Source organism: Macaca thibetana, chromosome X (genome assembly GCF_024542745.1).
Source record: "Macaca thibetana thibetana isolate TM-01 chromosome X, ASM2454274v1, whole genome shotgun sequence".
Lineage (NCBI taxonomy): Eukaryota > Metazoa > Chordata > Mammalia > Primates > Cercopithecidae > Macaca > Macaca thibetana.
The window spans coordinates 57,699,505-57,771,593 of record NC_065598.1 but is presented as its reverse complement, the minus strand read 5'-3'; positions in this window follow the sequence as shown (position 1 = coordinate 57,771,593).

Sequence of the window (72,089 nt, the reverse complement as noted above, 5' to 3'; positions counted from 1 at the left end):
ATCATTAGATCATCTGGGGTCAGCCAAGAGACTTTATTCTTAGAATGCTTGAGATCGCCCAGGTGTCTCTATCATTAGAATGCTTGTGGTAGGCCAGGAGTCTCTCCCAGTGGAATGCCTGATGTGGGCCAGAGGTCTCTGTCATTAGAATGCCTGAGGTCATGCATGTGTCTATCATTACAATGACTGGGGTCAGGCAGGAGTCTCTATCCTTAGAATGACTGAGGTCACCCAAGTATCTTTATCATTGGGATCCCTGCGGTTGGCTAGGAGACTCTTCAGTTAAAATTATGGAGTTCGATGAGACGTCTGTATTCTTAGAATGACAGAGGTTGGGCTGGGTACACTGGCTCATGTCTGTAATTTCAGCACTTTGGGAGGCCAAGGTGGGTGGATGGCTCACGATGTCAGCAATTTGAGACCAGCCTGATAAACATGGTGAAACCCTGTCTCTACAAAAAATACAAAAATTAGCTGGACATTGTGGTGTGAGCCTGTAATCCCAGCTGCTTGGGAGGCTGAGGCAGGAGTACTGATTGAACCTGTGGGGGTGGAGGTTGCAGTGAGCCAAGATCACGCCACTGCACTCCAGCCTGGGTGACAGAGCAACACTTCAAAAAAGCAAAAAAAAAAGAATTCTGGAGGTTGGCCAGGTGTCTCTAACATTAGAATGTCTGGGATAGGCCAGAAGTCTCTATCCTGAGAATACCTGAGATCACCCAGGTGTCTCTGTCATTAAAATTCCTGGGTTTGGCCAGGAGTCTCTTCCATTAGAATCCCTGGGGTTGGCCAGAAGTCTCTATTGGTAGAATGCTTGAGTGCGGCCAGATGTCTCTATCATTAGAAAGCCTCGGATCAGTCAGGAGTCTCTACCTTTAGAATGCCTATGTTTACCCAGGTGTCTATCAATAGAAAGCTTGGTGTCGGCCAGGAGCCTCTATCTTTAGAATGGCTGAGGTGGGCCAGGTTTCTCTGTCATTAGAATGTCAGGGGTCAGCAAGAACACTCTGTCATTAGAATGCCTGGATTTGGACAGGAGTTTCTGTCCTTGGAATGCCTGTGTTCACTCAGGTGTGTCTATTATTAGAATGCCTGGGGTCCGCCTGGATACTCTCCCATTAGAATGCCTCAGGTCCTTCAGATGTCTCTGTCCTTAGAATGTCTGAGGTGGGCCAGGATTGTCTCTCATTAAAATGCCTCAGGTCAGCCAGGTGTCTCTATCCTTAGAATGTCAAATGTCACCCAGGTGTCTCTGTCATTAGAATATCTGGGCTTGGCCAGGAATCTCTCTCATTAGAATTCCTGTGGTTAGCTAAATTCTCCATTTTTAGAATGCCTGAGGTTTGCCAGGGGTCTCTATTGTTGCAATGCCTGGGGTCAACCACAAGTTTCTATTCTTAGAATGCCAGAGGTCACCCAAGTGTCTCTATCATTAGATTGCTTGGGATCGGCCAGGATACTCTATTGTTAGGATGCCTGTGGTTGGTCAGAAGTCTCTATCCTTAGAATGCCAGAGGTCACCAAGGTGTCTCTAACATTAGAATACCTAGAGTTGGCCAGGAGTCTCTATCCTTAAAAGGCGTGCAGTCGCCCAGTTGTCTATCATTAGAATGCCTGGGGTTGGCCAGGAGACTTTATCCATAGAATGACAGAGGTCACCCAGTTGTCGCTATCATTAGAATGCCTGGTTTGGCCAGGAGGCTCTCCCATTAGAATGCCTGGGATCAGCCAGAAGTCTCTATTCTTAGCATGCCTGAGGTCATCTAGGCATCTATGATTAGAATGCCTAAGGTAAGATAGGAGTCTCAATTCTTAAAATGCTTGAGGTTGCCCAGGTGTCTCAATCATTAGAATTCCTGGGGGTTGGCCAGGACTCTTTCTGTGCAAATGCTTGGGGACAGCCAGATTTCTGTAGCCTTAGAATTTCTGGGTCAACTAGAAATCTTTTCTGATAGAATGCCTGTGGTTGTCCAGGTTATTCTATCATTAGAATGACTGGAGTTGTCCAGTAGTCTCTCCCATTAGAATGCCTAATGTCGGCCACATGTTTCTACCCTTAGAATGTGTGATATGGACCATGTGTCTCTATCATAAGAACTCCTGGGTCAACCAGGAGTCTCCATTCTTAGAATGCCTGAGGCCACCAAGGTTTCTATAATTAGAATGCCTATGATTGACCAGGAGTCTCTATTCTTAGAATGCCTGGCATCAGCCAGGTGTCTATTATTAGAATGCCTGGGGTCGGGCAGCAGTCTCTATTTTCACAATTCCTGAGTTTGCCCAGATGTCTCTGTAATTAGAATGCCTGGGATTGGACAGGATACTTTAAAGTTTGAACGTCTGAGGTCAGCCAGATGTCCCTATTCTTAAAATGCCTGGAATGGACCAGGAGTCTCTCCCATTAGATTGCCTGAGGTTGGCAAGCTATCTCTCTCCTTAGAATGCCAAAGGTCACTGAAATGTCTGCATCATTAGAATGCCTGGGGCTCGCCAGGAGTTTCTCCCATTATAATGCCTGTTGTTGACCACAAGTCTGTATTTTTAGAATGCCTGAGGCCAGTCAGATGTATCTATAATCAGAATGCCTGGAGTTGACCAAGAGTCTCTATACTTATAATGCCTGAGATTGCCTAGATGTCTATCATTAGAATGCCTGGGCTCAGCCAGGAGTTTCTATTCTTAGTATGCCTGAGGTAACCCAGGTGTCTCTATCATTAGAATGACTGTAGTCAGCCAGGAGACTCTACCTTTAGAGTGCCTGAGGTCAGATGGTGGTCTCTATCCTTACAATGCCAAAAGTCGCCCAGGTGTCTCTATCATTAGAATGCCTGTAGTCAGCCAGGCATCTCTACCATTAGAATGCCTGTAGTTGGCCAGAAATCTCTACCATTATAATGTCCGTGGTTGGCCAGGAATCTCTATCCTGAAAATTCTTGAGGTTGGCCTGAAGTCTCTATCCTTAGTATGCCTGAGTTCAGCCAGGTGTCTCTATCATTGGAGTGCCTGGGAACGACCAGAAGTCTCTACCATTAAAATGCCAGAGGTTGCCCAGGCATCACTCATTAGAATGCTTGGGGAGGGTCTGGAGCCTCTTTTTTTAGGATGCCTGATTTTTCCTAGGTGTCTCTATCATTAGAATGCCTGAAGTCGCCCAGTTGTTTCTCTTATTAGAATGCTGGGGATCGGCCAGTAGTCTCTCCCGTTAGAATGCCTAGAATTGGCCATGAGTCTCTATCCTTAGAATGCCTGGGTTCAGCCAAGTGACTCTCATTAGAATGCCTGCTGTTGGCCAGGAGACTCTACCGTTAGAATACCTGAGGTTGGCCAGATATCTCTATCCTTAGAATGCCTGTGGTCAGCAGGAGTCTCTACTGTTAGAAAGACTGAGGTCAGCCAGTTATCTCTATCATTAGAATGCTGGAGGTCGCCCAGGTGTCTCCATTATTGGAATGACTGAGGTCAGCCGGGAGTCTATCCAAATAGAATGCCTGGGTTTGCCCAGGAATGTCTGTCCTTAGAATGCCTGTGGTCGGCCAGTTGTCTCTTTCATTAGAATGCCTGAGATCGACCAGGAGTCTCTCTAGTTAGAATGTCTTGAGTCAGTCCAGAGGAGCCTCTCCCATTAGAATGCCTGGTTTCAGCCAGGAGTCTCTCCCTTTAGAATACCAGAGGTCAGAGAGATGACTTTATTCTTAGTGTGCTGGATGTTGCCCAGGTTTCTCTATCATTAGAATGCCTGGGGTCAGCCAGGAGTCTTTATACTGAGAATGCCTGATGTCGGACTGATCTTTCTATCCTCAGAATTCCTGGAGTCAGCTAGGATGCTCTCTCATAAGAATGCCTAATGTTGGCCAGATATCTCTGTCCTTAGAATGACAGAATTTGGCCAGGTGTCTCTATTGGTAGAATGTCTGGGACTGACCAGCAGCCTCTATCCATAGAAATCCCGAGGTTGCCCAGGTGTCTCTATCATTAGAATGCCTGCAGTAGGCCAGGAGTCTCTCCTGTTAGAATGCCTGTGTTCAGCCAGGAGACTCTGTCTTTAGAATGTCTGATGTTGGCCAGGTGTCTCTATCACAACAACACCTGGGGTTGGCCAGAAGTCTCCAGTTTTAGAATGCCTGAGGTCCCCCATGTGTCTATCATTAAAATGCCTGGTGTCAGACAGGATTCTCTATCCTTAGAATGCCTTTGGGCACCCAGGTGTCTCTATCATTAGAATGCCTGGGGCCAGCCAGAATATTCTACCATTAAAATGCCTGAGATCCAGCAAATGCTTCTATCCTTAGAATGTGAACGGCGGCCCAGGTGTGTCTATTATTAGAAGGCCTTGGGTTAACCAGGAATATATATGATTAGAATGCCTGAGGTAGCCCAGTTTTCTCTATTATTAAATTTCCGTGGCCTGCCTGAATACTCTCTTGTTAGAATGCTTCAGGTCGGCCAGATGTTCCTGTCCTTAGGATGCCTGGGGTCGGCCAGAATTATCTCCCATAGAATGCCTGGAGTAGGCCAAGTGTCTGTATTCTTAGAATGCCAGAGGTCGCCCAGGTGTCTCTAATATTAGAAAGCCTGGGGTGGTCCAGAATACCCTCTCATTAGAATGCCTGAAGTTGGCCTGATGTCTCTATTATTAGAATGCCTGTGTTCAGCCAGGAAGCTCTCCCGCTGAAATCCCTGAGTTCAGCGAGATGTCTCTATCCTCAGAATGCCTGAGGTCGTCCAGGGACCTTGGGTTCAGCCAGGAATCTCCATCGTTAGAATGCCTGAGGTCAGCCACGAGTCTCTCCTGTTAGAGTGACTGGTGTCAGCTAGGTGATTCTATCCTTAGAATACCTGAGGCTGCGCAGGTGTCTCCATCATTAGAATATCTTGAGTAGGCCAAGAGTCTCCATTATTACAATGTTTGTGGTCGGCCAGAAGTCTCACCTCTTAGAATGCCTTTGGTCAGCCAGATGTCTCTATCCTTAGAATGCCTGAGGTCATTCAGATGTCTCTATCTATCCTTAGAATGCCTGAGGTTGCAAAAGTTTCTCTATCATTAGAATGCCTGGGGTAAGCCAGGTGTCTCTATCATTGTAATGCTGTGGTTGGCCAGAAGTATTTCCTGTTAGAATCTCTGGGGTCAGTCAGGTGTCTCTATTCTTAGAATGCCTGAGGTTGCCCAGGTGTCTCTATCATTACAGTGCCTGTGGTCAACAAAGAGTCTCTATCATTAGAATGCCACGGGTCAGCCATGAGCCTTCCCCATTAGAAAACATGGTTTGGCCAGGTGTTTCCACATTAGAATGACTGAGGTTGCATATGGTCTCTATCATTAGAATGCCTGGGGTGGGTAGGTAGTCTCTATCATTGGAATGCCTGGAATTGGCCAGGAATCTCTCCCGTTAGAATGCCTGGGTTGGCCAGGTGTCTCTATTCTTAAAATGCCTGCGATCATCCAGTTGTCTTTATAATTAGAATGCCTGGGGTCTGCCAGAAGTCTCCATCATTAGAATAAATGAGGTCAGCGAAAAGTCTCTCCCGTTAGAATGCCTGGGAGGGCCTGTTGTCTTTTGCTTTAGAATGACTGTGGTTGCACATATGTCTCTGTCATTAGAATTCCTTGGGAAGGCCTGGAGTCTCTATCATTAAAATTATGGGGTGTGCAAGAAGTCTCTTTCATTAGATTGTCTTGATTAAGACAGATGTCTCTATTAGAATGCCTGAGGCCACCCAAATGTCTCTTATCAATAGAATGCCTGGGGTCAGCCAAGAGCCTCTCTCCTTAGAATGCATGGGGTCAGCCAGGTGTCTCTATCCTTAGCATGTCTGAGGCTACCCAGGTGTCTGTATTATTAGAATGCCTGGGGTCGGCCAGTAGTTGGCCAGTCTACCATTGGACTGCCTGGAGTTGGCCAGGACTCTCTTCCATTGAAATACCTGGGCTTGGCCACTTGTCTTCTTCAGTTAGAATGCCTGGTGTCAACCAGGTTCCTCTAGCCTTACAATGCTTGAGGTCTCACGGGTGTCTCTAACATTAGAATGCCTTGGGTTGGCCAAGAGTCTCTATCATTAGAATGCCTGGGTTTGGCCAGGTGTCTCTATTCTTAGAATGACTGATGTCACCCACGTGTCTCTATCATTAGATTGCCTGGGGTTGATGAGGAGTTTCACTCATTACAATGCCTTGGTTTGGCCAGGTGTCTCTCTTGTTAGAATGCCTGGGGTTGGCCTGGTGTCTCTATCCTTAAAATGACTGAGGTCTCACAGGGTTCTCCAGCACTAGAAAACCTGTGGTAGTCCAGGAGTCTCTATCATTAGAATGTCTGCAGTCAGCCAGGAGTTCCTCCTGTTAGAGTGCCTGGACTCAGCCATGTGTCCTTACCCTTAGAATGCCTGAGGTCACCCAGGTCTCTAATATTAGAATGCCTGGGGTCGGCTAAAAGTCTCAATTTTAATGAACGGGGTTGGCCAGGAGTCTCATCCAATAGAATGCTCGGAGTCAGCCAGCAGTCTCTCTGGGTAGAATGCTTGGGTTCGGCCAGGTATCTCTATCCTTAGGATGTCTGAGGTCAAACACGAGTCTCTAAAATTAGAATGCCTGTTATAGGCTACGAGTCTTTATCATTAGAATGCCTTGGGAAGGTGAGGAGTCTCTCCTGTGTGCATGCCTTTTGTCAGCCAGGTGTCTCTGTCCTTACAATTTCTGATACCACCCAAAATTCTCTCTCATTAGAATACTTTGGGTCAGCCAGGAGTCTCTCCCATTAGAATGCCTAAGGGCGGCCAGGAGTTTCTCTCTTTAGAATGCCTAAGCTCAGCCAGGTGTCTCTACCCTTATAATGCCTGAGGTCTCCCATGTGTCTCTATCATTACAATGCCTGGGGTAGGCCAGGAGTATCTTTTATTAGAATGGCTGGTTTGGGCCAGCTGTCTCTATCCTTAGGATGAATAATGTCACCCAGGTGTCTCTATTATTAGACTGCCTGAGGTGTGCCAGGAGTCTTTTCCTTTAGAATGCCTAAGGTTGGCCAGGAGTCTCCCCCATTAGAATGCCTGGGGAGAGCCAGGTGTCTCTATCCTCAGAATGCCTGAGGTCGCAGTGGTGTCTCTATCAGTAGAATATCTGGGGTAGACCAGGAGTCTCGATTATTAGAATGCCTGGCCTTGGCAAGGAGTATCTTCCATTAGAATGTCTGGTGTGGGCCAGGAGTCTCTATTCTTAGAATGCCTGATGTCACCAATGTTTCTCTATCATTAAAATGTCTGGGGTGGGCCAGGAGTCTTTCCTGTTAGAATGCCTGAGGTTGCACAGGTGTCTCTATCATTAGAATGCCTGGGGTAAGCCAGTGGTCTCTATCATTGGAATGCCTTGGGTCGTCAAAGAGTCCATCTCATTAGAATGCCTAGGTTCGGCCAGGAGTCTCTCCCATAAAAAATTCTGGAGTCGGCCAGGTTTCTCTATCCTTTGAATGTCTGCAGTCGCCCAAGTATCTCTAACATTAGAATGCAAGGTGTCAGGCAGGAGTCTCTATCATTGGAATGCCTATATTCAGCCACTAGTCTCTCTCGTTAGTATCCCTGTGATTAACCAAGTGTCTCTACCCTTAGAAAGCCTGAGGTCACCCAGGATGTCTCTATCATTACAATGCATGGGGTCAGCCAGGAGTCTCTATCATTATAATGTCTGGGGTCGGAAAGGAGTATCTACCATTAAAATGCCAAATGTGCACCACAGGTCTCTCCCGTTGGAATGCCAGTGGTCAGCCAAGTATCTCTATCCTTAGAATACCTGGTGTCACCCAGGTTTCTCTACCACTAGAATGACTGGGGTCTGCCAAACGTCTTTATCATTAGAATGCCTGGGGTTGGCCAGGAGTCTCTCCCATTAGAATGCCAGGAGTCGGTCAGGTGTGTCTACCTTTACAATGCGTGAGGTAGCACAGGTGTCTCTATCACTAGAATGCCTAAGGTAGGCCAGGAGTCTCCATCACTAGAATGTCTGTGGTATGCCAGGATTGCCTTTTGTTAGAATTCCTGGATTATGCCTGGTGTTTCTCTCTTTAGAATGCCTTGTGTTGCCCAGATAGAATGCCTTATGACACCCATTAGAATGCCTTGTGTTGGCCAGGAGTCTATGCTGTGAGAATGTCTGGGGTCGGCCATTAGTCTCTCCCATTAGAATGCCTGGGGTTGATAAGGTGTCTTTATCCTTTGAATGCCTGAGGTCGCACAGGTATCTCTATCATTAGAATGCCTCGAGTAGACCTGAAGTCTTTATCATTAAAGAACTTGTGGTCTGCCAGGAGTCTCTTCCATTAGAATGCCTTAGGTCAGTCAGGTGTCTCTATCATTAGAATGTCTGCAGTCACCCAGATGTCTTTATCATTAGAATGCCTGGAGTCTGCCAAGAGTCTCTCCCGTTAAAGTGCATGGAATTGGCGAGGTGTCTCTATCCTTAGTATGCCTGAAGTCGCCAAGTGTCTCTATCTTTAGAATGCCAAAAGTCGGTCAGGAGTCTCTATCATTAGAATGCCTGTGGTCAGACAGGAGTCTATATTAGAATGCTTGGGGTCAGCCAGAAGTCATTCCTGTTAGAATGCCTGAAATCTGTCGTTCGACTCTATCCTTAGAATGCCTGAGGTAGCACAGATGTCTCTATCAGTAGAATGTCTGGAGTAGGCCAGGAGTCCATATAATTACAATTCCTGTGGTCAGCCCTGAGTCTCTCTGGTGAAAACGCCGGGGGTTGACCATTAGTCTCTCCCATTAGAATGCCTGAAGTCAGCCAGATGTCTCTATGTTTAGAAGGCCTGAAATTGCACAGGTGTTCCTATTATTAAAATGCCTGGGGTAGGCATGGAGTCTCTATCATTGAAAAAGCATGGGGGTCTGACAGGAGTCTCTCTTGTTATAATGCCTTGGGTAGGCCAGGTGTCTCTATCCTTAGAATACCTGAGGTCGCCAAGGTGTCTCTATTACCAGAATGTCTGGTGTAGGCCAGTAGTTTCCAACATTAGAATGACTGGGATCGGCCAGGTGTCTCTCCCATTAGAATGCCTCGGGTCAGCAAGGTGTCTCTATCCTTAGAATGCCTGAGTTTGCCCAGGTGTCTCTATAATTAGAATGCCTGTGGTTGGCCAGGAGTCTCAATTATTAGAATGCCTGGGGTTTGCCAGGATTGTCTCCTGTTAGAATGCCTGGGTTATGCCAGGTGTCTCTACCCTTAGAATGCTTGATGTCACCTGGGTGTCTTTATCATTAGAATACTTGTAGTCGGTCAGGAGTCTCTCCCTTGGGAATGCCTGGTGATGGCCATTAGTCTCTCCCGTTAGAAAGCGAGTAGTCTGCCAGGTGTCTCCATCTTAAGAATGCCTGATGCCACCCAGGTGTTTCCATCATTAGAATGCTTGGGGCTGCCCAGGAGTATCTATCACAGGAATGCCTGTTTTCGCCAATGAGCTTCTCTCATTAGAATGTCTAAGACTGGCCAGAAGTCTCTCCTATTAGAAATCCTGTGATTGACCAGGTGTATTTATCCTTAAAATGCCTGAGGTCGCTCATTTGTCTCTATCATTAGAATGCCTGGATTTGACCAGGAGTCTCTCCCGTTAGAATACCTGGTGTGGCCAGCAGTCTCTATCCTTAGAATACCTGAGCTCTCCCAGATGTCTCTATCTTTAGAATGCCTGGTGTTGGCCTGGAGTCTCTCCCATTAAAATAGATGGGATCGTCCGGAAGTCTCTCCTGTTAGAATGCCTGGGGTCAGCCAGGTGTCTCTATCTTTAGAATGCCTGAGGTCTCCCAGGCATCTCTATAATTGGAATGTCTGGGGCTGGCCAGAAGTATCTATCATTATAATGCCTGGAGTCGGTCAGGAGCCTGTTCCATTACAATGCCTGGAGTTGAGCAGGAGTCTCTCCCATTAGAATGCCTGGTATCAGACAGGAGCCCCTTTTCTTGAAATGTCTGCGTTTCTGCCAGGTGTCTTTATCCTTAGAATGCCAGAGGTCGCCCAGGTGTCTCTATCATTAGAATGCCTGTGTTTGGCCAGGAGTCTGTATTATTAGAAAGCCTGCCATTGGCAAGAGGTCTCTCCCATTAGGATGTCTGGGTTCCACCAGTGGTCTCTATCCTTAGAATGGCTGACATCACCCAGTTGTCTCTATTATTAGAATGCCTGGGGTATGCCAGGAGTCTCCATCATTAGAATGCCTAGGTTTGGACAGGAGTCTATGCCGTTAGAATGCCTAGTGTCAGCCAGGTGCCTATCTTTACAATGCCTGATGTCACCCAGGTGTCCCTATAATTAGAATGCCTGGGTTCAGCATGTAGTCTCTGTCATTAGAATGCATGGTGTCGGCCGGAGGTTTCTCCCATTAGAATGCATGCGGTTGGCCAGGAGTCTCTATTTTTAGAATGCCTGAGGTCACACAGGTGTTTCTAACATTAGAATGCCTGCAGTAATCCAGGAGTCTCTCCCTTTAAAATGTCTGGGTTCGGCCAGGTGTCTGTATTCTTAGAATGCCTGAAGTCGCACAGGGGTCTCTATCATTACAATGCCTGAGAAATGACAGTAGTGTCTATCATTAGCATGTCTGTGTCGACCACGAGTCTTTATCATTAGAATGCCTGGGGTTCGCCAGAACTTTCTCCTATTACAAGGCCTGTGGTCAGCCGTGTGTCTCTATCTTTAGAATGCTTGTGTTTGCACCAATATATTTATCATTCGATTGCCTTGGGTAGACTAGGATTCTCTACCATTACAATGTCTGGAATCAGCCAGGGGCCTCTTCCATTAGAATTCCTGAAGTCTGCTTTCTGCCTCTATCCTTAGAATGCCTGAGGTCATTTGGGTGTTTCTATTGTTAGAATGCTCGGGTTTGACCAGGGGTCTCTATCATTGGAATGCCTGTTGTCCATAATGAATCTACCTTATTAGAATGCCTAGGTTGGACAGGAGTCTCTCCCATTAGAATGCCTGGGGTCAGTCAGGTGTTTCTATCCTTAGCATGCCTGAGGTTATCCAAGGGTCTCTATTATTAGAATGCCTGGGGTTGGCCAAGTGTCTCTCCCATTAGAATGCTTGGGTTCAGCCAGCGGTCTCTCCCATTAGAATGCCTGAGGTCAGGCAGGAATGTCTCCCATTAGAATGCCTGTGATCCACCAGGTGTCTCCATCCTTAGGATGCCTGAGGTCGCCCAGGTGTCTTTATCATTAAAATGCCTAAGACATGTGAGGACTGTCTATCATTATAATAACTGGGTTTGGCCAGGGATTTCTCCCGTTAGAATGCCTGGGGTCAGCCAAAGTCTCTCTCATTAGAGTGTGTGGGATCGAGCAGGTAGCTCTGTACTTGGAATGACTGAGATTACACAGGCATCTCCGTTATTAGAATGCATGGGTTTGGCCAGGAATCTTGCTCATAGAGTCTTTCAGGTGTCTGTATTCTTAAAATGACTGAGGTCATATATTTATCTACCATTAGAATATCTGCGGTAGGTCAAAAGTCTATATTATTATAATGTCTGGGGTCGGCCAGAAGTCTCTCTCATTAGAATGCCTGGAATTGGCCAAGTGTCTCTATCCTTAAAATAGCTGAGGTCGCACAGGTGTCTCATTCATTACAATGCCTGAGGTTGGCCTGAAGTCTCTCCAGTTAGAAAGTCTTGGGCTGGGCATATGTCTTTATCTTAGGAATGCCTGAGTTCGCCCAGGTGCCTCTATCACTAGAATGGTGGGTGTTAGCCAGGAGTCTCTAAGGTTAGAAGGCATGGGGTCAGTCAGGAGCCTCTCCTGTTAGAATGCCTGGGTCAGCCAGGTATCTTTATCCTTACAATGTCTGAGGTTACACAGATGTCTCTATCATTAGAATGCCTGGGGTCAGCCAGGAGTCTACCATTAGAATGTCTGGGGTTGGCCAGGAGTCTCTAAGGTTAGAATGCCTGGAGTCGGCCAGGTATCTGTATCCTTAGAATGCCTGAGGTCCTCCTGGTGTCTCTATTATTAGAATGCCTGGAGTCAGAGAGGAGTCTCTCTCATTAGAAGGTCTGGGATCAATCAGGACTCTCTCCCATTAGAATGCCTGGGGTCAGTCAGGTGTCTCTATCCTAAGAATGCCTGAGGTCACACAGCCATCTCTATCATTACAATGCCTGAGCCAACAAGGAGTCTCTATCATTAGAATCCCTATGATTGGTGAGGAATCTCTCCAGTTAAAATGCCTGGGGTAAAATTGCTATCTCTATCTTTAGAATGCACGATGTCGCCCAGGTGTCTCTATCATTAGAATGCCTGGGGTCTGCCAAAAGTCTCTCCAGGTAGAATGTCTGTGGTCCACCAGATGTCTCCATCCTTAGCATGCCTGAGATTGCCCAGGTGTCTTTATCATTATAATGCCTGGGTTCATTTAGGAGTCTCTGTCATTAGAATGCCTGCGTTTGGCTAGGAGTCTCTTCTGTAGAATGCCTGGGGTTGGCCAGGAACCTCTCTCATTAGAATGCCTTGGGTTGACCAGAGTCTTTATCCTTAGAATGACCAAGGTCACATGGTCTCTATCATTATAATGCCTGGAGTAGAACAGGAGTCTCTATCATTAGAAGACCTATCCTCGTCCAGGAGTCTCTCCCATTAGAATGCCTGGGGTCGGCCAAGAGTCTCTATCATTAGAATGCCTGGGAATGGCTAGGTGCCTCTATTCTTAGAATGTGGGAGGTCGTCCAGGTGTCTCAATTATTAGAATGCCTGTGGTTGGCTAGGAGTTTCTCCAGTTAGAATGCCTATGGATGGCCAGGTGTCTATTTTTAGAATGCAGGGTTTCAGCCTGGAATCTCTAACATAAGAATGGCTGGGGTCAGCCAGGAGTTTCTCCCATTAGATTGCCTGAAGTCCCCCAGGTGTTTCTATCACTATATTGCTAGAGTCAACCAGAAGTCTCATCACTTAGAATGCCTGGGGTCAGCCAGGAGTGTCTCCCTTTTCAATGCTTGGGTTTGGCCAGGTGTCTCTATCCTTAGAATGTTTGAGATCGCACAGGTATCTCTATCATTAGAGTGACTGGGTCGGCTACGAGTCTCTACAATTAGAATGCCTGGGGTCGGCCAGAAGCCTCTCCAATTAGAATGCCTCAGGTTGGCCAAGTGTCTCTACCCTTACAATGACTGAAGTCACAAAGGTCTCTCTATCATTAGAGCAACTTGGGTCAGCCAGGAGTCTCTATTATTAGAATATCTGGGGACGGGCAGGAGTCTCTCCAGTTAGAATGCCTAAGGTCGGCCAGGTGTCTCTATTTTTAGAATAACTGAGGTGACACAGAATTCTATCATTAGAATGCCAGTGATAGGCCAGGAGTCTCTATCATTAGAATGCCTGTGGTCAGCCTGGTGTCTCTCCTGCTAAAATGCCTAAGGTTAGCCAAGTGTCTCTATTCTTAGAATGGTGATATCGCCCAGGTGTCTCTATCATTAGGATGCCTGTGGTCTGCTAAGATTCTCCATCTTTAGAATGCCTGAGTCACTCCAGTAGTGTCTCCCATGATAATGCCTGGGGTCAGTCAGGTGTGTCTAGCCTTAGAATGTCGGAGGTCGCCCAGGTGTCTCTATGATAAGAATACCTGGGATTGGCCAGGAATATCTATTATTTGAATGCCTGGGGTCAGCCAGCAGTGTCTCCCATTGGAATGCCTATGCTCGGCCAGGTGTCTTTTTCCTTAGAATGCCTGAGTTCCCCAAGGTGCCTCTATCTTCAGAATGCTTGGAGTTGGCCAGGAGTCCCTATCATTAGAATGCCTGGGGTTGGCCAGGAGTCTCTCCCATTAGAATGCCTGGTTTTGGCAAGAAGCCTCTCCCATTAGAATGCCTGGGGTTGGCCACGTGTCTATATCACTAGAATACCGGGGGTTGTCTGGGAGTCTCTCCTTTTAGAATGCCTGTGGTCCACGAGGTATCACCTTTTTTAGAATGCCTGAGGTCGCCCAGGTGTGTCTATCATCAGAATGCTTGGGAGAGCCAAGCAGTCTCTATCGTTAGAATGCCTAAGTTAGACCAAAAGTCTCTCTCATTAGAATACCTGGGGTCGGCCAGGATTATCTATCCTTAGAATAACTGAGGTGAAACAGGTCTTTTGATTATTAGAATACCTGGTGTTGGCCAGGAGACTCTCCTGATGGATTGCCTGAGATCAGTCAGGAGTCTCATGTAGAATGTTTGGGGTGGGCCAGGTGTCTTTATCCTTAGAAAGATTCAGTTCTCACTGTTGTCTGTCATAAGAATGGCTGGGTGAGGCCAAGAGTCTCTATCATTATAATGTCTGGGGTCAGCCTAAATTCTCTCTCATTAAAATGTTTGGGGTCAACCAGGTGTCTCTATCCTTAAAATACCTGAGGTCACACAGGTGTCTCTATCATTAGAATGCCTGGGGATGGCCAGGAGTCTCTCCAATTAGAATGCCTTGGGTCAGCCAGGTGCCTCTTCTCTATCCATAGAATGTCTGTGGTCACCCAGGTGTCTCTACCATTAGAATGCCAGGGGTCGGCCAGGAGTCTCTACCATTAAAATGCCTGGGGTCGGCCAGGAGTCTCTCCCATTAGAATGCATGAAGTCGGCCCGGTCTCTATTCTTACAATGCCTGATGTCACCCAGATGTCATTATCATTGGAATGTCTGGGGTTGGCCAGGAATCTCCCCCATTAGAATGCCCGTAGGCCATCAGATGTCTCAATCCTTAGAATGCCTGAGGTCGCCCAGGTGTCTCTATCATTAGAATGCTTGGAATAAGTGAAGAATCTCTATTATTAAAACACCTGGGTCTGGCCAAGAGTCTCTCCCATTAGAATGCCTGGGGTCAGCCAGGTATCTCTATTCTTAGAATGCCTGAAGTAGCCCTGGTTTCTCTATCAGTAGAATGCCTGAGGTCGGTAAACAGTATTTATCTTTAGAATGGAGATAAATACTCCAGATGGCCAGGGATCTCTTCAGTTAGAATGCCTGGTGTCTACCAGCTATCTATCTTTTGAATGCCTTAAGTCGCCCAGGTGTCTCCATCTTTAGAATGCCTTGGGTTAGCCAAAAGTCTCTATTATTAGCATACCTGGGGTGGTTCAAAATGTCTCCCATTAGAATATCTGGGGTCAACCAGGTGCCTCTATCTTTAGAATACCTAAGGTCGCCCTGGTGTCTCTATCATTAGTATACCTCGGGTCTGCCAGAAGTCTTTCCCTTTAGAACGCCTAGGTTTGGCCTGCAGTCCTTCCAGTTAGAATGCCGTGGATCAGGGAGAAGTCTCTCTTGTTAGAATGCCAGGGATCAGACAGAAGTCTCTAGCTTAAAATGACTGAAGTCGCAATGGTTTCTCTATCATTAGAATGTTCACCATAGGCCAGAATTCTCTATCTTTAGAACACCTGTTGTCAGCCGGGAGTCTCTCTCTTTAAAATGCCTGTGTGTGGCCAGCTGTCTGTATCCTTAGAAGGCCTGAGGTCACCCAGGTGTCTCTATCATTACAATGCCTGGTGTCAACTGGGAGTCTCTATCTTTAGAATGAAAGGGTTTGGAAAGGAGTGTCTCACATTAGAATGCCTGGGGTCGGCCATGTGTCTCTATTTTCGGAATGACTGAGGTTGCCTAGGTGTCTCTATCATTAGAATTCCTAAGGTCGGCCAGGAGTCCCTCTGATTAGAATGTCTGAAATCAGCTAGGAGTCTCTTCTATTAAAATGCCTGCTTTTGGCCAGATATCCCTATCCTTAGAATGCCTGATGTCGCCCAGATGTCTCTATCATTAGAATGCCTGGGGTGGAATAGGAGTCTCTATTATTAGAATACCTGCGGTTGGCCAGGAGACTTTCCTGTTAGAATTCCTGGAGTTGGTCAGGTGTATCTATCTATCTAGTTGTCCAGGTGTCTCTATCATTAGAATGCATAAGGTCAGTCAGGTGTCTCTCCTGTTACAACACTTGGGGTCGGCCTGGTGTCTCTATTCTGAGAATGTCTTAGATTGGACAGGTGCCTCTATCATTAGAATTCCTGTGTTAGGCTAGGAGTTTTTCCTGTTAGAATGCCTGGGTTTGTCCAAAAGTCTCTCCCGTTAGAATGCCTGGTGTCAGCCATGTGTCTCTATCTTTAGAATGCCCGAGGCCACCCAGGTGTCTCCATCATTAGAATGTCTAGGGCTGGCTAGAAGTCTCTATCATTTAAATGCCTGGGGTCAGCTAGGAGTCTCTCCCACTAAAATCCTGGGTTCAGCCAAAACTCTCTCCCTTTAGAATGCCTGGAGTCAGCAAGGTGTCTCCATCCTTAGAATGCCTGCGATTGCACAAGTGTCTTTATCATTTGAATGCATGGAGTAGTAAAGGAGTCTCTATCACTAGAATGTCTGGGGTTGGCCAGAAATCTCTCCCATTAGAATGCTTGAGGTCGGCCATGTGTCTTTATCCTTAGAATGCCTGAGGTCACCCAGCTGTCTCTATCATTAAAATACCTGGGGTTGTCCAGGAGTCTCTATCATTAAAATGCCTGGGTTCAGCCAGAATCTATCCTGTTAGATTGCCTGCGGTTGGCCAGGTGTCTACATCTTAAAATGCTGGAGGTTGCCCAGGTGTGTCTATTATTAGAATGCATGGGATAGGTGAGGAATTTCTTTCATTAGAATGCCTGTGTTTCATCCAAAAGTCTATTTCATTAGAATGCCTGTGGTCTGCCAGGAGTCTCTCTCATTAGAATGACTGAAGTTGGCCTGGTGTCTCTATCCTTAGAATGCCTATGGTCGCCCAGGTGTCTCTATCATTAAAATGTTTGAGATCGGCCAGGATTCTGTATCATTAGAATGCCTTGGGTCGCCCAGTAATCTCTCCCATTAGAATGTCTGGGGTCAGCGTGGTGTCTCTGTCTTTAGGATGCCTGAGTTTCTGTAGGTTTCTTTTTCATTAGAATGCCTGAAGTCACACAGGAGTCTTTATCATTAGAATTCCTGTGGTCAACAAAGAGTCTTTCTCATTGGAATGCCTGGGCTCGTTCAGGTGTCTTTATCCTTAGAATGCCTGAGGTCACCAAGGTGTCTCTATCATTAGAATGCCTGGGATCAGCCAGGATTCTCTATCTTTAGAATGCCTCGGTTGGGCCAAGAGTCTTAGAATGCCTGGGTTTGGCCTGGTGTCTCTATCCTTACAATGCCTAAGGTCACACAGGCGTTTCTATCATTAAAATGTCTGGGGTGGGCCAAGAGTCTCCATCAAAGAATGCCTATGGTTGGCCAACAGTCTCTCCCATTAAAATGCCTGGGGTCAGCCAGGTGTCTTTATCCTTAGAATGCCTGATGTCACCCAGGTGTCTCTATCATGAGAATACTTGAGTTCATCCCAGAGTCTGTCTTATTAGAATGCCTGTGGTCAGCCAGATGTCTTCATCCTTAGAATGCCTGAGGTCATTCAGGTGTATGTATGATTAAAATGCCTAAGATAATCGAGGAGTCTCTATAATTAGAATGCCTGGATCTGGCCAAGTGTCTATTCCTTTAGTATTCCTGGGTTGGCCAGGAGTCTTTTGCATTAGAATGCCTGGGGTTGGCCACGTGTCTCTATCCTTAGAAGAACTTAGGTCCCACAGATAGCTCCATGACTACAATGCCTGAGTTAGGCCAGAAGTCTCTATCATTAAATTACCTGGGATCTGCCAGGAATTTCTCCTGTTACAATGCCTTGGGTCAGCCAAGTGTCACTATTATTTAAATACCTGAGGTCACAGAGGTGTCTCTATCATTAGAAGGCCTGGGGTAGGCCTGGCGTCTCTTTAGTTAAAATTCCTGGGGTCAGCCTGGTGTCTCTATTCTGAGAATGTCTGGGTTCACCCATGTGTCTTTATCATTAAGATGTCTGAGGTCAGCCAGGAGTCTTTATCATTAGAATCCCTTGGGTTGGTCAGTAATCTCACCCATTAGAATGACTGCGTTCAGCCTAATGTCTGTATCCTTAGATTGTCTGAGGTCCCCCAGCTGTCTTTATCATTAGAATGCCTGGGGTCGGACAGGAGTTTATATCATTAGAAGGCCTGCAGTCGGTCAGTGGTCTCTCCCATTAAAATGCCTGGGATTGGCCAGTAGTATCTTCTGTTAAAATGCCTTAAGTCAGCCAGTTGTCACTATCTTTAGAATGTGTGAATTTACCCAGATGTTTCTACATTAGAATGCCTGGATTTGGCCAGGAGTCTCTATCATGGGAAAGACTGGGATCAGTGAGGAGTCTCTCTTGTAGAATGTCTGAAGTGGGCCAGATGTCTGTATCCTTAGAATGAAATCTCACAGTTGCCTGTCATTAGAATGCCTGGGATAGGCCAGGAGTCTTTATCATTATAATGTCTAGGGTCAGCCTGGAGTTTCTCTTGTTAGAATGCCTGGGGTCAACTAGGAGTCTCTATCCTTAAAATACCTGAGGTCGCACAGGTATCTCTATCATTAGAATGCCTGGGGTCGGCCAAAAGTCTCTCTCATTAGAATGCCTTGGGTCAGCTAGGTGTCTTTATTTTTAGAATGCCTGTGGTCGCCCACGTGTCTCTGTCATTAGAGTGCCTGGGGTCCGCCAGGATACTCTATCATTAAAAAGCCCATGGTCTACCAAAAGTCTCTCCTGTTAGAATGCCTATGGCTGGCTATAAGTCTCTCCCATTACAATTCCTGGGGTTTACCAAGTGTCTCTATCCTTACAATGATTGAGTTCGCACAGGTGCCTCTATGATTACAACACGTGAGGTGGGCAAAGGTATTTATCATTAGAATGTTTAAGCATGGGGGCCTGGGCAAGATGGCTGAATAGGAACAGCTCTGGTCTGCAGCTCCCCATGAGACTGGAGCAGGAGGTGGGTGATTTCTGCATTTCCAACTGAGGAACCTGGTGTATCTCATTGGAACTCGTTGGACAGTGGGTGCAGCCCACATAGGGTGAACTGAACCATGGTGGGGCATCCCCTCACCTGGGAAGTGCAAAGAGTCATGGAATATATTCTCCTAGCCAAGGGAAGCCATATACTGAAAAGAGTGGTTAACTCTGGCCCAGATACTGCACTTTTCCCAGGGTTTTCGTGACTGATAGACCAGGAGATACCATCCAGTGCCTGGCTAAGCAGGTCCCAACCCCACGAAGCTCAGCAAGATAAGATCCACTGGCTTGAAATTCTTGCTGCCAGCACAGCAGCAGTTTGTGATCAACATGGAAAGTTCGAGCTTGGTGGGGGAAGTGACATCAGCCATTGTTGGGGCTTGAGTAGGTAGTTTTATCCTCACATTGTAAACAAAGTCACTGAGAACTTCTAACTGGGTGGAGTCCATTGCAGCTCAGCAAGGTCACTGTGACCAGACTGCCAGATTTCTCCTCTTTGGGCAGGGATGTATAGGTAGAACCCGCATCTCCCTGGGACAGAGCACCTGGAGAAATGGGGCGGCTGTGGGCACAGCATCAGCAGACTTAAACATCCCTGCCTGACGTTTCTGAAGAGTGTAACAAACCTGCCAGCTCAGCGTTTGAGCTCTTCTAAGGGTCAGACTGCTTCCACAAGTGAGTCCCTGACCACTGTGCCTCCTGGGAGACAGCTCTAAGGAGGGGCAGACGGATACCTCATACAGGAGAGCTCTGGCTGGCATATGGCAGGTGACCCTCTGGAATGAAGCTTTCAGAGGAAAGAACACGCAGCAATCCTTGCTGTTCTGCAGTCTCTGCTGCTGACACCCAGGTAAACAGGGTCTGGAGTGGACCTCCAGCAAACACCAGCAGACCTACAACAAAGGGGCCTGACTATTAGAAGAAAAACTAACAAACAGAAAGGAATAGCACGTCCACTCAGAGATCCATTTGAAGGTCAGTAACATCAAAGACCAAAGGTAGATAAATCCACAAAGATGGGGAGAAACAAGCGCAAAAAGGCTAAAAATTCTAAAAGCCACAATACCTCTTCTCCACCAAAGGATCACAACTTTTTGCCAGCAAGGGAATAAAATTGGATGGAGAATAAGTTTATGAGTTGACAGAAGTAGTCTTCAGAAGGTGGGTAATAACAAATTCCTCTGAGCTAAAGGAGCATGTTCTAACCCAATGCAAAGAAGCTAAGAACATCGAAAAAAGGTTAGACAAATTGCTAACTAGAACAACCAGTTGAGAGAAGAACATAAACAACCTGATGGAGATGAAAAACACAGCATAAGAACTTCGCAAAGCATACAGAAGTATTAATAGCCAAATCAATCAAGGGGAAGAAAGGATATCAGAGACTGAAGATCAACTTAATGAAATAAAGTGAGTAGACAAGATTAGAAAAAAAAGAATAAAAATGAAAAAACAAAGCCTCCAAGAAATATGGAACTATGTGAAAAGACCAAATCTACATATGATTGTTGTACCTGAAAGTGACGAGGAGAATGGAACCAAGTTGAAAAACACTCTTCAGGATATTATCCAGAGGAACTTTCCTAAGCTAGTAAGACAGGCCAACATTCAAATTCAGGAAATACAGGGAACACCACAAAGATACTCCTTGAGAAGAGCAATCCCAAGACACATAATCATCAGATTCACCAAGGTTGAAATTAAGGAAAAAAATGTTAAGGGCAGTCAGAGAGAAAGGTCGGGTTATCCACAAAGGGAAGCCCATCAGACTAACAGCAGATATCTCTGCAGAAATGCCATAAGCAAGAAGAGAATGGGGGCCAATATTCAACATTTTTAAAGAAAAACTTTTCAATCCAGAGTTTCATATCCAGCCAAATTAAACTTCATAAGTGAAGGAGAAATAAAATCCTTTACAGACAAGCAAGCACTGAGAGATTTTGTCAACACCAGGCCTGTCTTACAACAGCTCCTGAAGGAAGCACTAAACATGGAAAGAAACAACTTGTACCAGCCACAGCAAAAACGTACCAAATTGTAAAGACCATTGACACTACGAATAAACTGCATAAACTAATGGGCAAAATAACCAGGTAGTATCATAGTAACAGAATCAAATTCATGCATAACAATATTAACCTTAATGTAAACGGGCTAAATGCCCCAATTAAAAGACACAGACTGGCAAATTGAATAAAGAGTCAAGACCCAGCAGTGTGCTGTATTCAGGAGACCCATCTCATGTGCAAAGACACACATAGGCTCAAAATAAAGAGATGGAAGAATATTTACCAAGCAAATGGAAAGCAAAAAAAAGCAGGAGTTGCAATCCTAATCTCTGATAAAACAGACATTAAACCAACAAAGATCAAAAGAGACAATGAAGGTCATTACATAATGGTAAAGGGATGGATGCATCAAGAAGAGCTAACTTTTATTTGTTTATTTTTTTTTTTTGAGACGGAGTCTTGCTCTGTCGCCCAGGCTGGAGTGCAGTGGCCGGATCTCAGCTCACTGCAAGCTCCGCCTCCCGGGTTCACGCCATTCTCCTGCCTCAGCCTCCCGAGTAGCTGAGACTACAGGTGCCCGCCACCTCGCCCGGCTAGCATTTTTTGTATTTTTTAGTAGAGACGGGGTTTCACCCTGTTAGCCAGGATGGTCTCGATCTCCTGACCTCGTGATCCGCCCGTCTCGGCCTCCCAAAGTGCTGGGATTACAGGCTTGAGCCACCGCGCCCGGCCACTTTTATAATATATATGCATGCAATACAGAAGCAACCAGATTCATAAAACAAGTTCTTAGAGACCTACCAAGAGACTTAGACTCCAACACAATAACAGTGGGAGACTTTAACAACCCACTGTCAATATTAAACAGATCAACAAGAAGGAAAAGTAACGAGGATATTCAAGACTTGAACTCAGCTCTGGACCAAGTGGACCTAAAAGACATCTATAGAAATCTCCACCCTAAATCGGCAGAATATACATTCTTCTCAGCACCTCACCAAACTTATTATAAAATTGACCATATAATTGGAAGTAAAACACTCCTCAGCGAATGCAAAACAAGAGAAATTATAACAAACAGTCTCTCAGACCACGGTGCAATCAAATTAGAACCCAAAACTAACAAACTCACTCAAAACAGTACAACTACATGGAAACTGAAAAACCTACTCCTAAATGAATAATGAGTAAATAATGAAATAAAGGCAGAAATAAAGAAGATTTTGAAATCAATGAGAACAAATACGCAACATACCAGAATTTCTGGGACACATTTACAGCACTGTGTAGAGGGAAATTTATAGCACTAAATGCCCACAGGAGAAAGCAGGAAAGATCTAAAATCAACACCTTAATCTCAAAATTAAAAGAACTAAAGAAGCAAGAGCAAACAAATTAAAAAACTAGCAGAAGACAAGAAATAACTAAGATCAGAGCAGAACTGAAGGAGGTAGAGACATGAAAAACCTTTCTAAAAATCAATGAATCCAGGATCTGGTTTTTTGAAATGATCGACTCTCCCCATCAAGCTACCATTGACTTTCTTCACAGAATTGAAAAAAAAAAAAAACTACTTTAAACTTCATATGGAACCACAAAAGATTCCGCATAGCCAAGACAATCCTAAGCAAAAAGAACTAAGCTGGAGGCATCATGCTACCTGATCTCAAACTATACTACAAGGATACTGTAACCAAAACAGCATGGTACTCGTACACAACCAAATATTTAGTCTAATGGAACCGAACAGAAGCCTCAGAAATAATGCCACACGTCTACAACCATCTGATCTTTGCAAACCTGGCACAAACAAGCAATGAAGAAAGGATTCTCTATTTAATAAATAGTGTTGGGAAAACTGGCTAGCCATATGCAGAAAACTAAAACTGGACCACTTCCTTACACCTTATACAAAAATTAACCAATGATGAATTAAAGAATTAAACTTAAGACCTAAAACCGTAAAAATCCTAGAAGAAAACCTAGGCATTACCATTCAGGACATAGGTATGGGCAAAGACTTCATTTCTAAAAATCCAGAAGCAATGTCTACAAAAGCCAAAATTGACAAATGGAATCTAATTAAACTGAAGAGCTTCTGCACAGCAAAGGAAACTATCATCAGAGTGAACAGGCAACCTACAGAATGGCAGAAAATTTCTGCAATCTATCCATCTAACAAAGGGCTAATATCCAGAATCTACAAAGAACTTAAACAAATTTACAAGAAAAAATCAAATAACCCTATCACAAAGTGGGCAAAGGATATGAACAGACACTACTCAAAAGAAGAACTTTATGCAGCCAACAAATATATGAAAAAAAGCTCATCATCTCTGGTCATTAGAGAAATGCAAATCAAAACCACAATGAGATATCATTTCATGTCAGTTAGAATTATGATCATTAAAAAGTCAGGAAACAAAAGTGCTGGTGAGGCTGTGGAGAAACAGGAAAGCTTTTACACTGTTAGTGGCAGTGTAATTAAGTTCAACCATTGTGGAAGATGGTGTGGTGATTCCTCAAGGATCTAGAACTAGCAATACCTTTTGACCTAGCAATCTTATTACTGGATATTTACCCAAAGGATTACAAATCTTTCTACTATAAAAACACATACATACGTATGTTTATTGCGACACTGTGTACAATAGCAAAGATTTGGAACTAACCTAAATGTCCATCAATGATAGAATGGATAAAGAAAATGTGGCACATATACACCATGGAATACTACGCAGCCATAAGAAATGATGAGTTCACGTCTTTGAATTGACATGAATGTAGCTGGAAACCATCTTTCTCAGTAAACTAACACAAGAACAGAAAACCAAGCACCACATGTTCTCACTCAGAAGTGGGAGTTGAACAATGAGAACACATGGACACAGGGAGGGGAACATCACACACCAGGGCCTGTTTGGGGATGGGGGGCCTAGGGGAGGGACAGTACGTGACAGGTTGATGGGTACAGCAAACCACTATGGTACTTGTATAATTATGTAACAAAACTTCACATTCTGCACATGTACATCAGAAATTAAATTAAAGAAAGATTGCAAATAGAAAAAAAGAATGACTAAGGACAGCCAGGTGTCTGTATTCATAGAATGACTGAAATCTCACATTTGTCTTTTATTAGAAAGCCTGGGATAGGCCAGGAGTTTCTATCATTATAATGTCCGTGGTCACCCTGGAGTCTCTCTCGTTACAATGCTTGGGGTGAGCCAGTTATGTCTATTCTTAAAAATCTGAGGTTGCACAGGTGTGTCATTCATTAGAATGCCTCGTGTCAGCCAGTAGTTTCTCCCATTACAATCTTTTGGCCAATTGTCTCTATGCTAGGAATGGCTGAGGTGGCCCCAGTGTCTCTATCATTACAATTCCAGGGCTATGTCAGGAGTCTCTCCTGTTAGAATGCCTGGGTTCAGCCAGGAGTCTCTCCTGTTTGAATGACTGGGCTGGCCAGGTGTCTTTATTTTTATATTCCTGAGGTTGCACAGGTGTCTCTATCATCAGACTACCTGGGGTCATCCATGATTCATTCCCATTAGAATGCCTGCGATTGGCCAGGTATCTCTAGTTTTTAGAATGTCTGAGGTCACACAGGCATCTCTATCATTAGAATGCCTGGTGTCAACCAGGAGTCTCTATCATTAGGATGCCTGGGGTCGGCCAATAGTCTCCCACATTAGAATGCCTGGAGTCCACCAGATGTCTCTATTCTTAGAATGCCTGAGGTCCCCTAGGTGTCTCTACCATTAGTACTCTTAAAATCAGCCAAAAGTCTCTCTCATTAGAATGCCTGTGATTGGCCAAGTTTATATACCATTAGAATTGAGGTCACACTGGTGTCTCTATCATTAGAATGCCTGGGATAGGCCATTTGTCTCTATCATTAGAACTCCTGAGGTCAGCCAGGAATCTCTCCCATTAGAATGCCTGAAATTGGCCAGGTGTTTCTATCCTTAGAATACTTGATGTACCTAATCTGTCTCTATCATTAGAATACCTGGGGTCAGCCAGGAGTCTTACCAGATATAATCCATGGGGTCGACCAGGAGTCTCTCCCATTAGAATGTCTCTATTTAGGTGTCTCTATTTTTAGAATGCCTGAAGTTGCACCACTGTCCCTATCATAAGAGTGCCTTGAGTAGGCCAGGAGGCTCTATCATTAGAATGCCTGGAGTCAACCAGGAGCCTCTCCCATTAGAATGCCTGGAGTTCATCAGGTGTTACTATCATTACAAAGCCAGATGTCTCCCAGGTGTCTAAATCATTAGAATGCCTGAAGTTGACCAGGAGTCTCTATCATTAGAATGCCTGGATTCGACCAGGGGTCTTTCCTTTTATAATGCCTGGGTTCAGACAGGAGTCTTTATCTTTAAAATGTGTGGGTTAGATAGGTGTCTCTATCATTAAAGTGCTTGATGTCGCTCAGGTGTTTCTATCATTAGACTGTTTTGGGTAAACCAGTAGTCTCTATTATTAGAATGTCTGAGGTCACACAAGAGTTTCTCCCATTATAGAATGCCTCAGGTCAGCCAAATGTCCCTATTCTTAGAATGCCAGAAGTGGAACAGGAGTCTCTATCATTAGAATGATGGATGTAGGCCAGAAGTCTCTATCACTAGAATGGCTGAGATCAACCAGGAGTTACTCCCATTAGAATGCTCCGGGTAGGCCAAGTGTTTATATTTTTAGAATACCTGAGGTCACCCAGGTGTCTCTATTATTAGAATGCCTGGGGTAGGCCAGGAGTCTTACCCGTTATAATGTCTGGGGTTGGCCATTTGTCTCTATCCTTAGAATTCCTGAGGTGACCCAGGTTTCTCTATTATTAGAATGCCTGGGGTCGACCAGGAGTATGATCCATTAGAATGAGTAGGGTAGGCCATGTATCTCTATCTTTAGAATGACTGAGATCACACAGGTGTCTCTATGATTAGAATGCCGGGATTCAGCCATGAATCTCTATCATTCCAAAGCTTGGGGTGGGCAAAAATCTCTCTGGTTAAAATGTCATGGGTCAGCCAGGTGTTTCTATCCTTAGAAATCCTGAAATAGCCCAAGTGTCTCAATCATTAGAACATCTGGGGTCAACCTGGAGACTATCCCATTAGTATTCTTACAGTACGCCATAGTCTCTCCAGCTAGAATGGCTAGTGTCGTCCAGGTGTCTCTGTCCTTAGATGCCTGAGGTCGGCCAGGTGTCTATCCTTAGAATGCCTGAGGTTGCTCAGATGTCTCTATCATTAGAATGTGGGTAAGCCACATTCTCTATCATACCTGGGGTCTCTCTCCTGTTAGAATGCCTGGGATCAGTCAGGTGTCTCTGTCCTTAAAATACCTGAGGTCACACAGGAATCTCTTTCATTAGAATGCCTGGGGTCAACAAGGAATTTCTCTGGTTAAAATTCCTGGGGTCGTCCATGAGCCACCATCATTGGAATACCTGGGTTTTGCCAGGAGTCTCTCCCATTAGAATGGCTGGGGTCTGCCACGAGTCTCTCCAATTAGAATGCCTGGCATCAGCCAAGTGTCTCTATCTTTAAAATGACTGATGTCACACAGGTTTCTCTATCATTAGAATGCCTGTGGTAGGTCAGGAGTCTCTATCATTACAATGCCTGTGGTTGGCCAGGAGTCTCACCCGTTATAATGTCTGGGGTTGGCCAGGTGTCTCTATCCTTAGAATGACTGATGTCAAACAGGTATCTCTATAATTAGAACGCCATGGGTCAACCAGGAGTCTCTTTGGTTAGAATGCCTGGGGTCACCCAGGTTTCTTTATTCTTAGATTGCCTGAGGTCGCCCAGGTGCCTCTATCCTTAGAATGCCTCGGTTCAGTCAGATGTATTTTTCTATGGAATGCCCAAGGTCAGTCAGGTGTCTCTATTTTTAAAATACATAAGGTCGCACAAATGTCTACATCATTAGAGTATCTGGGGTCAGTCAGGAGGCTTTCCCAATAGAATGCATTGGGTCGACCAGGTGTCTCTATCCTTAGAATGCCTGAGGGCTTCCAGGTGTCTTTACCATTACAATGCCTGGGAATAGACAGAAGTCTCTCCAGTTAGAATGCCTGGGTTCAGCCAGGAGCCTTTCCCTTTAGAATGCCTGGGGTCGACCTGGTGTCTCAATCTTTAGAATGCCTGGGGTAGCACAGGTGTCTTTATCATTAGAATGCCTGGGGTAGGCCAGGAGTCTCTATCATTAAAATGCCTGGGGTCAGCCATGTATCTCTCATTTAGAATGCCTGGGGTTGGCTACGTGTCTCTAGCTTTAGAATAACTGAGGTCACACAGGTGTCTTTAGTATTAGACTGCCTGTGATTGGCCAAAAGTCTTTATCATTAGAACACCTGGGGTTGGCTGGGACTCTCTTCTTGGAATATCTGCAGTGTCCCAGATATTTTTATCCTTAGAATGCATGAGGTCCTTCAGGTGTCTCTGTCATTAAAATACCTGTGATAGGCCAGGATTATCTATAATTAGAATTCCTTAGGTAGGCCCAGTGTCTTTCTCATTAGAAGGCCTGGGATTGGCCAGGAGTCTTTTATTTTACAATGCCTATTGTCAGCCTGGTGTCTCCATCCTTAGAAGGTCTGAGGAAACACAGATGTCTTTCTCAATAGAATGCCTGGAGTAGGCCAGGAGTCTCCATCATCAGAATGCCTGGGGACAGCCAGGAGTCTCTCTCATAAGAATGTGGTTGACCAGGTGTCGCTATCCTTAGAATGCCTAAGGTCGCCTAGGTGTCTCTATCATTTGAATGCTTGGGTTAGACCAAAAGTCTCTACCATTAGAATGCCTAGGGTCAGCAAGGAGTCTCTCCTATTAAAACATCTGGGGGAAAGCCATGTGTTTTTAATCTTATAATGACTGAGGTAGCACAGGTGTCTTTATCATTAGAGTGCCTGGGGTCTGCCAGAAGTTTCTATCATTAGAATGCCTGGGGTTGACAAGGAGTCTCTTCCGTTAGAATTCCTGAGGTCGGCAAGGTGTCCCTATCCTTACAATGCCCGAGGTCACCCAAGTATCTTTAGAATGTCTGGGGTTGGCCAGGAGTATTTTCTTCTGGAATTTCTTGGGTCTAGAATGTCGTGGCTCACGTGGCTGTATCCTTAGAACGCATGAAGTCCCCCAGGTATCTTTACCATTAGAATGCCTAGGGTCATCCAAGAGTCTCTATAATTAGAATGCCTGGGGTCAGGCAGGGGTCTCTTCAGTTAGAATGTTAGGGGTCCACCAGGAACCTCTCCCTTTGGAATGCCTGGGGTTGGCCAGGTGTCTCTTTCTATGGAATGCCTGATTTCACCCAGGTGTCTCTTTCACTAGAATTCCTGTGGTCAGCCAGGAGTCTCTCCCACTGGAATGCCTGAGGTTGCCCAGGTGTTTCTATTATTAGAATGCCTGGGTCGTCCAGGAATCTTACTGCAGTACATGGGTTTGGCCAAGAGTCTCTTTTGGTAGAATTTCTGGAGTCGATCAGGTGTCTTTATCTTTAGAATGCCAGAGGTCCCATGGGTGTCTCTATTATTAGAGCACCTGGGATAAGCCAGGAGTGTCTATCATTCGAATGTCTGGTGTCGGCCTGGAGTCGCTCCCATTAGAAAGACTAGTGTGGGGCAGGTGTCACTCTTCTTAGAATACCTGAGGTCTCCCAGGTGTCTATCTTTAGAATGCCTGGGGTCACCCAGGAGTCTCTCCCTTTAGAATGCCTGTGTTCGGTCACGTGTCTCTATCCTTAGAATGCCTACAGTCACACAGGTGTCTCTATTATTAGAATGCTTTTGGTAGGCCTGGAGTCTCTGTTATTAGAAAGCCTATTGTCTGCCAGAAGTGTCTCATTAGAATGTTTCGGGTCTGCCAGGTGTTTTTATTCTTAGAATGCCTGAGTAAGCCCAGTTGTCTCTATCATTAGAATGCCCAGGGTCGGCCAGAACTCTCTTCCATTAGAATGTTTGGGTCATCCTGGTGTCTCTATTTTTAGACCGTCTGAGGTCAAACAGGTGTCTATCATTAGAATGCTTGGGATATGTCAGGAGTTTACATCATTAGAATGTCTGGGGTCGATCTGGAGTCTCTCCTATTAGAATGCCTGGAGTCAGCCAGGTGTCTCTATACTTAAAATGTCTGAGGTCGCACAGGTGTCTCTATTATTAGAGTTCCTGGTCTAGTACAAGGGTCTCCATCATAAGAATGCCAGGGGTTGGCCAAGTTAGAATACCTGGGTCAGCCTGGTCTCTCTATCTTTAGGAAGCCTGAGGTTGCCCAGGTGTCTCTATCATTAGAATGCCTGGGGTCAGCCAGGAGTCTCTATCATTAGAATGCCTGGGGTTGTCAAGGGGTCTTTCCCTTTAAAATGCCTGTGTTCGGTTAGATGTCTCTATCCTTAGAATGCCCGACGTCCCACAGGTTTCTCTATCATTAGAATGAGTGAAATAGGCCAGGAGACTCTATCATTAGAATGCCCATGGTCAGCCAAGAGTCTGTCCCATTAGAATGCCTTTGTCCAACCAGGTGTCTCTACCCTTAGAATGCCTGAGGTGTCTCATGTGTCTTTATCATTAGAATGCCTGCAGTTGGCCAAGAGTCTCTCTTGTTAAAATGCTGGGAGTCAGCCAAGTATTTCTATTCTTAGAATGCCTGAGTTCACTCAGGTGTCTATATCATTAGAATGCCTGTGGTCTTCCAGTAGTCTCTCTCGTTAGAATGCCCGGGATCAGTGTGGAGTCTCTCCCATAGGGTGTTTGGGTCTCCCAGGTGTATCTATTTTTAGAATGACTAAGGTTGCACAGGTGTCTATCATTGGAATGCCTGCGACAGACCAGGAATCTCTAACATTAGAATGCCTGCAGTCAACCTGGAGTCTCTTAAGTTAGAATGTCTGGGGTCGGCCAGGTGTCTCTATTCATTAAATGCCTGAGGTTTCACAGGTGTTTCTATCACTAGAGTGCCTGGGCTAGGCCTAGTGTCCCTATAATTAGAATGCCTGATGTCACCCTGGTATCTCTATTATTAGAGTGCCTGGGGTCGCCCAGGTGTCTCTATCACTAGAATGCCTGGGATCAGTCAGGACTCCCATTAGAATGCTTACGGTGGGCCTGGAGTCTCTCAAGTTAGAATGCCTGGATTTGGGCAGGTGTCCCTATTCTTAGATTGCCTGAGGTTGCCAAGGTGTCTCAATCATTAGAATGACTGAGGTCTCACAGTGTTCTCTATCATTAGAATGAACGGGGTAGCCCAGGAATCTCTATCATTGAAATGCCTGGGCTCTGCCAAAATTGTCTCTCTTTACATTGCCTGGGGTCACCAGGTGTCTGTAACCTTAGAATGACTGAGGTCGCACAGCTGTCTCTATCACTGGCCTCGAATCTCTATTATTAGAAAGAATGGTGTAGGCCAGGAGTCTCTCCCATTAGACTGCCTTGGGTCATACAGCTGTCTCTATTAATAGAAATCCTGAGGTCAGTCAGGTATCTCAATGGCCCAGGTGTCACCCAGGTGTACTTATCATTAGTGCCTGGAGCCAGGAAGGAGTCTCTCCCATTAGAATGCAAGAAGTTGGCCAGAAGTCTCTTCCGTTAGAATCCCTGGGGTCACCCATGTGTCTTTATCCTTAGAATGCATTGTGTCACTCAGGTGTCTCTTTCATTAGAATGCCTGGGTTGGCCAGTTGTCTCTCCCATTAGAATGTTTGGGGTCAACCAGGATTTTCTATTCTTAGAATGCTGGAGGTGCCACACGTATCTCTGTCATTAAAGTGCCTGGAGTAGGCCAGGAGTCTCTATCATTTGAATGCCTGGGGTTGGCCAGAAGTCTTTTCTGTTAGAATGCATTGGGTTGACCAGGTGCCACTGTCCTTAAAAAAATGCCTGAGTTCCCTCAGGTGTTTCTATTATTAGAATGTCTGTAGTCGGCATGGAGTCTCCATTTTTAGAATGCCTGGTGTCGGCCAGAAATCTCTTCCATTAGAATGACTGGCATCAGCCAGGTGTCTCTATTTTTAGAATGGTACTGGTAGCAAAACAGAGATATAGACCAATGGAACAGAACAGAGCCCTCAGAAACAATACCACACATCTACAGCCATGTGATCTTTGACAAACCTGAGAGAAACGAGAAATGGGGAAAGGATTCCCTATTTAATAAATGGTGCTGGGAAAATTGGCTAGCCATAAGTAGAAAGCTGAAATTGGATCCTTTCCTTACTCCTTATACGAAAATTAATTCAAGATGGATTAGAGACTTAAATGTTAGACCTAATACCATAAAAACCCTAGAGGAAAACCTAGGTAGTACCATTCAGGACATAGGCATGGGCAAAAACTTCATGTCTAAAACACCAAAAGCAACGGCAACAAAAGCCAAAATTGACAAATGGGATCTAATTAAACTAAAAAGCTTCTGCACAGCAAAAGAAACTACCATCAGAGTGAACAGGCAACCTACAGAATGGGAGAACATTTTTGCAATCTACTCATCTGACAAAGGGCTAATATCCAGAACCTACAAAGAACTCAAACAAATTTACAAGAAAAAACAAACAACCCCATCAAAAAGTGGGCAAAGTATATGAACAGACATTTCTCAAAAGAAGACATTCATACAGCCAACAGACACATGAAAAAATGCTCATCATCACTGGCCATCAGAGAAATGCAAATCAAAACCACAATGAGATACCATCTCACACCAGTTAGAATGGCAATCATTAAAAGGTCAGGAAACAACAGGTGCTGGAGAGGATGTGAAGAAATAGGAACACTTTTACACTGTTGGTGGGATTGTAAACTAGTTCAACCATTATGGAAAACAGTATGGCGATTCCTCAAGGATCTAGAACTAGATGTACCATATGAGCCAGCCATCCCATTACTGGGTTTATACACAAAGGATTATAAATCATGCTGTTATAAAGACACATGCACACGTATGTTCATTGCGGCACTAATCACAATAGCAAAGACTTGGAATCAACCCAAATGTCCATCAGTGACAGACTGGATTAAGAAAATGTGGCACACATACATCATGGAATACTCTGCAGCCATCAAAAAGGATGAGTTTGTGTCCTTTGTAGGGACATGGATGCAGCTGGAAACCATCATCTTAGCAAACTATCACAAGAACAGAAAACCAAACACTGCATGTTCTCACTCATAGGGGGGAACTGAACAATGAGATCACTTGGACTCGGGAAGGGGGACATCACACACCGGGGCCTATTATGGGGAGGGTGGAGGGGGGAGGGATTGCATAGGATTTATACCTGATGTAAATGACGAGTTGATGGGTGCAGCACAGCAACATGGCACAAGTATACATGTGTAACAAACCTGCACGTTATGCACATGTACCCTAGAACTTAAAGTATAATAATAATAATAATAATAAAAAGAGTCTCTCCAAATAAAATACCAGAAAACAGACTGGTGTCTCTCCCATTAGAATGCCTGTAGTCAGCAAGGTGTCTTTCATTCAAAATACTTTAGGTACACCACGAGTCTCCCTGTAAGAATACTTGAGGTCTACCTGGTATCTCTCCCATTTGAAAGCCTGAAGTAGGCCAGGAATATCTTTCCCTGCAATGCTTGAAGCTGGCCAGAAGACTCTCACCTTAGAGTTCCTGAAGTCAGTGAGATTTCTCACCAATTACAATGCCTGAGACCAGTCAGGTGTCTCTCCTGTTAGAATGCCTGAGGTCAGCCAGGTGTCTCTCCCATTGGAGTGCCTGAGTTTGAACAGCAGTCTCTCCCCTTTGAATGCCTGAGATCAGTCAGTTTACACCCTGTTAGAATGCCTGAGATCGACCAGGTGTCTCTCCTGTTACAATGCCTGAGGTGGACTAAGAGTCTCTCCCCTTAGAATTCACGAGGTTGGCCATGAGTCTCTTCCCTTCAAATAAGTGAGTTCGGCCAGGTTTCTTTCCCATAAGAATAAATGAGATCTGACAGAAGTCCCTCCCATGATAATGCCTGAGATGGGCCAGAGATAGGAAACGAGTCACTATCCTTAGAATACCTGAGGTTTCTCTTTTATTAGAATGCCTGAGTTAGGCCAAGGGTCTCGATCCTTAGCATGTCTGTGGTTGCCCAGGTAATTGGAATGCCTGGGGTCTACCAGATATCTCTATGCTTAGAATGTTGAAGGTTGCCCAGATATCTCTATCATTAGAATGCCAGGGGTTGGCCAGGAATCTCTATCCTTAGAATGCCAGACATTGTCAAGGTGTCTCTATCATAAGAATACCTGGGGCAGTCAGGAGTCTTTCTAGTTAGAATGTCTTATTTCAGTCACATGTTTCTAGTCTTAGAATGCCTGTGGTCAACCAGGAGTCTCTCCTGCTAGTATGCCTGTGGTCGGCAAGGAGTCTCTATCCTTAGAATGGCAGAGGTTGCCCAGGTGTCTCCATAATTGGAATGGCTCTGGTTGACCAGGAGTCTCTTTCATTCGAATGCCTGGGGTCAGCCAGGAATCTCTATCCTTTGAATGCCTGAGTTTGGCCAGGTGTCTATCATTAGAATGCCTGGGGTCAGCCAGCAAATTTTACTTATAGAATGCCTGAGGTCGGCCAGATATCTCTATCTTTAGAATGCCTGGGGTCGTCAGGAGTCTCTATTGTAAGAATGACTGAGGTTGACCAGTTGTTTCTATCCTTGGAATGCCTGGGATCAACTAGGATGCTCTCTTTTAAGAATGCCTGGGGTCAGCCAGATGTCTTTATCCTTAGAATGCCACATTTCAGCCAGGTGTCTCTATCATTAGGATGTCTGGGGCAGGCCAGGAGTTACCATCCTTAGAATGCCTGAGGTCACCCAGGTGTCTCCATCATTAGAATGACTGAGGTCGATCAGGAGTCTATCCCATTAGAATACCTGGGGTCAGCCAGGAATCTCTGTCCCTAGATTGCCTGAGGCCAACCAGATGTCTCTATCATAAGAATTTCTGGGGTCAGCCAGGAGTCTGTCTTGTTAGAATGCCTGGAGTCAGCCAGGACTTTGTCCCATTAGAATGCTTGAGGTTGGATAGGTGACCCTATCCTTAGAATGACGGATATCGCCCAGGTTTCTCTATCATTAGAATGCCTGGGTTAGCCAGAAGTCTCTATACTTAGAATGCCTGAGGTCGGTCAGATGTATTTACCCTTAGAAAGTGGCCCAGGGGCCTCTATCATTAGAATGCCTTTGGTGGGCAAGAACACTCTCCCATTAGAATGCCTGAGGTCAACCTGCTGTCTATATCCTCAGCATGCCTGGAGTCAACCAGAATGATCTCTTTTAAGAATGCCTGAGGTCAACCAGATGTCTCTATTCTTAGAATGCCAGAGGTCAGCCAGGTGTCTCTTTTATTAGAATGTCTGGGGCAAGCCAGGAGACACTATCCTTAGAATGCCTGAGGTCGCCCAGGTGTCTTTATCATTAGAATGCCTGGGGTTGGCCAGGAACCTTTCCCATTAGAATGCCCATGGTCAGCCCAGAGACTCTATCTTTAGAAGACCTGATGTAGGCTAGGTATTTCTATCATTACATTACATGAGGTCGGCCAGGGTTCTCTGTTCTTAGAATGCCTGAGGTCACCCACATGTCTATCATTAAAATGCCTGGTGTCGACCAGGAGTCTCTATCATTAGAATGTCTGAGGATGGCCAGGTAACTTTATCATTAGAATGACTAAGATTTGGCCAGAAAACTCTACCATTAGAATGCCTGAGGTCAGCCAGATGTTTCTATCCATAGAATGAGAAGTGTCTCCCAGGTGTCTCTATCACTAGAATGTCTTGGTTTGGCCATGATTATATATTTTTAGAATGCCTGGGTTTCCCCAGGTGTCTTTATCATTAAATGCCTGGGGTCTGCCTTGAGACTCTCCTGTTAAAATGCCTCAGGTCAGCCAGATAAGTCTGTCTTTAGAACGCCTGAGGTTGGCCTGGAGTGTCTCCCATAAGAATGCCTTAGGACGGCCAGGTGTCTCTATCCTTAGAAAGCCAGAGGTAGCCCAGGTGTCTCTATCATTAGAAGGCCTGGAGTCGACCAGCATACTATCTTGTTAGACTGCCTGAGGTCAGCCTGATGTCTCTATTCTTAGAATGCCTGGAGTTGGCCAGGAAACTCTCTCATTAGAATTCCTGAGGTCAGCGAGATGACTCTATCCTTAGAATGCCAGAGGTTGGTCAGGTGTCCCTAGCATTAGATTGTTTGGTGCTTTGTTTGGTGCTGGCCAGGGGTCATAATCCTTAGAATGACCCAGGTTGCCCAGATGTCTCTATCACTTTATTGCCTGGGGTCAACCAGCAGTCTCTCCCATTAGCATGCTTGTGGTCGGCCAGGTGTCTCTATTTTTAGAATGCCTGAGTTCAGCCAGGTGTCTCTTATTATTAGAAGACTGGGTAAATCAGGAGTCTCTATCCTTATAATGCCTGTGGTTACCCAGTTGTCTATCATTAGAATGTCTGGGGTCAGCCAGGAGTCTTTATTCTTAGAATGCTGAAGTTTGGCAGGTGTCTCTATCATGTGAATGCCTGGGGAGGGCCAGGAGTCTCTATCTTTAGAATTCCTGAGGTCACCCATAAGTGTTTATCCCTAAGAATCCTGGAGGTTGCCAAAATGTCTGTATCATTAGAATGCCTAGGGTCGGCCACAAGTCTCTATTTTTAGAATGCCTGAGGCCCCCCAGGTGTCTCTATCATTATAATGTCTCAGGTTGGCCAGGACTCTCCCCTGTTGAAATGCTTGTGGATGGCCAGGAGACTCTAGTATGCCTGAGGTCACCCAGGTGTCTATCATTAGAATGCCAGGAGTCAAGTAGGAATTTCAATCCTTAGCATGCCTGAGGTCGCCCAGGTATCTCTGCCATTAGAATGCCTGGGGCCAACCAGGAGACTCTCCCATTAAAATGCTTCTATAGGCCAGATGTCTCTATTTTTCAAATGCCTGTGGCTGGCCAGGAGCCTCTCCTGTTAGATTGCCTGATGTCCCTTACATGTCTCTATCCTTAGAATGCCTGTGATCAGCTAGAAGTCTCTCTCATTTGCATGTCTGAGGTATGCCATGTGCTTCTATTTTTAGGTTGCCAGAGGTTGCCCAGGTGTTGCTATAATTGGAATGCATGTGGTTTGCCAGGAGTCTCTTCCATTAGCATGCCTGGGGTCAGCCAGGAGACTCTGTCCTTAGAGTGCCTAAGGTTGGCCAGGTGTGTCTATCATTAGAATGCCTGGGGTAGGCCAAGAGACTCTATAATTAGAATGCCTGGGGTCTTCCAGATGTCTATTATAAGAATACCTGTGGTCAGCCAGGAGGCCATCTTTAGAATTCAGGTGGTCAGCCAGATGTCTCTATGATTTGAATGTCTAGAGTGACTAGGGGAATCTCCTATCAAAGTGCCAGTGTTCAATCAGATATGCTTATCCTTAGAATGCCAGAGGTTGCCCAGTTGTCTGTATCATTAGAATCCTTTGGGTTGGCCAGGGGTCTCTATCTTCAGAATGCCTGAGGTTACCCAGATGTCTATCATTAGAATGCCTAAGGTTGGCCAAGGGTCTCTGTCCTTAGAATTCCTGAGGTTGCCCAGATGTCTCTACTTTAGAATGCCTGGCATTGGCCAGGAGACTCTCATTAGAATGTTGAGAGCAGCAACGTGTTTCTATTTTTAGAAAGCCAAATGTCGCCCAGGTGTCTCTATCATTAGAATGCCTGAAATCAGCCAAGTGTTTCTATAATTGGAATGCTTTCCCTCAGACAGAAGTTTCTATCCTTAAAATGCCTGAGGTCGGCCAAGTGTCTCTGTCATTAGAATTCCTGGGGTGAGTCAGAAGTCTCTTTTCTTAGAATTCCTGAGGTTGCCCAAGTACTTATCATTAAAATGCCTAGGGTCGGCAAAAAGTCTCTATCCTTAGAATGCCAGAGGTAATCCAGGTATCTTTATCATTAGAATGAATGGGGTTAGCCAGTAAACTCTCTGTATAGAATGCTGATGTTGGCCAGATGTCTCTACCATAGAATGCCAGAGGTCGCCCACAATCTCTCTATCATTAGAAACCTTGTGGTCAGCCAGGAGTCTCTCCCGTTAGAATTCCTGAGGTCTGCCACATGTCTCTACCCTTAGAATGCCTGTGGTAGGCCAGTAGTCACTCCCGTTAGAATTCCTGAGGTCTGCCAGTTGTCTCTATTCTTAAAATGCCAGAGGTCACCCAGGTTTCTCTGTAATTAGAATGTCTAGAGTTGGCAGGTAGTCTCTCCCATTAGAATGCCTGGGATCGGCCAGGAGTCTCTATCTATAGAATGTGTGATGTCGGCCAGGTTTCTCTATCATTGAAATGCCTGAGGTCCCTTAGGTGTCTCTATTATTAGAATGCCTGGGGTCAGTCAGGAGACTCTCCCGTTGGAATGCCTGAATTCATTCAGGCGTCCTTATCATTAAGATGCATGTGGTCGGACAGGAGACTCTCTGGTTAGAATGCTGAAATCAGCCACATGTGTCTATCCTTAGAATGCCTGGAATCGGCCAGGAGTCTCTCCTGTTATACTTCCTGATGTCGGCCGGCCAAGTGTCTCTATCCTTAGAATGTCGGAGGTCCCCCTTTTGTCTCTATTATTAGAATTTCTGGCGCCAGCCAGGAGTCTCCCCCATTAGAATTCCTAGGATCAATCAGAAGTCTCTATCTTTAGAATGTATGAGGTTGGACAGGGGCCTATATCATTAGAATGCCTGGAATAAGCCAGGTGTCTCTATCATTAGAATGCCTAATTTTGCCCAGATGTCTATCTTGAGGTATTGAGGCCAGCCAGGTGTCTCTATTTTTAGAATGCCTCAGGTCGGCTACTTGTCTCTGTCATTAGAATGGCTGGTGTTGGCCTGGATTCTCTATCTTTAGAATGCCTGAGATAGCCCAGGTGTCTATCATTAGAATGCATTATGTCAGCCAGGAGTCTTTATCCTTAGAATTCCTGATGTCACCCAGGTGTCTCTATCATTTAGATTGCAAGAGATCGCACAGATGTCTCTATCATTAGAATGCCTGGGGTCGTTCAAGAGTCTCTATCCTTAAAGTGTCTGAGGCCACCCAGCTGTCCCCGACATTAGAATGCCTGGGATCAGTGTTGAGACTCCCCTTTTAGAGTGCCTTAGGTGGACCACATGTCTCTGCTTTTAGAATGCCTGGGTTGGGCCCAGATTCTCTCCCTTCAGAATGACTGCGGTTGGCCAGGCGTCTCTATCCTTAGAATGCCACACGTTGCCTAGGTGTCTCCACTATGAGAATGCCTGGGATCGGCTAGGATTCTCTCCCATTAGAATGCCAGGAGTTGGCCAGGAGTCTCCAGCCTTAGAATGCCTAAGGTCACTCAGGTGTATCTGTCATTAGAATACCTAGGGTCGGCCTGGAGACTGTCCCTTTAGAATGCCTCAGGTCTGTCAGATATCTCTATCCTTAGAATGCCAGATGTCGCCAAGGTGTCTCTATCATTAGAGTCCCCAGGGTCGGCCAAGAGCCTCCCTTCTTAGAATGCATGAGATCACCTATGTGTCTGTCATTAGAATGACTGGGGTCTGCCAGTAGTCTATATCCTTAGAATGCCTCAGGTCAGCTGGTGTTTTTATCATTAGAATGCCTTGGGTCGGAAACAGACTCTTCTGTTAAAATGCCTGAGAGTGGCCAGATGTCTCTATCCTTAGAATGTCTGGGGTTGACCTGCAGTCTCTCCCAGTAGAATGTCTGAGGTCACCCAGGTGTCTCTATCATTAGAATGCCTGCAGTTGGCCAGGAGACTCTTCCATTAGAATGCATGAGGTCAGCCACATGACTATTTTTAGAGTACTCCTGGTAGGCAAGGAGTCTTTCCCATTGAAATGTCTGAGGTTGGCCAGGTGTCTGTATCCTTAGAATGCCAGGGGTCACCCAGGTGTTTCTACAATTAGAATGCCTGGTGTTGCCAATAAGTCTCTCCCATTCGAATGCCTGAGGTCCTCCAGGAGTCTTTATCCTTAGAATGCCTGAGGTAAGCCATGTGTTTCTATCTTTAGAATACCTGGGTTCAGTCAGAAGTCTTTATTCTTAGAATGCCTGAAGTCACACAGGTGTCTCTATCACCAGAATGACTGAAGTCAGCCAGGAGAATCTTTTGTTAGAATAACTGAGGTGGGCCAGATGTGCCTATTTTTAGAATACCAAAGGTCGGGCAGGAGACTCTATCCCTAGAATGCTTGAGGTCACCCAGCTGTCCCTATTATTAGGATGCCTGGGGCCGGCCAGGAGACTCTCTGGTTAGACTACTGAGATTGATCCCACGTATTTATTCTTAGAATACGAGGTCAGCCAGGGGATTCTATCATTAAAATGTCTTGGCTCGACAAGGAGTCTCTATTCTTAGCATGCCTAAAATCGCCCAAATGTGTATCATTAGAATGCCTGGGTTCAGCCAGGAGTCTCTATCCTTACAATGCCTGAGGTCACCCAGGTGTCTTCATCATTAGGATGACAGGATCCACCAGGAGACTCAACCATTAGAATGAATGAGGTCAACCAGATGTCTCTGTCCTTGGAACGCTTGAGGTCACCCAATTATCTCTATCATTAGAATGCCTGGGATTGGCCAGGAGTCTCTATTCTTAGAATGTCTGAAGTCGCCTCGGGTCAACAAAGAGTCTTTCATTAGAATGCCTAGCGTTGGTCAGGAGTCTCTGTCCTTAGAATGTCTGAAGTCAGCCAGCTGTCCTTATTATTAAAATTCCTGGGGTTGGAGAGCAGTCTTCATGTTTAGAATGCCTGAGGTCACCCACTTGTCTATCATCAGACTGCCAGGGATTGGCCAGGAGTCTCTATCCTTAGAATGACTGAGGTTGCCAAGGTGTGTATCATTAGAATGCCTGGGGTTGGCTGGGAGTCTCTGTCTTTAGAAGGTCTAAGGTCTCTATCATTAGAATGCAGGCCAGAAGACTAAGCCATTACAATACCTGAGGTATGCCAGATGTCTCTATTTGTAGAATGCCTGAGGTAGCCCAAGTGTCTTTGTCATTAGAATGCCTGAGTTCGGCCAGAAGTTTCTATCCTTAGAATGCCTAAGTTTGCCCAAGTGTCTACAATTAGACTCCCTGGGGTCAGCCAGGAGTGCCTATACTTAGAATGTCTGAGGTTGGCCAGGTATCCCTATCATTAGAATGCCTGAGATCAGCCACATGTCTCTATCCTTAGAATGCCTGAGGTCTTCCAGGTGTCTGTAGCACTGGAATGCCTGTGGTCAGCCAGGAGTCTCTCCCAATGGAATGCCTGGTGTTGGCCAGGAGTCTGTATCCTTACAATGCCTGACATCTCCAAGGTGTGCATTATTAGAATGACTAGGGTTGGCCAGGTGTCTATCTTTATAATGCCTGACATTGCCCAGGTGTCTCTATCATTAGAATTCCCGAAGTTGGCCAAGAGACTCTCCCATTAGAATGTGTGAGGTAGGCCAGATTTCTATATCCTTAGAATGCCTGAGGTGTGCCAGGTGTCTTTATTGTTAGAATGTTGGAATTCATCTAGATGTCCTTATCATTAGATTGCCTGATATTGGCAAGGAATCTCTCCCATTAGAATGCCTGGGTTCGGCCAGGAGACTCTGTCCTTAGAATGCCTGAGGTCAGCCAGCTGTCTCTATCATTACAATGCCCGGGTTCAATTAGGAGTCTATTTACATATAATGCCTGAGGTCCCCCAGGTGTGTATTTTTAGAATGCCTGGGGTCAGCCAGGATTCTCTCTTCTTAGAATTGCTAAGGTCACCCAACTGTCTTTATTAGTAGAATGCCTGAGGCTGGCCAGGAGACTCAACTGTTAGAATGCCTGAGATTGGCCAGATGTCTCTATTCTTAGAATGCCTAAGGTCGCCCAGATGTCTCTATCATTAGAATGAATGGAGTGGTCTGGGGTCTCTATCAGTAGAATACCTGAGGTCTCAAAGTTGTCTCTATCATTAGAATGCCTGATGTCGGCCAGGAGTCTTTCCCATTAGAATGCCTCTGGTCAGCCAAGGGTCTCTATCCCTAGAATGCCTGTGGCCCCTCAGATATTTGTCATTGGAATGCCTGAGGTCAGGCAAAAATCTATCATTAGAAAGCCTCGGATTGACCAGGAATCTCCATCCTTAGAATGCCTGAGGTCGCCCAGGTGTCTCTGTAATTAGAAAGCCTGGGGTCAGCCAGGAGATTCTCCCACTAAAATGCCTAAGATCTGCCAGATGTCTCTATCCTTAGAATGCATGAAGTTGCAAAAAATCTCTCCACTTAGAATGTGTGAGGTTGGCTAGTTGTTTCTACCTCTGGAATGCCAGAGGTCGCCCAAGTGTCTCTATCATTAGATTGCCTGGAGTCCACCAGAAGTTTCTCCGACTACAATGCTTGTGGTCAGCCAGAAGCCTCTATTTTAGAATGCTTGAGTTTGGCCAGGTGTCTTTATCATTAGAGGCCCTGGGGTTAGCCAGGAGTCTCTATCCTCACAATGTCTGAGGTCACCCAGATGTCTATCATTAGAATGCCTAGGGTCGACCAGGGTCCTCTATTCTTAGAATTCCTGAGGTCGTGCAGGTGTCTCTGTCATTAGAATGCCTCAGGTCTGTCAGGAGACTTTACCCTTAGAATGCCTGAGGTCGGCCAGATGTTTTATGATTAGAATGCCTGGGGTCGACCAGGAGCCTCGATTCTGAGGATTCCTGAAGTCGTGCAAGTGTCTCTGTCATTAGAATGCCTCAGGTCTGTCAGGAGACTTTACTGTTAGAAGCCTGAGGTCAGCCAGATGTTCTATGATTAGAATGCCTGGGGTCAGCTGGGCGCGGTGGCTCATGTCTATAGTCCCAGCACTTTGGGAGGCCGAGGCGGGTGGATCACAAGATCAGGAGTTTGAAAACAGCCTGACTAGCATGGCGAAACCCCGTCTCTACTAAAAATACAGAAATTAGCCAGGCAAGGTGGTGGGGACCTACAATTTCAGCTATTTGGCAGGCTGAGGCAGAAGAATTGCTTGAACTTGGAAGGCAGAGGTGGCAGTGGCAGTGAGCCAAGATCATGCCACTGCACTCCAGTCTAGGTGACAGAGCAAGACCCTGAAAAAAACGAATGCCTGGGGTTGGCCGGAGTCTCTATTGTTAGAATGCCTGAGGTTGGCCATGTATCTATTGCCTTAGAATGCTGGCGTTTGCCCAAGTGTCTCTATCATTAGCATGCCTGGGGTCAGCCAGGAGTCTATTCCATTAGAATGCCTGGGGTTGAACAGGAATTCTCTGTTCTTAGAATGCCTGAGGTTGGCCAGCTGTCTGAATGCCTGGGTTTGGCAAGTAGATTATATCTTTAAAATGCCTGAGGTCACCAAGGTGTCTATTATTAGAATGCCTGGGCTTGGCCAGGAGTCTTTACCTTTAGAAGGCCTGAAGTCACCCAATTGTCTCTATTATTAAAATGTCTGGGTTGGCCAGAAGACTAAACCATTAGAACACCTGAGGTCTGTCAGATGTCTCTATTCTTAGAATGCCTGATGTCGCCCAGGTGTCTCTGTCATTAGAATGCCTAGGATTGCCCAGGAGTTTCCATCTTTTGAATGCCTAAGTTCACCTAGGTTTCTATCCTTAGACTGCATGGGGTCAGCCAGGAGTATCTATCATTAGAATGCCTGAGATCACCCAGGTTTCCCTATCTTTAGAATACCTAGGGTTGGACAAGAGACTCAACCATTAGAATGCCCGAGGTCGGCCAGATGTCTCTATTTTTAGAATGCTGAGACTTTCCCGGGTGTCTCTATCATTAGAATGCCTGGAGTTGGCCAGGAATGTCTATCCTTAGAATGTTTTAGTTTGTACAAGTGTGTCTAGCACTGGAATATCTGTGGTCAGCCAGGAGTCTCTCCAATTTTTATGCCTGTGATCGGCCAGGTGTCTATATCCTTAGAATGTCTGAGGTCGCCAACGTGTGTATCATTAGAATGCTTGGAGTCAGCCAGGAGTCTCCATCCTTATAATACCTGATATCGCCCAGGTGTGTTTATTATTAGAATCCTTGAGGTCTGTCAGGGGAGTCTCCCGTTAGAATGCCTGAGGTAGGCCAGAAGTTTCTAACCTTAATATTCCTGGGGTCAACCAGGAACCTTTCCCATTAGAATGCCTGACATTAGCCAGGTGTCTATCTTTAGAATGCCAAAAGTGCCAGCCATCTTTACCATTGGAATGCCAGGAGTCCAACCTCAAAATGCATGAGGTCGCTCAGGTGTGTATCATTAGAATGCCTGGGATTGGCCAGGAGTCTGTTTATAGAATGTCTGAGGTCACCCAGGTGTCTCTATCATTAGAATGCCTGGATTTGGCCAGAAGACTCAACCATTAGAATGCCTGACATCAGCCAGAAGTCTCTATCCTTAGAATGCTTGAAATCACCCAGATGTCTCTATCATTGGAATGCCTGGGTTTGGCCAGGAGTCTCTATGCTTAGAGTATCTGAGGTTGCTCAGGTGTTTCTATCATTAGAATGCCTGTGTTCCACCAGAAGTCTCCCCATTAGAATGACTGGTCGGCCAGGATTCTCTATACTTAGAATGCCTGCAGTCTCCAAGTAATCTAGAACAAGAATGCCTGGGGTTGGCCAGATGTCTCTCCTGTTATAATGGCTGATGTTGGCCAGGTGTCTCTATTATTAGAATGGCTGTGGTTGGCCAGGAGTCTCTATCTTTAGAATGCCTGAGGCCGTTCAGCTGTCTCTATCAGTAGAATGCCTGGGGTCGGCCAGGTGTCTCTATTTTCAGAAGGCAGGAGTTTGCCCAGATGTCTCTATCATTAGAATCCCTGAGGTCACCTAGGTGCCTATCATTAGAATGTCTGGGGTAGGCCAAAAGTCTCTCCCATTAGAATTCCTGTGGCAGGCCAGGAATTTCTATCCTTAGAATACATGAGTTCAGCCAGGGGTCTTTATCATTAGAATACCTAGGGTTGACCAGGAGTCTCTATTCGTAGAATGCTGAGTTCTTTCAGGTGTCTATAATTAGAACGCCTGGAATGAGTCAGGAGTCTCTATTTTTATAATGCCTGATATCACCCAGGTGTTTCTGTCATTAGACTCCCTGGGGTCCGCCAGGAGACGCTCCCATTAGAATGGCTAAGGTAGGCTAGATGTCTCTATCCTTAGAATGCATGGGTTGACCAGGAGCCTCTCCCTTTAGAATGCTTGAGGTCTGCCAGGGTCTTTATCATTAGAAAGCTGGAAGTCGCCCAGGTGTCTCTTCCATTAGAATGTCTGAGGTCTGCCAGGAGTTTCTGTCCTTATAAGACCTGAAGTTGGCCAGCTGTCTCTATCACTAGAATTCCTGGGTTCAGCACGAGTCTTTTTCCTTGAAATGCTTGAGGTCGCCCAGGTATGTATCATTAGAATACCTGGGGTCGGACAGATATGTCTCTCCCTGGAATGCCTGAGGTCACCCAGGTGTCTCTATCATTAGAATGCCTGGGATCGGCCAGGAGACTAAAACGTTAGAGTGCCTGAGGTCAGCCAACTGTCTCCATTCCTAGAATCCCCGAGGTTGCCCAAGGGTCTGTACCATTAAAATGAATGGGTGTACCAAGAGTTTCTGTCCTTAGAATACCTGAGATCATACAGTTTTACCTATAATTAGAAGGCCTGAGGTCGGCTAGGAGTGTCTCCCATTAGAATACCCATAGTCAGCCAGGACTCTATTTCTAGAATGGCTGTGGTTGCTCAGGTACCTATTATTAGAATGCCTGGGGTCGACCAGGAGTCTATCATTAGAAAGCCCGGAGTCATGCAGGAGTTTCCATCTTTAGAATGACTGAAATCGCACAGGGGTTTCTGTAATTAGAATGCCTGGTGTAGGCTGGGTGAGGTGGCTCACACCTGTAATCCCAGCACTTTGGGAGGCCAAGGCAGGTGGATCATGAGGTCCAGAGATCGAGACCATCCTGGCTAACATGGTGAAACCCCATCTGTACTAAAAATACAAAAAATTAGCCAGGCTTGGTGGTGGACACCTGTAGTCCCAGCTACTTGGGAGGCTGAGGCAGAATAGCATGAACTCGGGAGCAGAGCTTGCAGTGAGCTGAGATCATACCACTGCACTCCAGCCTGGGCAACAGAGTGAGACTCCGTCAAAAAAAAAAAAATGTCTGGTGTAGGCCGGGAGACTCTCCCATTAGAATGCCTGAGGCCAAGCAGATGTCTTTATTTTTAGAACACTTGAGGTCTCCCAAGTTTCACTATTATTAAAAGGCCTGGGTTCAGCCAGGATTCTTGATCTTTAGAATGTCTGAAGTCTCCCTGGTGTCTGTATCATTAGAATGCCTGTGATCGGCTAGGAGTCTCTATCTATTCTCCCCTTAGGATACCTGTGCTTGCCCAGGTATCTACTATTAGAATGCCTGGAGTTGGCCAGGAGTCTCTATCCTTAGAATGCATTATATTGGCCAGATATCTTTATTATTAGAATGTCTGTTGTCAGCCAGGAGTCTCTATTTATAATGATTGAGGTTGACCAAGTGTCTCTATTATTATAATGTCTCAGACTTGTCATAAGTCTCTATCATTAGAATGCCTGAGGTCTCCAAGATGTCTATCATTAGAATGCCTTTGTTCAACCAGGAGTCTCTAGTCTTAGAATGCCAGAGGTCCCCAATATATCTCTCATTAAAATGCCTGTGGTCAGAAAGGAGGCTCTATCTTTAGAATGCCTGAGGTTGCCAAGGTGTCTTTATCATTAGAATGCCTGAGGTTGCCTATTTGTCTCTATTATTACAATGCCTGGGATTGGACAGGAGTCTCTGCCATTAGAATGCCTGGGGTCGGCCAGGAGTCTCTATCTTTAGAATTCCTCAGGTCACCCATGTGTCTATCATTAGAATTCCTGGCATTGGCCAGCAGCCTCTACCCATGAAATGCTGGAGTTTGTTCAGGTGTCTCTATTATTAGAATGCCTGGGGTCGGCCAGTAGTCTCTGTCTTTAGAATGACTGAGTTCAGTGAGATGTCTCTTTCCTTAGTATGCCATAAGTCACCCAGGTGTCTCTATGATTAGGATGACTGAGGTCGTCCAAGAGGCTCTCACATTAAAAAGCCTGGAGTTGCCCTGGAATCTATTCTTAGAATGTCTGAGGCCTGCCAGCTGTCTCCATTATTAGATGTCTCTATCCTTAGAATGTTGGATGTTGTCCAGGTGTCTCTATCATTAGAGTGGCTGGGGTCAGCCAGAAGACCCTATTCTTAGAATGCTTGAGTTCATCCAGGTGTCTACCATTAGAATGCCTGGGGTTGGCCCAGAGTCTCTATTTTTAGAATGCCCCATGTCACCCAGGTGTCTCTATCATTAGAATGCCTGGGGTCGAGCAAGATATTCTTCCATTGGAATGCCTGAGGTCGTCCAGATGTCTCTGTCCTTAGACTGCCTGAGGTTGGCCAGGAATCTCTTTTGTTAGAATGCCTGAGGTCGCTTAGATGTATCTATCATTAAAATGCCTGAAGTTGTCCAGCAGCCTCTCTGGTGAGAATGCTGAAGTCAGTCATATGTCTCTATTGTTAGAATGTCTAGGATCGGCCAGAAGTCTCTCCAGTTGGAATGCCTGAAGTTGACTAGGTGTCTTTATTCTTAGAATGCCAGAGGCCCCCAGGTGTCTCTATAGTTAAAACGCCTGGGGTCAACCAGGAGTCTTTTTCATTAGTATGCCTGGATCAGCCAGGAGTCTCTCTACTTAGAATACATGAGATCAGCCAGGGGTCTCTATCATTAGAATACCTTGAATCAGTCAGAGTTGCTGTCCTAAGAATGCCTAAGTTTGCTCAGGTGTCTATCATTAGAATGCCTGAAGTTGAAAAGTAGTCTCTATCCTTAGAATGCCTGAGGTTGCCCATGTATCTCTTTCATTAGAATGACTGGGGTTGGCAAAGAAACTCAACAGTTAGAATGCCTGACGTTGGCCAGATGTCTTTATCCTTAAAATGCCAGACGTCACCCAGGTTTCTCTATCATTAAAATGCCTTGGGTCTGCCAGTAGTGTCTATCCTTAAAATGCCTGATGTCACCCAGGTGTCTAGCATTGGAAAGCTTGTGGTCAGCCAGGAGCCTCTCACATTAGAATGCCTGGGGTTGGCCAGGAATCTCTATCATTAAAATGCTTGAAGTTGGCCCAGTGTCTCTATAATTAGAGTGCCTGGTGTTGACAAGGAGTCTCTATTCTTAGAATGTCTGTGCTTGTCCAGGTGCTGAGACCAGCTCAGTCATGGAGACCCCAACCCAGTGACACTAGAGGAATAAAGACACAGATTCAGTAATAGAGTACAAAGTGGGATCAGGGGGCTAACAGCCTTCAGAGCTGAGAGCCTTGAATAGAGTTTGACCCACATATTTATTGACAGTAAGCACATGCAGTTTATAGATTAATTAAAAATATTCTTACAGAGAACAAAGGGAGAGGCTCTGGTTCATTATCTGCAGCAGAAACATGTCCTTAAGGCACAGGTAGCTTATGCTATTGTTTGTGGTTTAGGAATGCCTTGAGTGGTTTTCTGCCCTGGGTGGTTCAGGTGTTCCTTGCCCTCATTCTGTTAAACCACTCACCTCCAGCGTGTGTGTTATAGCCATCACGAGCATGTCATAGTGCTGCAGAGATCTTGTTTATGGCCAATTTCTCATGGCTTGTTTATAGCCAGGCTTGGGGTCTGTTCCCAGCATGTCTCCCTTTTCGTTTTTGCAGGGAAATAATAGCAAAGGTAGCTTTATCACAGTGAGCTACTTCTCATACTATCAGGATCCACATCTACAGACTACACAAAAACAAACAACACAGATTAATAGCACAATCATCGTAGAAATCACAGAGCCTCCAAGTGTTTTCACCCATTTCAAAGGATTTATGGCTGCCAATCCATCTGTGGCTCCTTCAAGCACTCCACTTCCTGGCATTAACGTCAGTTGTGCCTGGGATGCTTTAAATATTTGTTCTCTTAATTTTGCAACAACCGAAGACAAGTTTTTAGAGTGTCCTTCTAGATGCTATTTTATTCTTTCCTGTTGGGGTCCGTGCCAGGGGTGGTGGAGAATGAAAGAACACACAAAAGACAAAGACACACAGAGAACATGGCGGCCGCACTCAGAGCCTCTGCCTCACTTTATTTATACTCCATAAACCCCACGTCAGCAGAAAGAATGCAATGCAAAACAAACTTTCTTTTCCCACATGTAACCTTCTACTCAGTTCCTTGTTTCTATGCTCTTCCTTATCTGCCCGCCTTCTTGGCGCCTATGGGAGTTCATTAAAAGTTTAATTGGAGATACTGTCCTTGAGCCCTATCTATCCTCAGCATACTGTTTTCAAAGGCCCCTGCATTTCCCCCTTTTTGTTTTTGTTTTGCCTCAATCCTAAAAAGGTAGCCCATATTTGTTCCTGTGTTTTCTTTTGTTTTTGGAGGCGACGGAGGGAGCATCGAATCACCAAAAGAAGTAGACTCAATCCAAGTGCCCAAAGCAATATACTTCCAGAGATTGTAGAAATCCATGTTTTCATCTGGGTCCATGGGTTAAAGGCAGCAAGGCACTGACCCAGCTCTGCAGGGTTACGGTTCCAGACAACACATGTAATTGTTGTCGAAATGCTTCGGAAATGTTCTGAATGAGCTCTTGGATGTCCAAACTAATATTTTTATGGCCTACTAATAATTTTCGGATTACAGTCCAATTTTGAGAGTTGTTAAAAGGTACAGGCGTTACACAAAATTGAATGGAGATCCAATCACATTGTAATGTCATCCGAGTACTGAGTACAGTGAGCTGATCTCCAAGCCAGGTCAATGCTTGCTCCATGTTGTCCAATCTTTCAGCAAGTTGAGAGTCAATGTTTCGTTGCTGAAGCCATAACCAGTGAGATTGTTCGTGCCATTGCTGCATAAATTCAGCATTTTGTATGCTTTGATGAAGAGCGAGTCCTGCTACGGTTGCAGTGGAGGTGATGGCAACAAGACTCATCACCGAGGCAATTATAAGTCCAAGGGCACGGCAGTTTCGCTGAAGAGAAGTCCAAATATAAGTTTCAAGAGGTGATGCCCCCCATGGTCGCATAAGGTTAACAGGTAGCCAAATTTCCTTACGAGCCCTGAGGATATAAATATCCCCAGTAAAGTTGTGCCACCAGGAATGATTGAGGCAAGACAAAAATGTACACATATCTGTACAATTAACAATCCCCGTATCATTATCCCATGTCAAATTCCCTGCTAATAATAGGTAGGGCTCACGGACACAAGCAATAATATATCAGGAGGTATTTCGATATAACTGAATATGAAAGGAGTTAGTTGGGTTAGAAAGATTAAGGGACATATTCCCCACAAAAGTGCTAATGGCATCGCCTGCAGCTAACAACTTCCAAAGATGACTCTGTACTTCAGGCCTCCTTCACGCCATACCAAGGTTTCATTACTGTTAGCAGCAATACTTTTATTTACCCAGTGTCATTTCAAAGGTATGTGACTAAATTTTATTTGAAAATCACTGTGCACAATCCAATCAGTTATTTACATTCCATTGTATTCTAATAAAATCCGGGGTTTAGTTCCCCGACATTGTTGTCACTCCAGCACCTCAATATTAGGAGAAACCTCTAGAATAGGACAAAAAAGCAAAGAACTAGGAATAGTTTCATTACTATATACAGTATGATTATATTAAAAACTTCTAGTTACAATAATAACAGTATTAGCAGCCACATGACTATGATTATAATGAACAGCCCAGGCTTCATGCGATTTTCGGAGACAATGAGAACTATTTCCCATACATATTGGAAGTCCTTCCACTCCAAATTGATATGTGTTGTTTATAATTCCCGTTTCCCGTTCTATATTGTCCTTGTCTATATAGGGGGACGGCATCCAAGTAGTGTCATTGGTGAAAACCTTAATTTCCGCCTCCCCTCAGGCGACTTCCTGATACAAGGGCAGAAAGGGAATATAAGTCCAATATTCATACAAAGCCTCACTAGAGAAATAAGTCCCCCGCCGAGGCATATCCAACAAAGGAAGAAATGCATGCTGAATCCAGTTTTCTTTTCAACAGGGTTTCAATCATCTTGTAGGAAACCACTCAGGTCCGCTCCCTGTAAGGACAAGAGCATAGCCCCGTCCCTGTTTTAGAACTTGCCCTTGAACATACTTACCTTCTTCATTAGGATACCAAACCTTTCAACTGTCAGTGGGGACTATCACCGAGGGAGGTGAGGAAAGATGGGTTACGACAGCGGAATCTTGCAATTGTCTCCATTGATTCAAAAAAATTAAGGTAAAAAGAACCTTCAAAATCTGGTTTCAAAATCTGGTTTCTGGGGGGCTCATTTCCCCTTTTTTGTTTTGTTTTAATAGTTAAGTTTTTAAAGTTAAATTTGCATGCTCAATGATGGCTTGACCTTGACTGTTGCCCGGGATACCGATGATATGTTGAATATTGTATTGCTGTAAGAAAACTTGTAATTTACGAGAGACATAGGCAGGGGCATGATTAGTTTTAAGTATAAGAGGAATGCCCATGATGGCAAAACAAGATAAGACATGTGTAATAACAGAATCAGCTTTCTCAGATGGCAACGGAGTGGCCCATTGAAAATGAGGAAAGGTATCAATGGTATGATGAATATACTTTAATTGTTCAAAAGAAGGGACATCTCATGGATTAACCCCAGGATGGAAGGATGGCATGCTCAAAGGAGCACAGGAAGGACAAGCTCGAATAAGAGAACGAGCTTGTTTATAAGTTAAATGAAACCGTCGTTGAAGGCCAGAACTATTAGTGTGATGTAGAGTATATTTTTGTTCTGCAGCATGTAGGTGGCCTATTAAAAGTGAATCAATCTGAGTATTACCATGAACTAATGGTCCAGGAAGTTGAGAATGAGAACGAAGATGAGTGATGAATAAAGGAGCTCGACGTTGGCTCAAAGTAGAAGATAACAAGGAAAAGAGTTTTTGAAGAGAAGAAGTAGCACAAAGAGGTAAAGTGGCCTGAGAAATATAAGAAGTAACATAAACAGCATATTGAGAATCACTAACAATGTTACAACCAGTAGTAGGGAAATCAAGTAAGATCATCAGAACAGCAAACAATTCTCCCTGTTGCACCAAGGGATAAGGATAAACTGTAACTCGAGATTGATGAACACTCCAATATCCAGCCTTATCATTGCTACTAGCATCAGTAAAAAAAAGGTAGGACCTTGAACAGGAAATACAGAAATTGGTGAGAAAGGCAACACAGAATGTTGCCTAAAAAATGAAAAGATCGGAGACTTAGGATATTGGGTAGAAAATTGTCCAACAAAAGAAGCGCAAGCAACTTGCCAAGAATCAGAAGTTGCAAGAAGATAAGTGATCTGACTATGAGTGAATTGAGAGATAATTAAGGAAGGATCTCCTCCCCAAAGTTGTCGACAGTGATGCCGTCCTTTGATGATCAGTTCAGCTAAACGATCGATATAAGTAGCCAAGCGTTTAGATATTTTATTGGACAAAAAGATCCATATTAGTGGTCAATTAGTTTGATGAATCATTCCTGTGGGAGAAGGTAAAGTATGAAATAAACAAAAGGAAGGGCCTTTTGAAGTTGCTCTTCAACAAGCTGGAGTTCCTGTAAAGCCAAAGGAGTTAAATGGCGTGAGTTGTCCAAGTGACTGTCTCCTTCTAGAATAGAAAAAAGATGTTATAACTGATATGTTGGTATTCTTAAAACAGGACGCATCCAATTAATGTCTCCTAGAAGCTTTTGAAAATCATGTAATGTTTTTAAATGATCACGTCGAATTTGAATTTTTTGGGGTCGAATATTTTGTGCCCCCAAGGTATAACCTAAATATTGAATAAGAAAATCCAGTTAAATTTTTTCTGTGGCAATATTAAGTGAGTAGAAAGAAAGCTGAGTTTGTAATGATACAAAAGCATCTTGCTGCTTTTCTCTGGTTTTAACTTTGTGGGATAAGGGCAGGATTAGGAAGACCGGGCTGTAAACTTTCCCTAGGTTAAATGTAAACATTTATAGTTTTAAGACAAGACAAAGACGGGAATTCCATGCAGAAGTACACGGCTTTAGATTCCTCTCGGCCATTTGTTTTTTGACTTACTCTTTTAAAGTCCTAAGTATTTCTTTAAATAATGGTCACTGTTTCACCTAAATAGGAGTGGTGGCTATGAGTTTAAAGGATTGTAGCCCATTTTGAACATCATATTTTTGGCAGCTGAGGAAATATGAGGAATGTTTAAAAAAGCAGCAAATTGTTGTGGAAGATCTTGTTCCCAAAAATTAATATTGATAGGAACAATATAAAAATAAAAAAAACAATTGACCTTGTTGACCTTTAGGACCGACACAGGTTAAAGGTTCTACGTCTTGATAAACCACAGAAGCAGCACCCAAGCTAGTGAGTATAACGGAAACTTGTCTTTTTTCCCATTGTATAGGCCACTAATTTAAACAAATAATAGACATATTCACCCTCGTATCAATTAACCCTTTAAAAACTATTTCATTAATGTGCAATGAACATAAGGGCTTTTGATTAGAAACTAAAGTTTCCCAAAAAACAGTTTTTTCTGTGCTACCAAACCCTCCCTATTAAGAATACGTTCCCCTGCCTCTAGGCATATAAATTGTGAGACTTGAACCATAATAAGAATTTTATTAGTAACATCATGTCCTTTTAGCAAAGGGCCACACACTCTAATAGCTAATTTATATACTCCTCTATTAGGAGACAAAGTATAAGGCTGAGTAATAGCTAAGTCAGCAGCGGCGCTCTGCTTAGTTGCCGCATAAAGCTGAGAAACTGGGGTAAGGTGTGGGATCCTTAAGGAGGACTTGAATTTATTCCTTAATGTTGTAGGCCATTGCTCACTGAATATTGTAGTAGACTTGTATTGTAATTGTTGGGGCCCCAAGCCTGTGGGCCCCGGCTCCCATTTCCCAGGAGAGGAGACAGTAAATTTCCACTTTTATCAGTTTTGGAACAACATTTATTTGTCCAATGTCGACCTTTACCACAACATTTGTACACCTCTGAAGGCAGCTTTCTGCCTTGAGGGATAAAAGTGTTCAATTTTTATGACATTCTTTTTTGAAATGTCTTGGTTTACCACACTGAAAGCAAACACCTTGTTTGTTATTTCCTTTTAAGGCTTTAAACAAAGCTCCAGCAAATAATTGAGCATTATAAATAGCCCCTCCAACACTAACACAAGTTTTAATATATTTATCTAAATTGGCCCCATTGGCCTTTAACGATTTTAACAATTTTTAACAGTCAGCATAAGCATTTTTAAAAGACAATGTTTGTAACAAAATTTTTGAAGCAAGGCCAGCACCCACAATTTTGAAGACAGCATCCTGAAGACGGGCTACGAAATATAGATATGGTTCATTTGTGCCCTGTAAAATCTTCACAGAGGAAAGGGAAGATTTTCCTGTTATCTCTACCTTATTTCAGGCCCTTAAAAACAAAATCTTTATTTGAGTAAGGGCAACATCATCTAAACCAGCCTGAGCATTAAGAGTAGCATATTGGCCCGTGCCTGTGAGTTGTTCCTCAGTGGGTCCAGGGGGATCACACATAACATTTTTCCTAGCCTGTACATGTGCCTTGTTCATTTACCAGCTGTGCAATTGTAACCACTGAGAACGATCAAGAAAAGCCTTCCCCAAAGTCTTCCAGTCTATAGGAATTATCAAATTTTCTGATGAAAAATATCAAGAAGACCAAGGATAAAAGGAGATTGAGGTCCATAGTTAGAAATGGCAGCTTTCATTTCTTTTTAAAAATTTAATTTGTAAGGCATTAAATTGGACATTATTGCCACCATTTGAAAACTGAGCATTAGGAGCAAAAGAAGCACAAATAATTGGAAACAGATCCAGCTCCTTAAATTTTTTTTTAAATTAAAAATGTATATAATATATAACAATACTCATATCCCCAAATATAAAGAATCCCAACATATTAATAGGAAAAGGTAAATAACCCAACCAAAAGTAGCAGAACAAAGAAATGACAATAAACCTATATGTCTAACATCATTACTCACTAGGAAATATGTATATTAATACCAAATTGAGAATCATTATATACACAATACAATGGTTAAAATTTAAAAACACAGAAAATATCAAGAGGTAGTTAATGTGTTAAGCAACTTGAATACTCAACTTCTGTTTGGAGTGTAAATTGGTGGAACCTATGCACCCCTATAACATAACAATTTCCTAGCTGGGGTTATTAATACTATATTAATATTAATAGTTAATATTAATGTGCTTATTGACTATTGAAATACTCATAATATTTTAACAAACAATAAGATATACATATACACTGGTTTTGACATATTAAACAGGTGTTTAGTATAAATTTAAAGTATGTCTGATGTGAACAGGGCTTCAACTTTGCCAAACAAAGGTAAAGATAAGGAAGCCGGGGGGTTGGAGGCTCTGGAAAATCCTCTTTTAACAGGGCAGAAGGAAAAGAAACAGGGAAAGCTCGCAAAGGTTAATTAGAAGAATATATCTGTAATATTTGTTGAAGCATTTCCATAATACACTGCATGTCAGAATTTCCCTTAGAAGAAGGAAGAGCTGGCTTTTTCTCTTCTCCTCCTTTTGCTACCCCCCCATCCTCTGTTATCCTGGCACAAATGGGCTCCATTTCAGATTTATTTTTTATTTTTTTATTTTTTCCAAATCCTCAGTACTTTTCCTCCTGTGGCTACATTACCACACTCTGAATCAGTCTCAAGTAACTCTAATGTCTGAGTGATAGAGTCACACAAGGTCCACAATTTTAGAGGCATAATATCCCCTAACTGGAGAGCTCTAAGCAGAGTTTTTACTACCTGTAACCATTCTCTGAGATTCAGCTGCACTTTAGTCTGATACTGAAACAGTAACAATGTTGTTCAACATGGACAAACAATCGCTTCAAAGTCTTTTTCTTTTACTTCCACTCCTATAGACAGCAACAGTCCTTGAAACAGCCGTAAATATTCTGAGGCCAGAGAGATGGAATTCCCCATAATGAAAGCTTAAGAAGGTTCCCCTTAACAATATCTGGGCCTTACCCGCCCCTAGGGGGTTCCCCTTCTTGTTCTCCCCTACTCACCCGTGCTGACCCTGCTCGCTGCGTCACTTGTTGGGGTCCGTGTCGGGGGTGGTGGAGAATGAAAGAACACACAAAAGACAAAGACACACAGAGAACATGGCGGCCGCACTCAGAGCCTCCGCCTCACTTTATTTATACTCCATAAACCCCACGTCAGCAGAAAGAATGCAATGCAAAACAAACTTTCTTTTCCCACATGTAACCTTCTACTCAGTTCCTTGTTTCTATGCTCTTCCTTATCTGCCCGCCTTCTTGGCGCCTACGGGAGTTCATTAAAAGTTCAATTGGAGATACTGTCCTTGAGCCCTATCTATCCTCAGCATACTGTTTTCAAAGGCCCCTGCACTTTCCCATTTGTGCTCTGATTCATTATGAGGGTGAGGAGTGGTACAAAAGTCAGAAGTATTCCAGTTGCATTTTAGCGGCATTCTATATTCCAAACTAGCTAGTCGATCTGCCAGCCACATGACAGTTTATCAGAGATCATTGATTTTATTAACTATCTTTGGGTCTATTTTAGTTTGAGAGTTCCACAGCAGAGTAGAATTATTTTGCCATTTATTTACAAAATCTGCTGTTTGCATTGATGAATGTAGCGCAACTCCAGTTGCCACAACAGTAGCTGTGACAGTGATCATAATAATCAAGATTAAAGTAACAATGAAATGCCGAGAGTGTCTCAGAATTTTCTGGAGAATTTCAGTAGTAATATGTACAGAGGGAGAGGATTCCCAAGGATGGGGAAACTTCACCGGTAACCATATTCCTTGAGCTCTCACTACTAGGATAGAATGATTAGTATTAAACTAGAAAGAGTTCATGCAAGAGAACAACCTATATTCCTGGCAAGTTACATGATAATTAGGGATGTCAAACTTTAGATTTCCCATTACCAACAGAAAAGGAGAGAGAACACAAATTTGTATCCAATTTGTTTTGTTTCAACAAGCTGTAAAATGTAATTAGGTCTATGTTGGGATAGCATAGTATATGTTTCTTCCCAAACCTTGATCTTATCAAGAACCATTAATAGTTTCCACAAATCCCTAAGTTTAACTGCTACAGCGGGCCATATCATTTGAAGTTGAGCTGCCACTATACTGTCATGTTTCCAGATAGTAGGAACTCTTGCTATACTTCTTATCATTTCTACCATATGATCATTCTGTTTAGACCAGCTGAACATAGTGTGACTGTCGCACACAGACTGAGAGGTGCAATTCCCGCTAAACATCCCCTTAGAAGACCAATCAACACGTATGTTCATTTCTTCTGACCAGGTCCAATCCTGTTTACAAATAGTTTTTTGAGGGTGGTATGCCTCAATTATAGGAGCAGATTCATTATGGTAAGTACTGAGACCAGAAAGCATGTGTAACTGTGCCATAGAGTGATTATATCCGGGAATTATTGCCAGCCAAGATTGACAGCAATAGGGTAGGCAACTAGTGGCCTTTAACAAACAGATAGATGGATGTTCAAATCTTAAAGAAATATTCATAACAGTTCCTTCGTCATGTGGGTGAGATGGGCCTCTATCATCTGTAGGGCTGGGTATCCAAGAGCTATCATTGGTGTATATCTCCACTGGGGGGTCCAGCAAAGTTACAGGCTGTAGAAGTGGTGGAAAAGGTAAATGTACCCAATAAGTAAAATTGTCCTCTGTCAGGCCTTGCTGAAGGAATACTCATGGCAATGGTGATCCCCACTCTCATAGCTATCATTAAATTACTCATTGTGACTGGTTGTCTCGCTTTCCTCAGGTTTTTTTTCCCGCCATCTGTAACACCTTCTTTATCTGTCCCCAGGTAGGTGGATGCATTTGATGGGTGTTGCTCGTGACAGCTGGGGTCCTTCTCAGCATCAATTTGGACAATGCTGCCACTGGTGGGTCTTCAGGATCCTCCCAAAACCTCTTCCTGGGTATCTGGCTCATAGTAGGGCTTTAGATGTCTTGAGGCACCCAAATTGACTGTTGATTCAGTCTTGGAGAAACACAAGCCTAACCTCTGTCCTATGTTATTATTTTGCCTGTTTCTCAATCGTTTGTTATTGGGTCTTTCCACCAAACCTGTAGTTTCACTTCTGCCTTTGCAACTGGCTTATGTAAATGTTGTTCAGCTGCTGACAATGATCAGCCTTTATGCAGGCTCAAAAAATTTTAAGTTAATAATGCTAGATTTAGTTGCATGTGTGGAGGCTATAGTCACTGTCTCCCCCTTTCTTTTTTTTTCAACTGCTGTTTCAGGAAGAGATTCAATCTTTCCACTGTGGCTTGTCCTTGAGAATTATATGAGATACCAGTAATGTGTTTAATATTCCATGTAGAGAAAAATGTAGCTAGAGCTTGGCCAGTATAGCTTTGGGAATTATCTGCTTTAATAGAAGCTGGAATGCCCATCACTGCAAAACACTGCAAAAGGCGACATTTAACACAGGCAAAAGGCTCTCCTGATTCACATGTAACCCAGACAAATTGAGATAAGGTGTTCACACATACATGTACATAAGCTAGTCTTCCAAACGGGGGAACATGTGTGACATCCATTTGTCAAAGAGAATTAGGTTTTAGTTTTCATAGATTATGAGGAATGCACCATTTGGCAAGTTGGGCATCACTGGATAATAGTTTTAGCTTCTTTCTAGGTAATGCTGTATCTGCATTTGAGACCAGAGGCATTAACTTGGGTTAAATTGTGAAAGTGTCTAGCATTAGATATTGCAGTAGCAACTAGGCAATCAGCCATTTGATTCTCTGAAGTTAAAGGTCCTGGAAGAGGTGTATGAGCCCTAATGTGAGTGATGTAAAAAGTGTGCATTCTATTCCTAACTGCTGTTTGCAATTGGGTAAATAAAGTCATCAGTTGCTCATCTGTGTGGAATCATAGCTGAGCATTTTCAACTAACTGTGTAGAACGAACCACATATGAAGAATCAGAAATCACATCAATAGGCATACTAAAAATAGTCAATACCTCAATTATTACTACAAGCTCTGCTTTTTAAGCTGAAGTAGAGGGCGTCTGAAAAACTTTACCTTTCGATCCAGAATAAGAGGCCTTACCATTACTAGACCCATCTGTGAAGACATTCTCAGCACCTTCAATTGGTTTGAATTTAGTTATTTTAGTGAGAATTCAATTAGTTAATTTCAAATATTGAAACAGTTTCATGTTAGGAAAATGGTTATTGAGAATACCCACAAAGTCATCTAAATGGGTTTGCCAAGTAAGACTATTTATAAAAGCTTGCTGTATTTGTGCCTTTGTGAAAGGGACAATAATTATTCCAGCATCATATCCATGTAATTTAACAATCTGAGTTCTCCCATTTACTATCATAGTAGCAAATTTGATCCAAATAAGGAGTCAAAGTCCATGAATTCGTATATGGAAGGAAAAGTAACTCTACAAGATCTTGCTCTTGAACAATAGCACCAGCGAGTGAGTGATTTGTTGGAAAAATTAGCAAATCTAGAGTCTTCTCTGGATCTCTTCTATTTATTTGGGCCGTATGGACTTGCTTTTCAATTCGTTGCAGCTCTGTCTCAGCTTCTTTTATTAATTGCTGAGGGCTTGTGAGACTGCGATCTCTTCTAAGGGTAGAAAATAGATCACCCATGGTGTAAGTAGGAATGCCTAGAACAGGCCATTTCCAATTAATGTCCCCTAGTAATTTTTGAAAGTCATTTAGTGTTTTCAATTGATCCCTACATATGGCTACTTTCTGTGGCACTATTGTAGTGTCATTTACTAAGTTCCCCAAGTAGGAGGAAGGAGAAATAGAATTTTGTCAGGAGCTATAATTAAACTGGCAAGATAAATCAAATTTTCCAAGTGATCATAACATTGGAGTAATATTTCCTGAGTGACAGCAGCACTAAGAATATCATCCATGTAATAAGTAATGTAGCACTGTGAAAATATTTGATGAGTAGGTTCAATTGCTTGCCCTACATGAGTCTGGCAAATTATTGGACTGTTTAACATGACTTGTGGCAACACTTTCCAATGAAAATGCTTAGCAGGCTGCAGGTTGTTTACTGTGGGAATCGTAAATGCAAACCTTTCCCAGTCTCAGCTAAGGGGATAGTAAAGAAACAGACTTTTAAATCTATGAATATTAAGGGCCAATTTTTTTTGGAATCATAGCAGGAGAAGGCAGTCCTGGTTGTTATGCCCCCACAGGTTGTATAACTGAATTAATGGCCCTTAAGTCAGTTAACATTCTCCATTTACCTGATTTTTTCTTAATTACAAAAACTGGGGAAATCCAAGGGGAGAGCATTGGTGCTATATGTCTCATTTGAAGCTGTTCTTTGACTACTTCTTCTAAAACCTACAGTTTCTCTTTACTCAGTGGCCACTGTTCTATCCATATTGGCTTGTCTGTCAGCTATTTCAACGGGATAGGCTCTGGAGGCTTAAAATGGCTGCCACCAAAATGGTATCCTAAGCCTTGGTGGGAACTTTATCTTTCCACTTGAAGCACTTCCTTCAAACCTTGCAAATTTCTCCTAGTCCCACACCAGGGACATACTCCATTTCATGGGTCATATGTTGACTTTGAGGACTGCATAATTACTAAAGAATTAGAACTTGTGCTCCCCATTCTTGTAATAAATCTCTCCCCCATAAATTTATAGGTACAGAAGCTATAATTGGTTGAATAGTCCCAGGTTGTCCATTGGGCCGTTCACAATGCAAAATATAACTATTTTAATATTCTTCAGTGGCTTTACCAACTCCAACTATGTTAAATTGAGTGGGTTGAATTGGCCATGTGGATGGCCAGTGCTGTAGAGAAATGATTGAAGTGTCCACTCCTGTGTCTACCAAATTTTCTTTCTTTTTTATTTTTTTATTTTTTATTTTTTATTACACTTTAATTTCTAGGGTACATGTGCATAACATGCAGGTTTGTTACATATGTATACTTGTGCCATGTTGGTGTACTGCACCCATCAACTCATCAGCACCCATCAACTCGTCATTTACATCAGGTATAACTCCCAGTGCAATCCCTCCCCCCTCCCCCCTCCCCGTGATAGGCCCCAGTGTGTGATGTTCCCCTTCCCGAGTCCAAGTGATCTCATTGTTCAGTTCCCACCTATGAGTGAGAACATGCGGTGTTTGGTTTTCTGTTCTTGCGATAGTTTGCTGAGAATCCATGTCCCTACAAAGGACACAAATTCATCCTTTTTTATGGCTGCGTAGTATTCCATGGTGTATATGTGCCACATTTTCTTAATCCAGTCTGTCACTGATGGATATTTGGGTCGATTCCAAGTCTTTGCTATTGTGAATAATGCCACAATAAACATACGTGTGCATGTGGCTTTATAGCAGCATGATTTATAATCCTTTGGGTATATACCCAGTAATGTGATGGCTGGCTCATATGGTACTTCTAGTTCTAGATCCTTGAGGAATCGCCATACTGTTTTCCATAATGGTTGAACTAGTTTACAATCCCACCAACAGTGTAAAAGTGTTCCTATTTCTCCACATCCTCTCCAACACCTGTTGTTTCCTAACTTTTTAATGATTGCCATTCTAACTGGTGTGAGATGGTATCTCATTGTGGTTTTGATTTGCATTTCTCTGATGGCCAGTGATGATGAGCATTTTTTCTTGTGTCTGTTGGCTGTATGAATGTCCTCTTTTGAGAACTGTCTGTTCATATCCTTTGCCCACTTTTTGATAGGGTTGTTTGTTTTTTTCTTGTAAATTTGTTTGAGTTCTTTGTAGATTCTGGATATTAGCCCTTTGTCAGATGAGAAGATTGCAAAAAATTTCTCCCATTCTGTGAGTTGCCTGTTCACTCTGATGGTAGTTTCTTTTGCTGTGCAGGTACCAAATCTTTCCATTTCTTTCCCTGAATAGTTATTTCATAGGTAGGAAGTTTATCAGTAATTTGATTTACCCAGTAGGTGGCTTTTCCTTATTTATTTGTACTGCCCAGTCCCCCTGTTCTTTTAGTTTCACTTTTTCCTAGTCCCACATACGGTACAATCAGAAGCTGGGCTATGTGCTCTCCTGATTCTGCCTTCCAAGGAACGGAGGTAGATATAACGATTTGAATTTCCCCATTGCAATCTAAATCAGTTACTCCTATATGAACCTGCACTCTTTTAAATTTAAACTAGATCTTCCCAGAAGTAGTTTTACTGTTCCTGCTGGTAGAGGTCCACAGAGTCCTGTTGGTACTTTCTGTGGTAGTTCTCCAGGCAGGAGACTCACAGCCCTGGCACTACACAGATCTACTGTGGGATTCGTGACTGTGGTGGGGGACAAGCATTGTACAATTGTGAGGGAGTGACCTGAGCTGGGAATTCCCTAGTTTGGAATGGGGTCCGGGATGATCCCCTCATGGTGTTTCCTGAAATCAGGCTTCAGTCCTTATCAAATTTAGAATGACACTGATTGACCCAATGCTTTCCTTTTTTACACTTTGGACCCATCACAAAAGGAGAACCTGGTCCATACTGATTGATAGCCTGTTTAAACTCTTTGAGTAATTTAAAGGGAAATGGTTCATTGTGCCCATAATGTTCCCCTGTTGATCTCAGGGCTGTATCCTAACAGGGAACTGCCTGGATAGAACTGAGGGCGGTCACTGGGGGTGCTGCTCAAACAGTCACTGTGGTGACTACTTTTCACTCAATGTACTCCAGAAAAGAAAGATCTGGAGGGTGAGGCCATTCTCTATCTTCAAGGTATTGAGGGAGTGCCGAGGGCAGGGACAAGCTTCCCCTTCTTTGGTCTCTTTAAGTGATTGAGAGATCTGTTCTTTTATCTCTTCTGCAACATTATCACACTTCCCCTCTTCTTCGTCTCCTTCCTCCTCATTATCAGTGTGAAAAGTTTCCAACGTGGAATAAATCAGAACCCACACTATCGTCAGCACAATGCCTATATGCCTTTTTCAGCGTGCTGCCTACATTTTTCCAGACCTCTACATCCTTAGTTCCTCGGTTCAGAAACCAGGGGCAATATTTCTCTACTGCACTGAAAAACTGCATAAGTTGGCTAGTGCTAACCTTCACTCCTCCTTTTCTGAGGAGCTGCTGAAGCAGACTCAAATAAATCTTGTGCCTGCTCAACCCTTGTCCCATTGTTACCCTGATGCTTCCGAGCTCTCCTTCTTACTCACCATGAGGATTATTTAAGAGTACTCAGGTGTCCTCCACCATAGTCCTTTGCTCTCCAACTGTCGCTCTGGCAACGCTTCAACCCAGGTTTGAGTCCCACGTTTGGATGCCACTTGCCGAGACCAGCTCAGTCATGGAGATCCCAACCCAGCCACACTAGAGAAATAAAGACACAGACTCAGTAATAGAGTGCAAAGTGGGATCAGGGGGCTAACAACCTTCAGAGATGGGAGCTTTGAGTAGAGTTTGACCCGCCTATTTATTGACAGTAAGCCCATGATAAACATCGTTTCTGCAGTTTACAGACTAATTAAAAGTATTCTTATGGAGAACAAAGGGAGAGGCTCTGGCTTGTTATCTGCAGCAGGAACACTCTATCCTTAGAATGCCTGATGCCGACCAGTTGTCTCTATCATTAGAATGCCTGGCATCTGCCAGGAGTCTCCATTTTCAAAATGCCTGAGGTTGCCCAGGTGTCTCTATCATTTAGAATGCCTGAGGTCAGACAGGAATCTCTCCCATTAGAGTTCCTCTTGTCAGCCAGGAGTCTCTATCCTTAAAATGCCTGAGGTCACTATGGTGTCTATTAGTCCATTTTGAGACTCTTTCGTTAGAATGCCTGAAGTTGGCCAGATGCCTCTATTTTTAGAAAGCCTGGTATCCGTCAGGAGTCTCTCCATTTAGAATGCCTGAGGTACACCAGGTGTCTCTATTTTTAGAATGCCCGATGTCACCAAGATGTCTCTATCAGACTGCCTGAAGTTGGCCAGGTGTCTCTATCATTAGAATGCCTGAGCTCATCCGGGAGTCTCCATCCTTACAATTCCTGAGGTCATGCAGGTGTCTATCATTAGAATGCCTTGGTTCAGCCCGGAGTCTCTTCCCTTAGAATGCCTAAGTTCACCCTGATGTCTCTATTATTAGAAAGCTTTGGGTTGCCTGGAAATCTCTATCTTTAGAATGACTGGTGTAGACCAGCGGTTTTTATTGTTAGAATGCCAGAGGTCACCTGGTTGTCTCTATCATTAGAATTCCTGGGGTGGGCCAGTAGTTTCCATCCTTGGAATGCCTGAGTTTACCTAGGTGTCTCTATTATTAGAATGCCTGGGATTGGCTAGGGATCTCTATCATTAGAATGTGTGAGGTCTCCCAGGTGTCTGTCATTAACATGCCTGAAGTCAGCCAGGAGTATCTATCCTTAGAATGCCTAAAGTAGCCTCATTTCTCTTTCATTACAATTCCCCAGGTCAGCCAAGAGTCTCAGTTATTAGAATGCCTGAGGTAGACTTGGTGTCTTTACCATTAGCATACCTGTGGTCAGCCAGGAGTCTCTCTCATTAGAATGCCTGGGAAGTATCTATCCTTATAATGTCTGTGGTCACCCACGTGTCTATCATGAGAATGCCTGGGGTCATCCAGAAGTCTCTATTCTAATAATGTCTGAGATAGCCCAGATGTCCATCTTTAGAATGCCTAGGATCGGCCTGTAGTCTTTATTTTTAAAATGCCTGAGGCCGCCCTGGTGTCTCTATCATCAAAATGGCTGAGGTTGGCCAGGAGACTCTCTCATTAAAATGCCTGACATCGGCCAGATGTCTCTATCTGTAAAATGCCTGGGGTCAATGAGGAGTCTCTCCTGTTAGAGTACTTGAAGTCAGCCAAATGTCTCTATCCTTAGAATGCCAAAGGTCATCCAACTGTCTTTATCATTAGAATGACTGGGGATGACCATAAGTCTCACCATTAGAATGACTGGGGTCGACCAGGAGTCTCTATACTTAGAATGCTTGAGGTTGCCCAGGTATCTATAATCAGAATGGCTGGGGTCAGCCAGAAGCGTCTATTATTAGAATGTCTCAGGTCACCCAGGTGTCCCTATCATTAGAATGCCTGGGAGAATGCCTGAGTTTGGCCACATGTCTCTGTCCTTAGAATGCCTGGCGTCTGCCAAGAATCTCTCCCATTACAATGCCTGAGGTCAGGAAAGTGTCTCTATTTTTGGAACGTCAAAGATCACACAGGTGTCTGTATCATTACAATGTCTGTGGTAGTTTACTAGACTCTATCATTTGAATGCCTGTGCTTGGCCAAGAGTCTTTCCAGTTAGAATTCCCGGGTTCAGCCAGGTGTCTCTATCATTAGAATGCCTATGATTGACCAGCAGTCTAAATCATTAGAATGCCTGACGTTGACGAGAAGTCACTGTCACTAAAATGAATGGGGTCAGCCAGGAGTTTCTCCCATTGGAATGGCTATGGTGGGCCAGGTGTGTTAAGCCTTAGAATACCTGAGGTCACACAAGTGTCTCTATGATTAAAATATCTGTGTTCGGCCAGAAGTCTCTTCTGTTAGATTGCTGGAATCAGCCAGGTGTCTTTATTTTTAGAATGCCTGTGGTCGCCCAGGTACCTCTATTATTCAAATGCCTGAGGATAGCCAGAAGTCTCTATCATTAGAATGCCTAGGGTCAGCAAGGAGTCTCTCTCATTAGAATGCTTGGGGTCAACCAGGTGTCTTTATCCTTTGAAAGATTGAGGTCACCCAAGTGTCTATTGCATTACAATGATTAAAGTCTCCCAGGAGTCTCTATCATTAGAATGTCTGGATTTGGCCAGAAGTCTCTCCTGTTAAAATGCTTGAAATCGGCCGGGTGTCTCTATCCTTAGAATGCCTGATGTTGACCAGTTGTCTCTATCATTAGAATGCCTGAAGTCAGTCAGGATTCTCTCCTGTTTGAATGCCTGAGGCTGTCCACGTGTCTCTATCTTTAGAATGACTGAGATTGTCCAGTCGTCTCTATGATTAGAATGCCTGAGGTCCACCAAAATCTGCATCATTAGAATGAGTAAGGTCAGCGATAAGTCTCTGCTACTAGAATGCCTGAGGTTGGCCAGGAGTCTCTTCCCTTAGAATGCCTGCAGAGGGCCAGTTGTCTTTTGCCTTAGAATGTCTGAGGTCACACAGGTGTCTCTATTATTGGAATGCTTTGGGTAAATGTGGAGTCTCTATCATTAAAATCCTGAAGTGTGCAAGAAGTCTCTATTGTTAGAATGTCTTGGGCTGTCCAGTTGTTTCTATCCTTAGAATGCCTGAGGTTGCTCAGGTGTCTCTATTATTAGAATGCCTGGGGTCAGCCAAGAGTCTCTCCCATTATAATGCATGGGGTAGGCCAGGTGTCTATCCTTAGAATGTCTGAGGTCTCCCAGGTGTATATTTCATTAGAATACCTGGGGTTGGCCAGGAGTTTCTATCTTTAGAATGCCTGGGGTCAGTCAGGAGCCTCTCTGTTGAAATTCCTGGTATCGGCCACATGTCTCTCCAGTTAGAATGCCTGAGGTCAGCCAGGTGTCTCTATTATTAGAATGCCTGAGCTAGGCCCAAAATCTCTATCATTAGAATGCCTGGGTTCAACCAAGAGTCTCTACTGTTAGAATGCCTGGGGTTGGCCAGCTATCTTTATTCTTAGAATACCTGATATTTCCCAGGTGTTTCTATCATTAGATTGCCTCGGGTTTGCCAGGAGTCTCTCCCATTAGAATGCCTTGGTTTGGCCAGGGGTCTCTCCTGTTAGAATGTCTGGTGCCAGCCAGGTGTTTCTATCTTTAGAATGCTTGAGGTCACTCAGTTGTCTCTGTCATTGAAATGCCTTTGTTTGGCCAGGAGTCTCTATTATTATAACGCCTGTAAATGGGCAGGAATCTCTCCCACTAGAATGCAAGGGATCGACTAGTTGTTTCTATCCTAAGAATGACTGTGGTCACATAGGTGTCTCTATCATTAGAATGCCTGTGGTAGACCAGGAGTCTCTATCCCTAGAATGCCTGGGATCAGCCAGGGGTTTCTCCAATTACAATGTCTGGGGTAGGCCTAGTGTCTCTTGTTGAATCCCTGAGGTTGCCAAGTTGTCTCCACCATTAGAATCCCTGGGGTCAGCCAGAAGTCTCTATTATTAGAATGAATTGGGTGAGCCAAAAGTATCTCCCATTAGAATGCCTGATATCGACTAAATTTCTCCCCTGTTAGAATGTCTGAGGTTGCCCAGGTGTCTCTATCATTAGAATGCCTAAGCTCAGTCAGGACTCTTACCCATTAGAATGCCTGGGGTCAGGCAAGAGTTTCTCCCATTAGAATGTCTGGCGTCAAAAAGCGTTACTCTCATTACAATGCCTAGGTCATTCAGATGCCTCTATCCTTAGAATGACTGAGGTCACCCAGGTGTCTCTAACATTATAATGACTGGGGTTGGCCAGGGGTCTTTATTATTAGAATGCCAGGGGTTGTCAGGAGTCTCTTCCGTTTAATGCCTGGTGTCGGCAAGGAATCTCTCTTGATAGAATGCCTGGCATTGGCCAGGTGTCTCTATCCTTACAATGAGTGCAGTCGCCTAGGTGTCTCTAACATTAGAATGCTTGGGGTCGCACAGGTGTCTCTATTATTAGAATGCCTGGGTTCAACAAAAGTACTCTCTAGAATGCCTGGCATTGGCCAGGTGTTCTGTGGCCAACTCCTGGTCAACCTCAGGCATTCTATGCTTAGAATGCCTGGTGCCACCCAGGTTCCTCTATCATTAGATTGCCTCAGGTAGGCCAGGAGTCTCTCCCATTAGAATGCCTTGGTTTGGCCAGATGTCTCTTCCATTAGAATGTCTGGGGTCAGCCAGGTGTCTCTCTATGTAAAATGACTGAGGCCAAACAGTTGTCTCTATCATTATAATGCTTGTGGTAGGCCAGGAGTCTCCATGACAGAATGTCTGCTGTTGGCCAGGAGATCTCCTGTTAGAATGCCTGGGGTCGGCCAGGTGTCTTTACCCATAGAACGCCTAAGGTCGCCCAGGTGTTTCTATCATTAGAATGCCTGGGGTCAGCCAAAAGTCTCTATCATTAGAACACCTTGGGTTGGCCAGAATTCCCTCCCATTAGCATGCCTGTGGTAGGCCAGGAGCCTCTACCTTTAGAATGTCTGTGGCTGGCCAGGTGTCTCTATCATTAGATTGTCTGTGGTCCACCAGGTGTCTCTATTATTATAATGCCTGTGGTCAGCCAGGAGTCTCTATTCTTAAAATGCCTGAGGTGGCCCAGGTATCTATCATTAGAATGCCTTGGGTAAGGCAGGAGTCCCTATCTTTAGAATGCCTGAAGTAGCCCAGGTGTCTGTATCAATAGGGTGTCCAGGGTCGGCCAAGAGACTCTACCATTAGAATGCCCAAGGTCGGACAGATGCCTTTATCCTTAGAATGCCAGAGGTCACCAAGGTGTCTCTATTATTAGAATGCCTGGGGTTGGGCAGGAGATTTTATCCTTAGACTGCCTGAGGTCTCACAGGTGTTTCTATCATTAGAATGCCTAGAGTCGGCTAGGAGTCTCTCCCATTAGAATGCCTGGGTTTGTCCAGAAGTCTCTATTCTTAGAATTCCTGAGGTCGCCTATGTATTTATTATTAGAATGCCTGGGGTCAGAAGAGGCTCTATACATGGAATGCCTGTGGTCATGCAGGTGTCTTTATCATTAGCATGCCTAGGGTCAGCCAAGAGACTTTCTCATTAGAATGTCTGAAGTCAAACAGGTATCATTATCCTTAGAATGTCTAAGGTCAGCCAGGAGTCTCTCCCATTAGAATGCCTAAGTTTGCCCAGGTGTCTTTATTCTTAGAACGCTGGAGATGGCCCAAGTGTCTTTATCATTAGAATTCCTGAAATGAGCCAGGAGTCTCTTTCATCAGAATACCTAAGGTCAGACAGGAGTTTCTATCCTTAGACTGCCTGAGGTAGGCCAGATGTGTGTATTATTAGACTGCTTGGTGCCGAGCAGGAGTCTTTATTCTTAGAATGCCTGATGTCAGTCAGCTGTCTATCATTTGAATGCCTCAGTTGGCCAGGAGTGTCTCTTCTTAAAACAACTGGGGTCAGAGAGGTGTCTCTATGCTTAGAATAACTGAGGTACCCAGGTGTCTATTATTAGAATGCCTGGGGTCAGCCAGGAGTCTCTAACCACAGAATGCCTGACATCACCCAAGTGTCTCTATTGTTAGAATACCTGAGGTCCGCCAGGAGGCTCTCCCGTTAGAATGCCTGAGGTCGGCCAGATGTCTCTATTCTTAAAATGTCAGGAGTCTCTTATTTTTGAATGCCTGAGTACAGCCAGGTGTCTCTATGCTTAGAATGCTGAAGTTTGCCCATGTGCCTCTATCATCACAATGATAAAGTCAGCCAAGGGTCTCTTCCATTATAATGCCTATGGTGAACCAGTAATCTCGCTTAGAATGCCTGAGGTCAACCAGCTGTCTGTATCCTTAGAATGGCAGAGTTTGCCCAGGTGTCTCTATCATTAGAATGCCTGGGGTAGGCCAGGATTCTTTATCATTAGAATGCCTGGGACGACCAAAAGTCTCTATCTTTAGAACACCAGAAATCCCCTAGGTGTCTCTCATTAGAATGCCTGGGGTCTGCCAGCAGTCTCTATCCTTAGAATGCCTGAGGTCTCCCAGGTGTCTATTATTACAATGGCTTTGGTCTTTCAGGTGTCTCTATTATTGGAATGCCTGAGGTAGCCCATGTGTCTACCATTAGAATGTCTTGGATTGGCCAGGAGTCTCTATGTTCAGAATGCCTGAGGTCAGCCACGTCTCTCTATCATTAGAATGCCTAGGGTCTCCCAGTTTACTCTCCCATTACAATGCCTGAGGTCTGCCAAATGTCTCTATCCTTAGAATGCCTGGGTTCTGCTGGGAGTTTCTGCTTTTAGAATGCCTTTTAGACATCTGAGCCAGGTGTCTGTATGCATAGAATGTCAGAGTTTGTCCAGATGTCTCTATCATTAGAATGCCTTGGGTCAGCCAGGATTCTCTCACATTAGAATACTTGGGGTCGGCAAAGAGTCTCTTTCCTTAGAATGTGTGAGTTGGACCAGGTGTCTCTACCATAAGGATGCCTGAGGTCGGCCAGGGATCCCTATCCTTAGAATACCTGTGGTCACACAGTTGTCTCTGTCATTAGAATGCCTGACAATAGCCAAGAGTCTCAATCCTTATAATGCTTGTGTTTGCCCACTTATCTGTTATTACAGTGCCCAAGTCACTATCCTTAGAATGCCTAATGTTGTCCAGGTGTCTCTATCATTTGAATTTCTGGGGTTGCCAAGGAGAATCTCTCATTAGAATGTCTGAGGTCTGCCAGATATCTCTATCCTTAGGCTACCTGGGGTTCACCAGGATTTTCTGCCATTAGAATGCCTGAAATCTGCCAGAGGTCTCTATGCTTAGAATGCCAGAGTTCACTGAGGTGTCACTATCATTAGAATGCCTTGGGTAAGCCAAGATTCTCTCACATTAGAAAACCTGGGGTTGGCCAAGAGTCTTTACTCTTAGAATGCATGAGAACAGCCAGGTCTCTCTATTATAAGAATACCTGGGGTCAGCCAGGAATCTCTATCCTTAGAATGCCTAAGTTTGGCCAAGTGACTTCACCATTAGGGTTCCTGGGTTCGGCCAGAGGTCTCTATCCTTAGAATGCCTGTTGTCACACAACTGTTTGTTATTAGAATGTGTGGAGTCAGTCAGGAGTCTCTGTCCTTAGAATGCCTGACCTCGCCCTGGTGTCTCCACCATTAGATTGCCTGGGGTCGCCTGGAGGACTCTCCTGTAAGAACGCCTGAGGTCGGCCAAGTGTCTTTATCTTTAGAGTGCCGGGGGTCGGCCAGGAGTCTCTGCCATTAGAATACTTGAGGTTGGCCATGTGTCTTCATGGTTAGAATGCTGGAGTTTCCTCAGGTGTTTCTATCATTACCATACCTTGGAGTCAGCCAAGAGTCTTTTTCATTAGAATGGCTGTGGACAACCAGGAGTCTCTAATCTTAGAATGCCTGAGGTCGGCCATTTGTTTCTATCTTTAAAATGCCTTGGGCTGGCCAGAAGCCTCTATTTTAGAATGCCTGCCATTGGTCAGGTGTCTCTGTCAGTAGAATGCCTGGGGTTGGCAAGAAGTGTCTACCTTTAACATGCCTGAGGTCACTGAGAGGTCTATCATTGTAATGACTAAAGTTGAACAGGTGTGTCTGTGTTTGGAATGGCAGAGTTCACCCATGTGTCTCTATCATTACAATGCCTAGGATTAGCCAGGAGTCTCCACCATTATAATGTTTGTGGTGGGCCAGGAGTCTCCATGCTTAGAATGCCGGTGGTTGGACGGGTGTCTCTATTATTAGAATGCCTAGGGTGGCCAGGAGTCTCTATCCTTAAAATGCCAGAGGCCACCCAGGTGTCTCTCATTAAAATGCCTGGGGATGGCCAGGAGTCTCTATCCCTAGAATAGATATCCCTAGAATGCCTGAGGTCACCCAGGAGTGTCTATCATTACAATGCCTGGGGTCGCCCATGTGTCTCTATAACTATAATGCCTGTGGTTAGAAAGTAGTCTCTCCAATTAGAATGCCTGGGGTGGGCTAGGAGTCTCTATCCTTAGAATTTTTTAAATCACCCATGTGTGTATTATTAGAATGCCTCGGGTTGGAGGAGCCTCTATTCATATATTGACTGAGGTCATGCAGTTGTCTCTATCATTAGAATGCTTGGGGTTGGCCAAGAGACTCTCCCACTAGAATATTTGACGTGAAACAGATATCTCTACTTTTACAATGTCTAAGGTCAACCAGGAGTCTCTGCCATTAGAATGCCTAGGGTCAAACAAGAGTCTCTATTCTTAGAATGCCTGAAGTCAGCCAGGAGTCTCTATCATTAGAATTCCTGATGTGGGCCAGAAGTCTCTATCCTTAGAATGTCTGAGTTCACCCAGCTGTCTATTAGAATGCCTGGGGTTGGCCAGGTGTCTATTATTAGAATGCGTAGAGTCGGCCAGGAATCTCTCCCATTAGAATGCCTGAGTTTGGCCAGATGTCTCTATCATTAGAATGCCTGCAGTTGGCCAAGAGTCTTCACTGTTAGAATGCCTGACGTCGGACTGGTGACTCTATTCTTAGAATGCGGATGTCGCTCAGGTGTCTCTATCATTAGACTGTCTGGGACGAGACAGAAGTGTCTATTGTTAGAATGCCTGAGGTCACCCAGGTGTCTCTCTCATTAGAATGCCTGGGTTTGAACAGGAGTCTCTATCCTTTCAATGCCTGAGGTTAGCCAGGTGTCTCTGTTTTTCAGTAGCTGGGGTCAGCCAGGAGTCTCTAATTTTAGAATGCCTGGGGCCGCCCACGTGTCGATCATTAAAATGTCTGGCATCAGTCAGGAGTCTCTTTTCGTAGAATGTTTGATATCGCCCAGGTATCTCTATCATTAGAATTCCTGGGGTCTTCCAGGAGACTCTCTTGTTAGAATGCCTGACGTTGGCCAGATGTCTCTACCCTTAAAGTGCCTGGGGTCAGACAGGAGTCTCTACCTTTTGAATTCCTGAGTTCAGCCAAGTGTCTCTATGCTTAGAATGTTGTAAGTTGCCCAGGTGTCTGTATCATTAGAATGCTTTCTGCCAGCCATCAGCCTCTCCCGTTACAATGTGTGAGGTTGCCCATGTTTCTCTATCATTAGAATGCTTTGGGTCAGCAAAAAGCCTTTCCAGTTAGAACGGATGAGGTTGCCACATGTCTCTATCCTTAGAATATCTGGGGTCACCCATGAGATTCTCCCAATAGAATACTTGAGATAGACCAGGTGTCTCTATCATTAGAATGCCTGGGGTCAGGCAGGAGTCTCTAATTTTAGAATACTTGAAGTCGGCCAGGTGTCTTTATCATTAGAATGCATTGGTTCAGTTAGGAGAGTTTATTTTTAGAATGCCTGACGTCGTCCCAGTGTCTAACATTATGATGATTGAGGTTGGCCGGGTGTCTCTAAGCTTAGAATGCCAAAATTCAGCCATGAGTCTCTATCATTACAATGCCTTAGGTCAGCCAGGAGTCATTTCCATTATAATGGCTTTGTTGGGCAAAGAGTCTGTATGCT